The sequence below is a fragment of the Eulemur rufifrons genome, chromosome 6, assembly GCF_041146395.1.
Source record: "Eulemur rufifrons isolate Redbay chromosome 6, OSU_ERuf_1, whole genome shotgun sequence".
In the NCBI taxonomy this organism is placed as follows: domain Eukaryota; kingdom Metazoa; phylum Chordata; class Mammalia; order Primates; family Lemuridae; genus Eulemur; species Eulemur rufifrons.
This window is the reverse complement of record NC_090988.1, coordinates 90,676,818-90,748,906: the sequence shown is the minus strand read 5'-3', so window position 1 is coordinate 90,748,906 and position 72,089 is coordinate 90,676,818. Positions and strand designations below refer to the sequence as shown.

The window sequence follows — 72,089 nt, the reverse complement described above, 5'->3', positions numbered from 1 at the left end:
TGTTGTCACAAAAAATTTATCTCTGGCAATATTTATTGTCTTGTGGTCTAGTTTTGTCTGATATTAGTATGGAAACTGTTCTTTTGGTCAGGGTTTATACAGTTTATTCCACTATTTTTACTTTTTTTATCCTCCTATATATGATATTTCCTTCTAAGTCTCTTAATATAGAGTTCAGCTTGAGTTGAGGGAGGATCGATTCATTTATTTTTAACAATAAAAACATCATATACTTGGATTTAAATCTACTCTCTTTCTATTTGTTTGCATTAATCAATGTTACCCACAGTTCATATTCATTTTGATTTAGTCACATATTTCCTCTTTCCATAGTCTTCATTATTTCCTGCATTTCTTCTTTTTCCATTTCAGAGGAATGTGGATCTGTGGGACCAATATTTTGAAGGAAACCCAGAGAGGTAAACCTTGCATTTCGGGATCTTTTTTCTCTCAAGGTATACAATAATTCTAAAATCCACAAATGAAATCCTAAGAAGCTGGGTGGAACTTTCTATACATGCTTTACCCTGAGAGACAAGTTGTTTCTGGAAAATCCCAGGACAGTAGAGAAAAACTGGCCCCCAAACTGAGAGGGTGCAGACAGGCCAAAGAATGACCCAGACAAATCCAGCTTTATGGGTTAGTTTGTTAGAGGTTATTTACACAGGACTCTCACTCCTGGGCGACAGCAGGAGTTCCCCAGAGAGTAAAATCCTTCCTGCCTGCCTGTTTCTGGAGCCTTAAATGTCTCCTTGGCAAGTGACACAGAGCTCTCTCTGCGTCATTGCATGTTTATAGGTAAGACAACCATCTATGCACAAGGAGCTACTTAAGAATATTCTTTGTTCTCTTATCTCTTTCAGCTACCTTATGTTGATCTATATCAGTAAAGAAATCTGCAAAAGTTCTGTTAAACAGCAGAAGCCAGTGGTGGAGAGCTTGTAGTTTCCTTCACAAGTGGAATTCAAGGTCTACCAAGGAGAAGAGTCCTTTTTAAATAGCCAGGCTTTCATTTGAGACCATTTGAGGGCTTTACTCTTAGAGTAGGGAAGAGTAGACAATAGAGTAGTCCTCAAAGGAAGTCAAACCCAGCTTGAATCATCTAAGTCCTTGTTTGGATTAGGGTTTTCTGGGATCTTTACTTCTCCAATCCTAGCTGTCAGACAGAAACCAGAAAATTCTCTCTTAAAGAAGAAAACACTGTAAAAGTCCTGAATTGTCTCACAAAATTTCATATACAAAAGTTGGCATTAAAATAAAAATAAAATATAGGAGAAGACAAAGCCTAAATAAGAGGCACGAACAATAAACCATTTAAAATGCTTTTAAACACATGCATTTTACATTTTTTTTAGCATCTCTGGTTGTCTTATTTGGTGATTTGGCATAGAACAAGCTATTTTTGCTGTATCTGTATTTAAGTTTCTAGTTTGGCAATAGGTATGGGTTATAGAGAATTACCATAACGATGGCATATTTTGAGGCAACACCTAAATCAGTTACTATTTTCAATGTGTATTTTGTTGGAGTAAAAAACTTCAGATTCTGGGCTGCTATAGGCATCATTTAATCTAGAAAACACTTTCGCCTCATTCAGATAAGCAGAAAGCATTAGCAGTTCTTTAAATTCTGCTTAAGGTGACATAGAGAATGACGGCTTATGCATATATTAGTTCTTCCTCTTGGAGTCATAATTTAATTCACAGTAAATTTGATCCCATCAGATAGTTCTGCAGAATTAAAATACATTTGTGCATCTTTTACCACTTACCAAAAAGAGAGACACAGTGCTTAGGTGTGCTCTTTAAATCTTGGAAATGATACATAAGACATTTGGGTTTCCTGGATTCTGCACATTTATTAGGTAAATAGAATCCTGCTGACTTTGAGTATAGCCTATTACATGATAAAGATTTTGGCTGGTTCAAATAAGTATTTATGTGACTCTTTTTCTTAGGCCCTTATGGTACAAAAAAATCCAATATTTAACTAAACAGACGAAGAGATAAATGTTCTCAATGGATCTAATGACAAGCCAAGTACAGGAAATAACAGTGGAAGCCCTTAGGTGCTGTTCCTGTGTTGAAAAGAAGAATCTCTTTCTTGTAGAAATAGTCATTGAATTGATATTGGAGTAAAATTGATGTATCAAATTAATAGACTAAAGATCATTATTGTTAAATCTGATGCAGATGCAGGCCTGATCAATACCCTCTGCCTCAACCTAAAACTGCAGAACTATGGTTGTCTATCTTTCTAAGAATTAGAATGTCAATTTCAGCTCTAGGGCTCTCTGTCTTTTATCTTCAGGGATTCTTGTGTAGAGATTTTCCACAAGTCAGAGTAAATCCCTCCTTTGCTGGGAATATGGTTGGGTAAGGGAACTTGGGGCTGCTTCCCACTTTATTCTGGTTTAAATATTACTTACCATACCTAAATATTTCATAGTGTGAAACTCATAATTTATTATTGAATTTACCATAGAATTTTTTTCACATTATTTTAGGCTTTGGATAGTTCTGCATCTCTCTGAAGAACTGAGGTAATGGGAAGCCTGTGTGGAAATATGGAACCTGTTGCCACTGGATCTATTTCTAGATTCACTGATCATCCACATATTATCATGTGTTCTATGATCACATGTTGACACATGAGATATCTACAGTTACACTCAGTGAAAGAAGCATTGACTTTTCTGTAACAAGGACAACACCCAAGTTGTGAGTTCTTGAAACAGCTGACAAGTGATGCTCTTTGAAAATTCCTGTGATATGTTGAAATTAGCTCATGTCTTAAATATCATATGTTTTCATTGGAGAAATCTGAAATACAAAAATTAATCCAGCCAAACACAGAAATTAATCAGAATATATAAAGTACATTTCGATACAGAATACAGCTAGATAGGTGTTTATTTTCCATTTTGCCAAATAACAGGAGAAACATGTTGCATGTTACAGGTATAACAAATGAACCAATGGATTTATAATCTCAGTTTTGGGGATATTATATTTTATATGATATGTTAACAAAGGTACAAATTACTTTTAAATATATTTGAATTAGAGAATTTAAAATCACTTATCGTACCAAGTGTGTTAGAGTGTAAAGGAACAAATACGTATTTGTTCTGGAAACACAATACGGGCTTTTATGTATGAGTCTAAAAATTATCTCAGGAAACATATTAGGGACTGTATCCCAGCAAAAAATGACACTTCAACATTACCTTGTCTATTGTCATTTAGAATAATTTTTAAGACAGAAATTGTAAAATACTATGGGGGCATTTTTGTTATTTGAGAAGTTATCTTTTAAAAATGTCATGTTCTTGGCCGGGCGCGGTGGCTCACGCCTGTAATCCTAGCACTCTGGGAGGCCGAGGTGGGCGGATCGTTTGAGCTCAGGAGTTCGAGACCAGCCTGAGCCAGAGCGAGACCCCATCTCTACTAAAAATAGAAAGAAATTATATGGACAGCTAAAAATATATATAGAAAAAATTAGCCGGGCATGGTAGTGCATGCCTGTAGTCCCAGCTACTCGGGAGGCTGAGACAGGAGGATCGCTTGAGCTCAGGAGTTTGAGGTTGCTGTGAGCTAGGCTGACGCCACGGCACTCACTCTAGCCTGGGCAACAGAGAGAGACTCTGTCTCGGAAAAAAAAAAAAAAAAGTCATGTTCTTAAAAAACTATGCTAAATTATTTTCTTCTAGAAAAGTGTTAAGGTTGTGTTTTAAGTTGAAAGCCTAGTAATACTATTTTAAAGTGTTAAATCTTTGATGACTTAAACTATAGAGGATAGTTTATGTACCCTAACTTAGAAGGAAATAGTTAAATTGTCTAATAGAAGACTTATTCTGGTGAAATCTGTCATTGCTGATTAAAGAGAGACAAGGCGCTGGATGGAGCTTGCAGACAGTAAGGTGTGGATAAGAAGAGACAATTGGACATAGATTACTTAGTAGCATTATATTCTTCAACAGTGACACTTTTATTAGTCTATAGAGTCAACAATGACAGAATTTCTGAATTGCCTGAATGAGAAACATAGAATGTTCATCACAGCTGGCTTCTAGGGAGAGCTCAAATTCTTCCTGCGCGTGACTGCCAAATGTATGTAAATGGAAGCATCTGGTCTACATGTGAGGTTTACTAATTCAGTAATTTTCCCTAGCAGCGAATAACGAGAAATTTTGAGTTTGTTTCTTATGCTTGTTCCATTCTTCTCTGTTCTTTAAGTTTGTTTTTAACCATTAGACCTAGAAACTTTAAAAAATCCATGATTTTTCCCTTTCTGAATTTTTATAAGTTTTCTTTACTAGGATGTGGTCTGAGTTTATTTGTTGTGGACACCCCAAGAAGCCTTCTGAGTATTCTCAGGGACCCTCAGGAGGTTGGGCTCCCAGTACTTCTCCACCATAAGAAATCTTTCTGAAAAAGATTTTTAAAAGAATACTAGCCTCACTTAATTACCACATTAATGATCTTATTATTGGTCGATATTGATTTATTAGGCATTATTTCTGTTTCCTGACTGGATCCTTCTTTTCCTTCACTTTCTACTATGTAGCTCTCCCTCTGTTGCTGGGTCCAGCTTTCCCCCTGTTATTCTGCATGCTTCTCATCAAAGTCCATCCTGGCACAGGTATAATTACTACTCACATATAGTTAGGTAGGTAATTCATAAAATATACAATTTTATTGTATGCCCAGAAAGAAGTCAGTGAGTTATGGGTGTACTACTCATTTTATCTTTCAGATATTTCAGAAGAGGTTATGTTTTGTGTTACACAGATCACACTGTAAAGATACCACAACTGGTACAACTTCTAAGGACTGACTGTGTGCCAGTTTATTTATTTAGAGTTTATTGTCACCACCAAGGAGAAAGTTTCTTGAGAGCAGGAACACTGTCCCTGTTGTTCATAGCTGATGCCTGTGCCAAGAAGTAACATATTTTGAATAAATAGTTATTAAATGTATGAAATATTGTTGGTCCCTTAACTACTTTTGTCTATAGAGTAGCCACTAAGACTTAGAGATAGAAACTTTTAGCTGTAGGCCCCAAAGAAAATCACCTGAAGAAAATGGAATTGTTAAGGGAGGGTCTATTGTGAGCTTTAGGAAAGGAACTCACTAAATGATAACTAAATGCTTACTAAATATATAACGTTTAGTAACGTGTTGAAGGTATGAAGAAGAATATGTGCTCCATGACTTCGTGGGTGCATTCATAGTCCTGTTCACCATTTCATTACAGGTGCTGGTCTCCTGAGCTCTCAGCTGTGATACAAGCCTTACAGAAGAGTGAATGGGAGGGAGTAACAATGTGACAGAATTTGTCCTCCTGGGTCTCACTCAGGATCCTGATGGGCAAAAAGCATTATTTGTCATGTTTTTACTCACATACGTTGTGACGATGGTGGGCAACCTGCTCATCGTGGTGACTGTTACCAGCAGCCCCTCCCTGGGCTCCCCAATGTACTTCTTCCTGGCCTCCCTGTCACTCATGGATGCTGCTTATTCCACTATCATTTCACCCAAATTGCTTGTAGACCTACTCGGTGATAAAAAGATGATTTCCTTGCCAGCATGCATGGGCCAGCTCTTTATAGGACACTTGTTTGGTGGATCTGAAATTTTCCTTCTGGTGGCAATGGCTTATGATCGCTATGTGGCCATCTGTAAGCCTCTGCACTATTTGACCATCATGAAACTACGAGTTTGCGTCCTTCTATTGGTAGTGGCTGGGGTTGGAGGTTTTGTGCACTCTGTGGTCCAAATTGTCTTTGTGTACAGTCTCCCCTTCTGTGGCCCCAATGTCATCGACCATTTCTTCTGTGACATGTACCCATTGTTGGAACTTGCGTGCACTGACACCTACTTTATAGGTCTGACTGTGGTTGCCAATGGTGGAGCCATGTGCATGGTTGTCTTTACCATTCTACTCATCTCCTATGGAGTCATTCTAAGGTCCCTTAAAAGTTACAGTCAGGAAGGGAGGCGTAAAGCCCTGTCTACCTGTAGCTCCCACATCACAGTGGTTATCCTCTTTTTTGTTCCCTGTATTTTCATGTATGTTAGACCTGTCTCCAACTTTGCCATTGACAAATACATGGCTGTGTTTTATACAGTTGTCACTCCTATGTTCAATCCTTTAATATATACCTTGAGAAATTCAGAGATGAAAAATGCTATGGAAAAACTCTGGTGTAAAAAGTTAACTCTAGATAGAAAAGAATGTCTTCCACCCTGAATGTGTTTATTTCTAGTTCTAAGGCAACAGACAGACAGTAAATTCTAACGATGGATTATGTAGTCCATTCAATGGATTCTCTAGAAATGCTTCTCTTTATTCAAAGTCACCAATAAAGTGGAATAAATTATCTTTGGAGATTACAATCACTCTAATGGAGAAGTTCTGCAGGGTGAATAAAAGCAAAGGTATCCTATTACATGTAATAATAAAACTAAGCTCATCTTGTAATTTTATTTTTATTCATTTATATTGAAATGGGACTTAGAAGAAAGTGGTTTATTGTTTTCAAAGGAGAAAAATAAGCTGTTTTTGAAAATTGCTATTACTGACATTCATGCGAAAGCAATTTGGCTAATACTTAGAACAAACTTCTATGGTCAAAAGATTAGATTTTGTGTTTTAATGTGCATTAATTTATCAGCAAAGTACCTTCCTGTATCTGTACTCTGCGTTTTTTCTTAGGATTACTTCTGTTCCTTAGGTCATTGTCATGCATTTTCAGTTCAGGATGTTTGATTGACAGATTATATTATGTTTAGTTTAAGACACTATCAGTGGAGCATTTTTTTTTTTTTTTTGGAGTAAATGTAGATGGGGACAAAAACAGATTGTAGTTCTTGATTATTAGATAGATCCTTTCCTTTTTTTTTTATTTTCATGATTTTCCTCACTAGTTATCATGTGCATTTTTGCCTTTCTTTGAAGAACATGCAAAGCTTCTTATTGTGTCTTCATGATGCTGAAGATATTGGTAAAGAAATGTGTTGTTTGTATAGACAATGTGTTTCCTAAAAGTTATATTAAATTTAAATACTTTACTTATAGACTAAAAAATGATTTGTTGTGGCATAAATAAAATTTTGTTTTTCAGTTTTGTAAAATAATAAGTTTTCCTCAATTAGCAGCCATGTAGTAATATCCCAAACCAGGAAGAATATAGAATTGCTTTCATTGTAATATGGAACATTATCTACGCTTTTTTACAATTTACATTTTTAAAAATTGAGTTTTATGTTTATTTAGGGTATACAACATGATGTTTTGAGACATACATAAAGAGTAAAAAGGTTGCTATAGTGAAGCAAATGAACATATCCATCATCTCACATAGTTACTGAATTTTTGATTTCTACGAAAAGAGCAGCTGAAATATATTCACTTAGCATAAATTCCAAATATAATACAATGTTGTCACCTGTAGTCCTCATGTGCTATATTAGAGGATACAAAGGAGCAGAAGGAGATATGAGGATGAATGATTGTAGAGCTCTAATGTATAACAAGTTTACTTTTCTAAATGAAAAAAGTATTTTATAACTCCCATTATTTTAGAATTTTTATGCCTACCCAATCTTATATGAAATTTTTTAATAAATTTTTTAACCTCTTAGAATATTATCAATGTCATTGAAACTGCCTGTTTGCACCTCCCTGATGCTGTTAGTCTGTCTCTCCTCAGATGTAATCCCGATGGTAAACTTATCCTTAAAATGTATTATTGAGATTTTATTATTCCTTACCTTTATTAAAATTATATTATATGTACACAATTTTCTGAATTTTACTTTTATCCACAGTGTTAAATTTCTAAATATGATCACATTACTGCATGTTGCTTTAGTCTCATCCTTTCCCCTGCTGTGTGTTATTCCATGTGTGAATATACCACAGGTTATGTAACCGTTCAACCAGAGACTGTTTCCATTGTTAGCAGTTTTGTGTATTGCACATAGTACTGCTATGGACATCCTGAATGCAATTCTTTTGAGTTAAGTGGAATTTTATATGCTCACTTTTATAGATGGCTGCAGTTTTCCCTAATGCTGTGTTATAAGTGACATTCCTACCAGTAGGACATAACAGTTCCATTGCTCTGTGTCCTTACAAATACTTGATATTGTGAGATTCTAATGTAATGGCTTTAAGACTATGAGTTCCTTGTGGTTTTAATTTGTAATTTTTATTGCTATTGAAGTTGAGCATATTCTCATATGTTTATTGGATCTCCATATTTTTCCAGTCTTCTATGAAATGTGCATTTAAGTCTTTTGCCCATTTTCTGCTGGTTATTTTTCATTATTATTAATTTATTGGAGTTTTTTAGGAATTCTGTGTACTAAATATTTTTGTTTATATATATTACAGAGTGCTTTTTCAGTTTGTGATTTTCCATTTTTATAATTTTATCATTTCATTTGATGAATAAAAACTTAATTATCTTTTTATTCATTATTTAAATTGGAAAATAAAAATTATTTAGATATTTTATGTACCATATTTTGTTCAAAAAATACATATACATTGAAAGATGGCTAAATCGAGCTATTTAATATATGTGTTACCTGACATACTTATCATTTTTTCTTTGATGAGAACACTTAAAATCTCCTCTCTTTGCAATTTTCGAGAATAAAATTCATGGTTATTAACTATAGTCACCATGTTATACAATAGATCTCTTGAATTTATTCCTCCTATCTAGCCAAAATTTTGTATTCTTTGATCAAAATCTCTCCACTGTGCCCCCACCCCCACAGCTCCTGGTAACAACCATTCTATTCTCTGCTGATGCTATCAACATTTTTAGATTCTACATGTAAGTGAGATCATGTGGTATTTGTCCTTTCACTGTGGAGAAAAGGGAATCTTTGTACTCTATTGGTGGTAATGTAAATTGGTACAGCCATTATGGAAGCACTATGGAGGTTCCTAATATAATTACAATGAATAATAGAACTACCATATGACCCAGCAGTCCCACTTCTTGGTATACATCTGAGGGAAATGAATTCAGTGTCTTGAAGGGATATCTGCACTTCCATGCATACTGCTGCATTATTCACAATAATCAAGATATGGGCACATCTTAAATTCTATGAAGCTGCCAGCAGATGAATGGATAAAGACAATGTGAGATATATGTATGCACAGACACATACACACATATATGTGTCCAATGTGGCATATGTATATGTCTCCCCAATATGGTATATATATATATATATATATATATGTCTCTGCAATATGGTATTATTAGTTATAGTCACCATGCTGAATGTTAAATTTCCACAATTTATTCATCCTGCATAACTGAAACTTCATAGCCTGTGTGCATATATATACATATATAAAAATATAAAAATATCTAATGGAATATTATACAACCTTGGAAAGAGGAAATCTTGCCATTTATGACAAAATGCATAAACCTGAAGGACTTTGATGATATCTTTATTTTAGTTTTAATTGACAAATAATTTTATGTTCTTATGGAGATGTTTAGATATCATTTGCAACAACATAGATGGACCTGGAGGACATTATTTTAAGTGAAATGACTTCTTGATTGGACAGTTGATGTATTTGTTTTTCAGTCTTTCTTACATTCTAATAAATGCAAGTAAGGTTTCCACTGACTGTTCCAATCATTAATATATTATCTTTATCATTAAGCTCAAAATATTTTCTAACTTCTTTTGTTATTTTACCAATGGGCTGTTTAGAAATTATTTGCTTAATTTGGAAACACAGAAATCATCTGGCTAATTTTAGGTTTTTATTTTCTAGCTTATATTCTTGATGTTCAGAGACAACTTTATGATTATAATTCCTTGAAATTTGTTAAGAATTGCTTTATGGACCAGCATATGATTAACTTCAAAAAATATTCCATGAGCACTTGAAAACAATGGATATTTTGCAACTGTTGAATATGCATTCTTCTCCCACATCAATAGGTGAAATTTGTTAATGGTGTTGTTTAAATCTTAAATATCTTTATGAATTTTATGTGTACATATTCTTGCATTTACTGAGAGTTGTGTCAAATCTTCCTGTATATATGACATTGATAATATTCTAGCTAAGAGTTTATAAAACTTATAAATAAATTGCATATATGATAGGATAGACATAAACATTTTAAAATAATGATTTCTAAAATGCTTTCTTCATTTATTAAAGTAAACTTGTACATTAGATCTCTACACTTGTTCATCCTCATATCTGCTTCTGCTCATTTGTATCCTCTGACTAATATAGAACATGAGGATCATAGGTAACAAAATTGTGCTATATTTGGGATTTTATGCTAAGTGAGTATATTTTAGCTGCTCTTTTCACAGAAACCAAAAATTGAGTAACTATGTGAAATGATGGATATATTCACTTGCTTCACTGTAGTAACCTTTTATTCTTTATGTGTATCTTATAACATCATGTTGTATACCTTAAATATATATAAAATTCATTTTTAAAAAATGTAAATTGTAACAAAGTGTAGAAAAAGTTCCATATTACCATGAAAGCAATTCTATATTCTTCCTGGTTTGGGATATTCCAACATGGCTGGAATTGAGGAAAACTTATTTCCTTTATAAAATTGAAAAAAAAATTTTATTTATGCCACAACAAATCATTTTCAACCAACAAAATTGTCCACTGATAGTGGCTTTAACTAAACATAGTATATCATCTGTCAACCAAATACCCTGAACTGGAAATATATAGACAATGACCTGAAGAATAGAAGTAATCTTAAAAAAAAAAAAAAAAATGTATAGTAGAGCTAAAGAGAGCTGCTTTGCTGATAAATTCATGAACATTAAAATACAAAATCTAATTTTTTGACCTTAGAAATTTGTTGTGTTAGTCAAATTGCTTTCTCATGAACGTGAGATAGTAAATTTTCAAAAATAGCCTGTTTTTCTTCTTTTAAAAGAATAAACCACTTTCTTCTAAGTCCCATTTCAATATAAACTAAGAAAAATAAAGTTACAAGGGGAGCTTAGTTTTATTATTACTTGTAATAGGATACCTGTGCCTTTTATTCAACCTGCACACTTTCTCTATTAGATTGATTCTAATCTCAAAAGATCTTTAATACCACTTTTCAGATGACTTCTTATGAATAAAGATAAGCTTTTCTAGAGAATCCATTGAATGGACTACATGATCCATTGTTAGAATTTACTGTCTGTTCCTTAAACTAGAAATAAACACATTCAGTATAGAAGACATCCTTATTGTATAACATCTACAGTTAACTTTTTACACCAGAGTTTTTTCATAGCATTTTTCATCTCTGAATTTCTCAAGGTATATATTAAAGGATTCAACATGGGAATGACAACTGTATAAACCACAGTCATGGATTTATCAATGGGAAAGTTGGAGACAGGTCTAACATACATGAAAATACAGGGAACAAAAAAGAGGACAACCACGGTGATGTGGGAGCTGCAGGTAGACAGGGCTTTACGCCTCCCTTCCTGACTGTAACTTTTAAGGGAGCTTAGAATGACTCCATAGGAGATGAATAGAAGGGTAAAGATGACAATGCAAATTGTCCCACCATTGGCGACCATAATGAGACCTATGAAGTAGGTGTCAGTGCACGCAAGTTCCAATAACGGGTAGATGTCACAGAAGAAATGGTCGATGACATTGGGGCCACAGAAGGGGAGACTGTACACAAAAACAATTTGGAGCACAGAGTGCACAAAACCTCCAACCCAGGCCAACACCAACAGAAGGATGCAAACCCAGCGATTCATGATGGTCAAATAGTGCAGAGGCTTACAGATGGCCACATAGCGATCATAGGCCATCGCCACCAGAAGGAAGACCTCAGCTCCACCAAATAAATGTTCAAGAAACAGCTGCCCTATGCATGTTGGGAAGGTAATCCTCTTTTTATCACAGAGTAGGTCTACAAGCAATTTGGGTGAAATGTTACTGGAATAAGCAACATCGATGAGTGACAGGGAGGCCAGGAAGAAGTACATTGGGGAGCCCAAGGAGGGGCTGCTGATAACAGTCACCGTGATGAGCAGGTTGCCAACCATTGTCACAATGTATATGAGTAAAAACATGACAAATAATGCTTTTTGCCCATCAGGATTCTGAGTGAGGCCCAGGAGGACAAATTCTGTCACATTGTTACTCTCTCCCATTTACTCTACTGGAAGGCTTGTATCACAGCTGAGAGCTCAGGAGACCAGCATCTGTAATGAAATTGTGACAGGACTATGAACACACTCAAGATGTCATGGAGCACAACTTCATCATCACACCTTCCACAGTGGCTTACACACAATATACATTTGGTAAGTATCTATTGAGTTCCCCTTATAAAGATCAATAGACCTTGCCGTTAATAATTTCATTTTTCCTCAGGTGATTTTGTTTTGGTCTTACAGATGAAAGGTCCTATCTCTAAGTCTTAGTGGATATTCTATAAAGAAGAATAAGGGCCCCACACTCATCCAGACATTCAATAACTCCTTATATGAAATATGTTACTTCTTGGCACACACATCAGCTATGTACTGGGAAGGGGTTCCAGCTCTCAGGAAACTTACTCTCTGGTGGTAGCAATAAACTCTAAATGAATAAACTTGTATGGCGTCAGTCCCTTGAATTTATAGCAGTCATGGTATCTTTACAATGTGATCCGTGTAGCACCAAACTCATTAACAGAAATCTCTTCCAAAATAGCTCACATAATACTATGCCATAGCACTGTGTGAAGGAGGAGAAAATAGACACTGAGAAGAGAGATAAAGAACAGTGGGATGTGGGTTTATTTATAATTACATTTACATACCCAGAGTGCTCAAAAGCAGAATTTCAGTGTCCAGATTAAAAAAAAAAAAAAAAAACAAGCATACTCTAGGGATAATTCCAAGCTCCATGTACAAAGACATGGGGGTTGAGTAATTTTCTAAGTGTCATTATGTCTTAGTTTGCTCATTGGAAAACAATGGGAAGAAACTAGACAATCTCAGAACCTTTGTCAGTCAAACCAGCTGTGATGCTATTACTGCAGCCCTAATTTATTGTATTCTGCTGATTTTTTTCATTTTCCATATCTTTATAATGAAATAACAATATCCCATACTGTCACCATTACGTGAATAATGCAAACCAGTCACAAATGGGATTTGATCATTACAGTGAGCAAGTAATGACTGTACGTTTCTCATGCAGGGTGTACATATTTAAGATCCCAGACGTCCCTGGAGACAGAGCCCGGCGCAGCAGAGAGTAATGTGGACTCTGGAGCCACACTGCCTCTGCTGCAGCCCCAGCTTCACCACTTACTATGTGACTTTGAGCCACCTAATACAACTCTGTGCCTGCGTTGCATCATTTTTAGAATGGGGACACCCATAGTGCTTACCTCTTAGGCTTGTAGTTTATTACAACAGGCAAAGTGGCTAGAACAGTGCCTGGCACCTGGTAAAGCCTGAATAAATGAGAGCTGTTATTAATGATCCTGAATGCTTCACTGTGAACACTGGGTCGCAACAAATCATCTGGATCGTGGTCAACTTGAAAAGAATTATAAAAATAGTCCAAGATGAAATGAGCTGTACACCCATAACTCATTACTTCTTTCTAGGAACACAATAAAATTGTATATCTTAAAAATTACCTATCTAATTATTCATAAGCAGTAATTATACCCGTGCTGGGATGGACTTTGACATCAAGGATGAAGAATAATAGGGCAAAAGTTGGACCCATCAGCAGAGGGAAAGCTACATAGTAGAAAATGAAAGAAAGGAAGGATTAAATCGCGAAACAGAGAAATTATAGTTAATAAATGAATGTCCACAAGTAATGAGAATATTAATGTGATAATTAAGTGAGGCTAGTATTCTTCTAAAAATCTTCTTCAGAAAGGTTTCTTACAGAGGAGAAGTACTGGGGGCCCAAGCTCCTGAGGGTCCCTGGAGATACACAGGCTGCTTCCAGGGGCAGCCATAACGAATAACCTCAGACCAGATCCTAGTAAAGAAAATTTTAAAAATTCAAAAAAAAAAAAAACATTTATTTCTTAATGTTCCTAGATCTGATGGTTAAGGACAAACTTAAAGAAAAGAGAAGAATGGAACAAGTATAAGCACAAACCTAGACTTTCTGATTATTCACTGCTGAGGAAAATTAATAAACCTCCAATCGTAGACAAGATGATTCCATTTACATAAATTTGTCAATGGGGGAGGTCATGTGCAGGAAGAATTTGAGCTCTTTCTAGAAGGCAGCTGTGATGAACTACATGTCTCATTCACATAATTCAGGAGTTCTGTCATTTTGGAAGCTATAGACCAATAAAGACATAACTGTTGAAGAATGTAAAGAAGTAGTCTGTACTCAATTCCTTTTTATCATCCACACCTAACTTTCTGTGAGGTGAAGGCTTTTTCTCTCTTTAATCATCAATGATAGATCTCACCTGGATAAATTTTCTATTGGACAATTTAAATCTTTATTTTTCAATTAGGTACATAACTATCCTCTATAGTTTAAGTCATCAAAGATTTAATATTTTAAGGTAGCATTACTAGGCTTTCAACTTAAAACACTATTTTAGCACTTTTCTAGTGGAAAAAGTTTCATGTAGTTTCTTAAGAACATCACGTTTAAAAGATAAATTCCCACAATAAAACAAATAACCTCTGTAGTATTTTACGATTGCACTCTTCTAATCATTCTAAATGACAGTAGACAAGGTAATTCCCAAGTGTCATTTTAGCTGGGATACCATCCCTAATATGTTTTCTGAGATAATTTTTAGACTCATACATAAAAGCCCATATTGTGTTCCCAGAACAAATACGTATTTGTTCCTTTACATGCTAGCTAACACACTTGGTACAACAAGTGATTTTAAATTCTCTAATTCAAATATATTTAAAAGTAATTTATACCTTTATTAACATATCATGTAAAATATAATATCCCCAAAACTGAGATTATAAATCCATTGGTTTGTTTGTTACACATGTAACATGCAACATGTTTCTCCTGTTATTTGGCAAAATGGAAAATAAACACCTATCTAGCTGTATTCTATATCTAAATGTACTTTGTATATTCTGATTAATTTCTGTGTTTGGCTGGATTAATTTTTGTAATTCAGATTTCTCCAATGAAAACTTATGATATTTAAAACATGAGCTAAATTAAACATAACACAGGAATTTTCAATGAGTATCCCTTTGTCAGCCGTTTCAAGAACTCACAACATGGGTCTTGTCCTTGTTCCAGAAAAGTCAATGCTTCTTTCACTGAGTGTAACTGTAGATAACTCATGCGTCAACATGTGATCATAGAACACATGATAATATGTGGATGATCAGTGAATCTAGAAATAGATCCAAGTGGCAACAGGTTCCATATTTCCACACAGGCTTCCCATTACCTCAGTCCTTCAGAGAGATGCAGAACTATCCAAAGCCTAAAACAATGCGAAAAAAAAATTCTATGGTAAATTCAATAATAAATTATGAGTTTCACATTATGAAATATTTAGGTAAGGCAAGTAGTATTTAAACCAGAATGAAGGGGGAAGGAGCCCCAAGTTCCTTTACCCAACCATATCCCCAGCAAAGGAGGTTTTACTGACTGTTGGAAAATCTCTACACAAGAATCCCTGAAGATCAAAGACAGAGAGCCCAAGAGCTGAAATTGACATTCTAATACTTAGAAAGATAGACAACCATCGTTCTGCTGTTTGGGGTAGCGGGTATTGATCAGGCCTGCATCTGCGTCAGATGTAACCATAATGATCTTTATTAATATGATCCCTTAATATTAGTCCAATATCAATTCAATGATTGTTTTTATAAGAAAGAGATTGTTCTTTTCAACGCAGGAAAAGCACCTAAGGACTTCCACTGTTGTTTCCTTTACTTGGCTTGTCATTAGCTCCATTGAGAACCTTTATCTCATCATGTGTTTAGTTAAATACTGGATTTTCTGTACCATAAGGGCCTTAGATAAAGAGTCACATAAATACTTATTTGAACCAGCCAAAATCTTTATCATATAATAGGCTCTACTCAAAGTTGGCCGTTTTCAATTTACCTAACAAATGTGCTGAATCAAGGAAACCCAAATGTCTTATGTATCATTTCCAAGATTTAAAGAGCACACCTAAGCACTGTGTCTCTCTTTTTGGTAAGTGGTAAAAGATGCACAAATGTATTTTAATTCTGCAGAACTATCTGATAGGATCAAAGTTACTGTGAATTAAATTATGACTCCAAGAGGAAGAACTCATATATGCATAAGCCATTATTCTCTATATCACTTTCAACAGAATTTAAACAACTGCTAATGCTTTCTGCTTATCTGAATGAGGCAAAAGTGTTTTCTAGATCAAATGATGCCTATAGCAGCCCAGAATCTGAAGTTATTTACTCCAACAAAATACACATTGAAAATAGTAACTGATTTAGGTGTTGCCTCAAAATATGCCATCGTTATGGTAATTCTCTATAACCCATACCTATTGCCAAAGTTAAATACAGATACAGCAAAAAAAGCTTTTTCTATACCAAATCACCAAATAGCACAACCAGAGGTGCTAAAAAAAAAAATGTAAAATGCATGTGTTTAAAAGCATTTTAAATGCTTTATTGTTCGTGCCTTTTAATTGGACTTTGTCTTCACCTATATTTTGTTATTTTTATTTGAATGCCAGCTTTTGTATACAAAATTTAGTGAGACAATTCAAGACATTTACAATGTTCTCTTCTTTAAGAGAGAATTTCCTGGCTTTCTGCCTGGCAGCTAGGATTGGAGAAGTAAAGATCCCAGAGAACCCTAATCCAAACAAGGACTTAGATGATTCAAGCTGGGTTTGACTTCCTTTGAGGACTACTCTATTGTCTACTCTTCCCTACTCTAAGAGTAAAGCCCTCAAATGGTCTCAAATGAAAGCCTGGCTATTTAAAAAAGACTCTTCTCCTCGGTAGACCTTGAATTTCACTTGTGAAGGAAGAATACAAGTTCTCCATCACTGCCTTTTGCTGTTTAACAGAACTTTTGCAGATTTCTTTAGTTATATAGATCAACACAAGGTAGCTGAAAGAGGTAAGAGAACAAAGAATATTAAGTTGCTCCTTGTGCATAGATGGTTGTCTTACCTGTAAACATGCAATGACACAGAGAGAGCTCTGTGTCACTTGCCAAGGAGACATTTAAGGCTCCACAAACTGGCAGGCAGGAAGGATTTTACTCTCTGGGGAACTGCTGCCGCCCAGGAGTGAGAGCCCTGTGTAAGTAACCTCTAACAAACTATCTAACCCATAAAGCTGGAGTTGTCTGGGTCGTTCTTTGGCCTCTCTGCACCCTCTCAGTTTGGGGGCCAGTTTTTCTCTACTGTCCTGGGATTTTCCAGAAACAACTTCTCCCTCAGGGTAAAGCATGTATAGAAAGTTCCACCCAGCTTCTTAGAATTTCATTTGTGGATTTTAGAATTATTCTATACCTTTAGACAAAAAAGACCCCGAAATGCAAGGTTTAGCTCTCTGGGTTTCCTTTAAAATATTGGTCCCACAGATCCTTCATTCCTGAAATGGAAAAAGAAGAAATGCAGGAAATAGTGAAGACAATGGAAAGAGGAAATATGTGACTAAATCAAAATGAATATTTACTGTGGGTAACATTGATTAATGCAAACAAGTAGAAAGATAGTAGATTTAAATCCAAATATATGATTTTTTTATTGTTAAAAATAAATGAGTTGATTTCCCCTCAACTCAAGCTGAACTCAACATTAAGAGACTTACAAGAGAAACATCATAAATAAGAGGATAAAAAAAAAAAGTAAAAATGGTGGAATAAACTGCATAAATTCTGACCAAAAGAACAGTTTCTATACTAATATCAGACAGAAATAGACTACAAGACAATAAATATTGCCAGAGATAAAATTGTTTGTGACAGCATAAGGTCAACAGCACGAAGATATAACAACTACAAATTACTATGCACCTAAAAACATACCTTCATAAGATTTTTTAAAAATAGATTGACTCAAAAGGAGAAATAGATAAATCAGCAATAATACAGGAAGATTTTAGCACAACTCTCAGTAAATGCAAGAATCTGCACACAAAAAATTCATAACAATAGTAATATTTAAACAACATTAGCAAATTTCACTTATGGATATAAGGGAAGAATGCATATTCAACAGCTGTGAAATACATACACATCTTTTTCAAGTGCACATGGAATATTTTTCAAAGTGAATCATATGCTGGTCCATAAAGCAATTCTTAACAAATTTCAAGGAATTAGAATCACAAAGTATGCCTCTGAACATCAAGGATATAAGCTAAAAAATAAAAACCTAATATTAGCAAGATAATTTCTATATGTTTGAAAATTAAGCAAATAAATTCTAAAGAACCCATTGGTAAAAATAACAACAGAAGTAAGAAAACATTTTGAGATTAATGATAATATATTAATGCTTGAAATAATCAGCAAAAATCTTACTTGCATTTATTAAAATTTAAGACTAAAAATAAATACACCAAATGTCCATTCAAGAAGTCATTTCCAGAACAGTGGCCAACAAACATATGAAAAAATGCTCAACATCTCTAATCATCAGGGAAAGGCAAATCAAAACCACAATGAGATATCACTTATCTCCAGTGAGAATGGCCTTTATCAAAAAGTCCCTAAACAATAAATGTTGGCTTGGATGCAGAGAGATAGGAAAACAGTCACACACTGCTGGTTGGGACTGCAAACTAGTGGAATCTCTGAGAAAAGCAATATGGAGATACCTTAACCAGATACAAGTAGATCTACCATTTGGTCCAGCAATCCCATTACTGGGCATCTACCCAAAAGAACAAAAGACATTCTATAAAAAAGACATCTGCACTCGAATGTTTATAGCAGCACAATTCACAATTGCAAAATGTGGAGATAACCCAAGTGCCCATCAATATATGACTGGATTAATAAAATGGGGTATATGAATACAATGGAGTACTACTCAGCTATGAAGAAACACTGGTGAAATAGCACCTCTTGTATTTTTCTGGATACAGCTGGAAACCATTCTACTAAGTGAAGTATCCCAAGAATGGAAAAATAAGCACCACATGTACTCACCATCAAATTGGTTTCACTGATCGACACCTAAGAGCTCATATAGGAATAACATTAATCGGGTGTTAGGTAGATGGGAGGGGAGGGGATGGGTGAATGTATACATAATGAGTGCCATGCACACCATCGGGGGGTGCACACGGTTGAAGCTCTGATTCGGGGCAGGAGGGACAACGGCAATATACATAACCTAAGCTTTTGTACCCCCATAATATGCTGAAATAAAAAAAAGAAGTCATTTCACTTAACATAATGTCCTCCAGGTCCATCTATGTGGCTGGCAAATGATATCAAAACATCTTCATAAGAACGTAAAATTGTTTGTCAATTAAAACTAAAATAAAGGCATCATCAAAGTCCTCCAGGTTTATGCATGTTGTCATAAATGGCAAGATTTCCTCTTTTTCAGGAATAATGAATTAATAATATTCCATTAGATATATTTTACATATGCGTATATACACAAGCTACAAAGTTTCAGTTATGCAGGATGAATAAATTCTGGAAATCAAAAGTACAGCATGGTAACTATAGTAAATAATACCATATTAGGGACACATATACACATACACACACACACACACACACATTGGGGAGAGAGATATATATATAATATACCATATTGGGCATATATGTGTGTGTACGTGTACATATATATATATCATATTGTCTTTATCCATTCATCTGTTGACAGGTTCATAGACATTTAACATGTGCCCATGTCTTGATTACTGTGAATAATGCTGCAGCATACATGGAAGTACAGATATCTCTTCAAGATACTGATTTCATTGCCTTTGGATGTAAACCAATAAGTGGGATTGCTGGATCATATGATGGTTCTATTTTTCATTTTAATTCTTTTAGGAACCTCCATAGTGTTTCCATAATGGCTGTACCAATTTACATTCCCACCAATACAGTACAAAGGTTCCCTGTTCTCCACAGTGAAAGACAAATACCACATGATCTCACTTATATGTGGAATCTAAAAATGTTGAACTCGCAGCAGTACAGAATAGAATGGTCATTACCAGGAGCCAGGGGGTGGTGGTGGGGCACAGTTGGGTGATTTTGATCAAAGAATACAAAATTTCAGCTAAATACGAGGAATAAATTCAAGAAATCTATTGTACAACCTGGTGACTATAGTTAATAACCATGTCTTTGATTCTTGAAAATTGCTAAGAGAGTAGATTTTAAGTGTTCTCATCACAAAAAAATAAGTATGTGAGGTACTACATATATTAAATAGTCAGACTCAGCCATCCCTCAACATGTATATATTTTTAAAACAAAATGTTGTGCATATATATCTAAAAAATTGTTATTTGTCTATTTAAAGAATTAATGAATTAAAAAGATGAAAATTAAGTTTTTTTAATTTATTTTCTTTAATTTAAGAATTTTACAGAAACAAACAAAAAACCCAGAAGCAAAAAATATAATAACTAAATACAAAATTTGTTATGCTTCATGGGTGATCATTTTTACTTGCAAGAATAAACCTTGCTAAATGCAGCCAATACATGTGTATTGCATGAGACCAGTTTTTTAAGTTACATATCAAAATGCCTGGAACAATCCGTTCTGGATACTTGGTACTGTATTTCCACGAAGGCAGAAGGAAGCAGTACAGCATCACTAGAACAGTATATATCCTTCACACACTGACGGGCACTCCAAAACACAGTTGCAATATAAAAAAGGATATTTTTGAAAAGAGAATGAAATAAAAACAAACCAAGAGTTTACATCCATTTTTGTTTCAAATTGTCTTTGGATTCCACTAGATCTTGCTGTCTCAAGATGCACCATGTCAGATTAGTAAAGGAGGAAGACATTATGTTAAATGAAATAAGCCAGACACAGGAAGATAAATACTGCCTGATGTCACTTGGATGTGGAAACAAAAAATGTCAAACATGTAGAAACAGTAGACTTGTGGCTACTGGGAGCTGGAGAAAAAAGGAAATGAGAAGAAATTTGTGAAAAGATACAAGGTTTCAGTGTTGTATTGTATACTTATGAGTTGCTAGAAGAAAGATCTTAAATGTTATAAAAACAAAAAAAAATGGTATCAATGTAAATGATGGATGTGTTAATCACCTAAGTTTTGGGTGAATAGTTCTCAATGTATATGTAGGTCAAATTACCAAGTTGTATACCTTAAATACATATGATTTTACTGGCAAATTATGCCTCAGTAAAGTTGAGGAAAACATGCTGTTTATTCCCCAATACTTAAAGATTCTTTAGCTATCTTGAAGTTGTTGATTTCTAGTTTGATTTAATTATAGTGAAAACATATGTTATGTATATCTACTTTTGTAAATGTTATGGTATGCTTTATAGGACAAAATAAGAAGTGTCAAGATTATTTCTTCTCATGTTTTTAAAATGTGTCCTTAGAGGATTTTTTTTTTCCTATTTTGAAACATCTCAGAATTCTGGAAGTAATTGGACAATGTGTAAGATATTTAATTGATGACTGGTGTACCTTCATTCTGGATCTGGATTATCCTCTAACTTCTTCCATACTTTCTTCATACAATTTATTGATAAACTGGGCAAAAAATTTACATGGTTATGAATTAATCTTATTAATTAATGCATTTATCTAGTTTTAGAGACTATGAACTAAAAAGAATGCTTACCGAAATTGTGAGAGGATTTCAATTTCTAGAACTTTAATAAAGGAAAAATATTTCAAAAGTAAAAATAAATAAATAAATAAATAAAGCAGGAAGATCTATGCCTGCATATAAAAGTATCCTTTGCTCAGAGGAGGTAGAACCTGGCAAAAGTTTTATTGCAGAGATACCTTGTACCTGTTCAGAACTCCCAAGGCTTATGGTACAAACAAGTTGTTATAGAAAAATAATATCAGTAGTTTGCAAATTCAGCATAAATGGTAAACAGGATGGTTTCTTTTTTTCTGGTAGTGGTGAGACTGCATGTCCTATGTAGAAAAAAAAAAAGCTCTCTCTGCCCCTTCATCAAATGAAATGATAAAATTACAAAAATGCAAAATTGCAAACTCAGAAAATACGACTCTGTAATATATATAAACAAAAAAGATTTAGTACACAGGATTGCTAAAGAGCCCGAGTAAATTAATAATAATGGAAAACAACCAGCAGAAAACTGGAAAAAGACATAAATGCACACTTCATAGAAGACTGGAAAAAATAGAGATCCAATAAACATATGAGAATATGCTCAACTTCAATAGCAATAAAAATTGCAAATAAAACCACAAGGAACTCACGGTCTTAAAGCCATTACATTAGCAAAAATATCAAACATCTCACAATGTCAAGTTCTGGTAAGGACACAGAGCAATGGAACTGTTATGCCTTACTGGTAGGAACGTCACGTAACACAGCATTAGGGAAAACTGCAGCCATCTGTAAAACTGAACATATAAGCATTCCACTTACCACAAAAGAACTGCTATCCAGATGTCCATAGCAGTCCTGTGAGCAATACACAAAACTGGAAACAACCAAATGGTCCCTGATTGAATGGTGATATAACCTGAGGTATATTCACACATGCAATAACACACGGCAGTAGAAAGGGTGAGACTAAAGCAACACGCAGCAATGTGATATTTCAGAAAGTTAACAGTGTGGATAACAGTAAAATTCAGAAAATTGTGTACATATAATTTTAATGAAGGTAAGGAATAATAAAATCTCAATAATATATTTAAAGGATAAATTTAGCATCAGGATTATGTCTGGGAGAGGCAGACTAACAGCATCAGGGAGGTACAAACAGGTAGTGTCAATGACATTGCTAATATTCTAGCTAACAGGTTGCAAAATTTATAAATAAGTTATATATACGATTGGGTAGGCATGAAAATTTTAAAATAAATAAGAGTTCTAAAATACTTTTTTTCATTTAGAAAAATAAACTTGTTACACATTAGATCTCTACACTCCTTCATTCTCAGACCTGCCTCTGCCACTTTGTAGCCTCTGATACAGCAGATGAGGACTACAGGCAACAAAATTGTACTATATTTGAGATTTATGCTAAGTCAGTATGGTTCAGCCACTCTTTTCACAGAAATCAAAAATTGAGTAACTATGTGAGATGATGGATATGTTTATTTGCTTCACTATAGTAACTTTTTTATTTTTTATGTGTATCTTGAAACAAAGATACAAAAAACACATTGTATGCCTTAAATATAAAACTCATTTTTTAAAATGTAAATTGTAATAAATAGTAGATAATGTTCCATATTACAATGAAAGCAATTCTATATTCTTCCTGGTTTGCAATATTCCAACATGGCTGCTAATTGAAGAAAACTTATTATTTTACAAAATTGAAAAACAAAATTTTATGTATGCCACAACAAATCATTTTTAAGTCTATAAGTAAAGTATTTAAATTTAATATAACTTTTAGGAAACACTTTGTTTATACAAAACAACACATTTCTTTACCAATATCTTCAGCATCATGAAGACACAATGAGAGGCTTTGCGTGTTCTTTGAAGAATCCAAAAATGTACATGATAACTAGTGAGGAAAATCATGAAAATAAAAAGGAAAGGATCTATCTCATAATCCAGAACTAGAATCTGTTTTTGTCATCATCCACATTTACTTCAAAAAAATGCTCCACTGATAGTGTCTTAAACTAAACATAACATCATCTGTCAACCAAACATCTTGAACTGAAAATGCATGATAGTGAACTGAGGAACAGAAGTAATCCTAAGAAAAAATGCATAGTAGAGATACAGGAAGGTACTTTGCTGATAAATTAATGCACATTAAAACATAAAATCTAATCTTTTGACCCAAGAAATTTGTTCTAAGTAATAGTCAAATTGCTTTCACACGAATGTCAGTGATAGTAAATTTTCAAAAACAGCCAATTTTCCTTCTTTGAAAACAATAAACCACTTTCTTATAAGTCCCATTTCAATATAAACTAATAAAAATAAAATTACAAGATGAGCTTAGTTTTATCATTACATGTAATAGGATACCAGTGCTTGTATTCACCCTGCAGAGCTTCTCAATTAGAGTGATTGTAATCTTCAAAGACAATTTATTGCACTATTCTGGTGACTTTGAATAAAGAGAAGCATCTCTAGAGAATCCATTGAATGGACTACATAATCCATCGTTAGAATTTACTGTCTATCTGTTGCCTTACAACTGGAAATAAACACGTTCAGTGTGGAAGACATTCTAATTCTATCTACACTTAACTTTTTACACCAGAGTTTTTCCATAGCATTTTTCATCTCTGAATTTCTCAAGGTATATATTAAAGGATTCAACATGGCAGTGACAACTGTATAAAAAACAGTCAAGTATTTGTCAATGGGAAAGTTGGAGACAGGTCTAACATACATGAAAATACAGGGAACAAAAAAGAGGACAACCACGGTGATGTGGGAGCTGCAGGTAGACAGGGCTTTACGCCTCCCTTCCTGACTGTAACTTTTAAGGGACCTTAGAATGACTCCATAGGAGATGAGTAGAACGGTAAAGACAACCATGCACATGGCTCCACCATTGGCAACCACAGTCAGACCTATAAAGTAGGTGTCAGTGCACGCAAGTCCCAATAACGGGTACATGTCACAGAAGAAGTGGTCGATGACATTGGGGCCACAGAAGGGGAGACTGTACACAAAGACAATTTGGACCACAGAGTGCACAAAACCTCCAACCCCAGCCACTACCAATAGAAGGACGCAAACTCGTAGTTTCATGATGGTCAAATAGTGCAGAGGCTTACAGATGGCCACGTAACGATCATAGGCCATTGCCACCAGAAGGAAGATCTCAGCTCCACCAAACAAGTGTTCTATAAAGAGCTGGCCCATGCATGCTGAAAAGGAAATGGTCTTTTTATCACACAGTAGGTCTACAAGCAATTTAGGTGAAGTGGCAGTGGAAAGAGCAACGTCCATGAGTGACAGGGTGGCCAGGAAGAAGTACATTGGGGAGCCCAAGGAGGAGCTGCTGATAACAGTCACCACGATGAGCAGGTTGCCCACCATCGTCACAATGTATGTAAGTAAAAACATTACAAATAATGTTTTTTGCACATCAGGATCCTGAGTGAGGCCCAGGAGGACAAATTCTGTCACATTGTTATTCCCTCCCATTCACTCTTCTGTAAGGCTTGTATCACAGCTGAGAGCTCAGGAGACCAGCACCTGTAATGAAATGGTGAACAGGACTATGAACGCACCCACGAAGTCATGGAGCACATCTTCATCATCATACCTTCAACACGTTACTAAACATTATACATTTAGTAAGCATTTAGTTAGCATTTATTGAGTTCCTCTCCTAAAGCTCACAATATACCTTCCCTTAACAATTCCATTTTCCTCAGATGATTTTCTTTGGGGCCTAAAGATAAAAGTTTCTATCTCTAAGTCTTAGTGGCTACTCTATAGACAAAAGTAATTAAGGGCCCTACAATATTTCATACATTTGATAACTCTTTATTAAACATATGTTACTTCTTGGCACAGGCATCAGCTATGAACAACAGGGACAGTGTTCCTGCTCTTAAGAAACTTTCTCTCTGGTGGTAACAATAAACTCTAAATAAATAAACTGGTATACAGTCAGTCCTTAGAATTTGTACCAGCTGTGGTACCTTTACAATGTGATCTGTGTAGCACAAAACATAACCTCTTCTGAAATATCTCACTCCATACTGTGGCAATTACTGTCATACCTTCGCTACCTCATGCATTAAGGATACTTTGTCTTCATGAATCTCTTGTTAAATACCAATGGACTGGACTTTGAACTATATTAAATAACTATAAAATTGTTTCACGTTGTTTTTAGGTTTGACTCTGATTTTTAAGAAGCTGTAATTCTCTGCATTTCATCTTTACCTATATGACAACTATTAACACACTTACACACTATTCTGATTTTCAGCAATTGATTTGGAACTGACCTACTTGGTACCACCAACTGCCACATTAGCAGCTACTATTCTTTTTCTTCTTTTTTTTTTTTATTCTTTTTAATTCAGGATATTATGGGAGTACAACCGTTTTGGTTACATGTAATGCATTTGCCTCACCCAAGCCAGGGCTACAAGCCCGTCCTTCCCCCATACGGTGGGCTCCACACACATTATTCCTGGATTTACCCCCCACCTCGCCACCCACCCCACCTGGCCGGCACCCAGTGAGTATTATTGCCATGTGAACACCTTAGTGTTGATCAGTTAGTACCAATTAGAAACTCCTGGGGTGAGCTAGTTAGTGAGGAAGGAGAACATACACACTGAAAAGAGAGGTAAGGAATAGTGGGACATGGGTTTATTTATAATACTGTTCACCTACTAAGAGCGCTCAAAAGTAGAATTTCAGTGTCCAGATTCCAAAAAGAGACATATGTGATGGGAAATTCAAAGCTGCAGGTAAGAAGACATAAGGTTGAGTCCTTTTCTAAGTGTAATTACAAGTCTGTCTCAGTTTGCTCATTGGAAAATAATGGGATTGAACTGGACAATCTGAGTCCTTTCCAGTCGAACTATCTATGATACTATTATGGCAGCCCTACTTTATTCTACCCTGCTAGCTTTTCTTTATTTTTCATATTTTTGTGCTTAAATAATAAAATCCCAGACAATCACAGTTATTTGAAAAATGCAAGTCGATGGCAAATGGGTTTTGATCATTACAGTGAGGAAATTATGACTCTAAGTTTCTCATCAGGGTTACCTATTTAAGATCCAAGGCCTCCTTGGAGAGAGAGCACAGCACAGCAGGGAATAATGTGGACCCTGGCTGGAGCCACACTGCCTCCGCCACAATCCCAGCGTCACCACTTAATGTGTGACTTTGAGCCTCTTAAGAAAACTCTTTGTGCCTCAGTTTCATCATTTTTAGAATGGGACACCCATATTGCTTACCTCTTAGGCTTGTGGTTATATTACACAAAGTAAAGTGCCTAGAATCATGCCTGGCACTTGGTAAAGCCTCCATAAATGAGAGCTATTCTTAGTTTTCCTGAATACTTCACTGTGAAAACTGGATCAGAAAAAATCTTCTGTATCTTGGACAACTTGAAAAGAATTATAGACATAGTCCAAGATAAAACAAGTAGTACACCCATAACTCACTAGCTTCTTTCTGGGCATACAATAAAATTGTATATTTTATGAATTACCTACCTAACTACACGTGGGTAGTAATTATACCTGTGCCAGGACGGACTTTGATGAGAAGCATGCAGAATAACAGGGGGAAAGCTGGACCCAGTAGCAGAGGGAGAGCTACATAGTAGAAAGTGAAAGAAAGGAAGGATCCAGTCAGGAAACAGAAATAATGCCTAATAAGTCAATATCAACCTGTAATAAGATCATTAATGTGGTAATTAAGTGAGGCTAGTATTCTTTTAAAAATCTTTTTCAGAAAGGTTTCTTATAGTGGAGAAGTACTGGGAGCCCAACCTCCTGAGGGTTCCTGGGCATATTCAGAAGGCTTCTTGGGGTGTCCACAACAAATAAACCCAGACCACATCTTAGTAAAGAAAACTTATAAAAATTCAAAAAGGGAAAAATCATGGATTTTTTAAAGTTTCTAGGTATAATGGTTAAGGACAGACATAAAGAACAGAGAAGAACGGAACAAGTATAAGAAACAAACCCAAAATTTCTCGTTATTTGCTGCTGGGGAAAATTACTGAATTAGTAAACCTCACATGTAGACCAGGTGCTTCCATTTACATACATTGGGCAGTGGGGCAGGTCACGCGCAGGAAGAATTTGAGCTCTCCCTAGAAGGCAGCTGTGATGAACATTCTATGTTTCTCATTCAGGTAATTCAGAAATTCTGTCATTGTTGACTCTATAGACTAACAAAGGTGTCACTGTTGAAGAACATAATGGTATTAAGTAGTCTATGTCCAGTTGTCTCTTTTTATCCACACCTTACTGTCTGCAAGCTCCATCCAGCGCCTTCTCTCTCTGTAATCAGCAATGACAGATTTCACCAGAATAAATCTTCTATTAGACAATTTAACCATTTCCTTCTAAGTTAGGGTACATAAACTATCCTCTATAGTTTAAGTCATCAAAGATTTAATACTTTAAAATGGTATTACTAGGCTTTCAACTTAAAACACGACCTTAACACTTTTCTAGAAGAAAATAATTTAGCATAGTTTTTTAAGAACATGACATTTTTAAAAGATAAATTCTCAAATAACAAAAATGCCCCCATAATATTTTACAATTTCTGTCTTAAAAATCATTCTAAATGACAATAGACAAGGTAATGTTTTTTTGTTTTTTTGTTTTTTTTTTTCAGACAAAGTCTCACTCTGTTGCCCAGGCTAGAGTGAGTGCCGTGGCATCAGCCTAGCTCACAGCAACCTCAAACTCCTGAGCTTGAGCGATCCTCCTGTCTCAGCCTCCCGAATAGCTGGGACTACAGGCATGCACCACCATGCCCGGCTAATTTTTTCTATATATATTTTTAGCTGTCCATATAATTTCTTTCTATTTTTAGTAGAGATGGGGTCTCGCTCTTGCTCAGGCTGGTCTCGAACTCCTGAGCTCAAACGATCCGCCCACCTCGGCCTCCCAGAGTGCTAGGATTATAGGCGTGAGCCACCTCGCCCGGCCTAGACAAGGTAATGTTGAAGTGTCATTTTTTGCTGGGATACAGTCCCTAATATGTTTCCTGAGATAATTTTTAGATTCATACATAAAAGCCCATATTGTGTTCCCAGAACAAATACGTATTTGTTCCTTTACACTCTAACACACTTGGTACGATAAGTGATTTTAAATTCTCTAATTCAAATATATTTAAAAGTAATTTATACCTTTATTAACATATCATGTAAAATATAATATCCCCAAAACTGAGATTATAAATCCATTGGTTCATTTGTTATACATGTAACATGCAACATGTTTCTCCTGTTATTTGGCAAAATGGAAAATAAACACCTATCTAGCTGTATTCTATATCTAAATGTACTTTATATATTCTGATTAATTTCTGTGTTTGGCTGGATTAATTTTTGTATTTCAGATTTCTCCAGTGAAAACATATGACATTTAAGACATTAGCTAATTTCAACATATCACAGGAATTTTCAAAGAGCATCACTTTTCAGCTGTTTCAAGAACTCACAACTTGGGTCTTATCCTTGCTCCAGAAAAGTCAATGTTTCTTTCAGTGAGTGTAACTGTAGATACCTCATGCATCAACATGTGATCATAGAACACATGATAATATGTGGATGATCAGTGAATCTAGAAATAGATCCAAGTGGCAACAGGTTCCATATTTCCACACAGGCTTCCCATTACCTCAGTCCTTCACAGGGGTGCAGAACTATCCAAAGCCTAAAATAATATGAAAAAAACATTCTATGGTAAATTCAATAATAAATTATGAGTTTCACACTATGAAATATTTAGGTAAGGGCAAGTAATATTTAAACCAGAATGAAGAGGGAAGCAGCCCCAAGTAACTTTATTGGTAAGTGGTAAATGATGCACAAATGTATTTTAATTCTGCAGAACTATCTGATGGGATCAAAGTTACTGTGAATTAAATTGTGACTCCAAAAGGAAGAACTCATATATGCATAAGCCATTATTCTCTATGTCACTTTCAGCAGAATTTAAAGAACTACTAATGCTTTCTGCTTATCTGAATGAGGCAAAAGTGTTTTCTAGATCAAATGATGCCTACAGCAGCCCAGAATCTGAAGTTATTTACTCCAACAAAATACACATTGAAAATAGCAACTGATTTAGGTGTTGCCTCAAAATATGCCATCGTTATGGTAATTCTCCATAACCCATACCTATTGCCAAAGTTAAATACAGATATAGGAAAAATAGTTTGTTCTATACCAAATCACCAAATAGGACAACCAGAGGTACTAAAAAAAACAATGGAAAATGCAGGTGCTTAAAAGCATTTTAAATGCTTTATTGTTCCTGCCTTTCAATTGGACTTTGTCTTCTCCTATATTTTGTTATTTTTATTTGAATGCCAGCTTTTGTATACAAAATTTTGTGAGACAATTCAAGACATTTACAATGTTCTCTTCTTTAAGAGAGAATTTCCTGGTTTCTGTCTGGCAGCTAGGATTGGAGAAGTAAAGAACCCTAATCCAAACAAGGAATTAGATGATTCAAACTGGGTTTGACTTCCTTTGAAGACAACTCTATTGTCCACTCTCCCCTACTCTAAGAGTAAAGCCCTCAAATGGTCTCAAATGAAAGCCTGGCTATTTAAAAAGAACTCTTCTTGGTAGATCTTGAATTTCACTTGTGAAGGAAGACTACAAGCTCTCCACCACTGGCATTTACTGTTTAACAGAACTTTTGCAGATTTCTTTACTGATATAGATCAACACAAGGTAGCTGAAAGAGATACAGAGAACAAAGAATATTCTTAAATTGCTCTTTGTGCATAGATGGTTGTCTTACCTGTAAACATGCAATGACACAGAGAGAGCTCTGTGTCACTTGCCAAGGAGACATTTAAGGCTCCACAAACTGGCAGGCAGGCAGGATTTTACTCTCTGGGGAACTGCTGCCGCCCAGGAGTGAGAGCCCTGTGTAAGTAACCTCTAACAAACTACCTAACCCATAAAGCTGGAGTTGTCTGGGTCGTTCTTTGGCCTGTCTGAACCCTCTCAGTTTGGGAGCCAGTTTTTCTCTACTGTCCTGGGATTTTCCAGAAACAATTTGTCTCTCAGGGTAAAGCATGTATAGAAAGTTCCACCCAGCTTCTTAGGATTTCATTTGTGGATTTTAGAATTATTCTATACCTTTAGACAAAAAAGACCCCCAAATACAAGGTTTAGCTCTCTGGGTTTCCTTCAAAATATTGGTCCCACAGATGCTTGATTCTTCTGAAATGGAAAAAGAAGAAATGCAGGAAATAGTGAAGACAATGGAAAGAGGAAATATGGGACTAAATCAAAATGAATATGAACTGTGGGTAACATTGATTAATGCAAACAAATAGAAAGAGAGTAGATTTAAATCCAAGTATATGATTTTTTTATTTTTAAAAATAAATGAGTCAATTTCCCCTCAATTCAAGCTGAACTCTATATTAAGAGACTTACAAGAGAAACATCATAAAAAAGAGGATAAAAAAAGTAAAAATGGTGGAATAAACGGCATAAATTCTGACCAAAAGAACAGTTTTTATACTAATATCAGACAGAAATAGACTACAAGAAAATAAATATTGCCAGAGATAAATTTTTTGTAACAGCAAAAGGTCAACAGCAGGAAGATATAACAATTATAAATTGGTATGCTCCTAAAACCATACCTTCATAAGATTTTTTAAAAACAGATTGACTCAAAAGGAGAAATAGATAAATCAGCAATAATACAGGAAGATTTTAGCACAACTCTCACTAAATGCAAGAATATGCACACAAAAAATTCATAAAGATAGTAATATTTAAACAACATTAAAAATTTCACCTATGGATATAAGGGAAGAATGCATATTCAACAGCTGTGAAATACATACACATCCTTTTCAAGTGCACATGGAATATTTTTCAAAGTGAATCATATGCTGGTCCATAAAGCAATTCTTAACAAATTTCAAGGAATTAGAATCACAAAGTCTGTCTCTGAACATCAAGGATATAAGCTAGAAAATAAAAACCTAAAATTAGCCAGATAATTTCTATATGTTTGAAAATTAAGCAAATAAATTCTAAGGAACCCATTGGTAAAAATAACAACAGAAGTTAGAAAACATTTTGAGCTTAATGATAATGATCATATATCAATGCTTGAAATAATCAGCAAAATCTTACTTACATTTATTAAACAATAAGAAAGACTAAAAAGAAATACATCAAATGTCCATTCAAGAAGTCATTTCACTTAGCATAATGTCCTCCAGGTCCATCTATGTTGCCGGCAAATGATATCAAAACATCTTCATAAGAACAAAAAATTATTTGTCAATTAAAACTAAAATAAAGGCATTACTAAAGTCCTCCATATTTATGCATGTTGTCATAAATGGCAAGAATTCCTCTTCTTGATGTGGTATATGTACACAATGGAATATTATTTAGCCCTGAAACAGAAGGAAATTTTGTTATTTTCAGAAACATGAATGGAACTGGGGGACATTATTTTAAGTGAAATAAACCAGGCATAGAAACACACACACACACACACAGAAGAATTCCTCTTCTTAAGGAATAATGAGTCAATAATATTCCTTTGGATATATTTTTTATATAGATATATATATATGTACACAAGCTACAAAGTTTCAGTTATGCAGAGTGAATAAATTCTGAAAATCTAAAGCACAGCATGCTGACTATACTTAATAAGATCATATTGGGGACACATACGCACACACCCCATATTGGGGAGATACATACACACACACACACACACAACATTGGGGAGAGAGAGATATATAATATACCTATTGGGCATATATGTGTATGTATATGTGTACATATATATATCATATATCATATTGTCTTTATCCATTCATCTGTTGACAGGTTCATAGACATTTAACATGTGCCCGTATCTTGGTTATTGTGAATAATGCTGCAGTATACATGGAAGTACAGATATCTCTTCAACATATTGATTTCATTGCCTTTGGATGTATACCAAGAAGCGGCATTGCTGGATCCAATGATGGTTCTATTTTTCATTTTAATTTTTTTAGGAACCTCCATAGTGTTTCCATAATGCCTGTACCAATTTATATTCCCATCAGTACAGTACAGAGGTTCCCTGTTCTCCACAGTAAAAGACAAATACCACATGATCTCACTTATATGTGGAATCTAAAAAAGTTGAACTTGCAGCACTATAGAATAGAATGGTCATTTCCCGGAGACAAGGGGTGTCGGTGGGGCATAGTTGGGAAATTTTAATCAAAGAATGCAAAATTTCAGCTAAATACAAGGAATAAATTCAAGAAATCTATTGTCCAACCTGGTGACTATAGTTAATAACCATATCTTTTATTCTTGAAAATTGCTAAGAGAGTAGATTTTAAGTGTTCTCATCACAAAAAAAAAAAAATGATAAGTATGTGAGGTATTACATATATTAAATGACTCGATTCAGCCATCTCTCAATATGTATATATTTTTAAAACAAAATGTGCATATATATCTATAAATTTTTATTTGTTAATTTAAAGAGTTAATGACTTAAAAAGATGAAAATTAAGTTTTTAATTTATTTTCTTTAATTTAAGAACTTTACGGAAACAAAAATCCCAGAAAAAAAAAACACAATAATTAAATACAAAATTTGTTACACTTCGTGGCTGATCATTTTCACTTGCAAGAGTAAACCTTGCTAAATGCAGCCAATTACATGTGTATTGCATGAGACCAGTTTTTTAAGTTACATGTCAAAATGGCTGGAACAATCAATTCTGGACACTTGGTACTATATTTCCACGAAGGCAGAAGGAAGCAGTGCACCATCACTAGAACAGTATGTATCCTTCACACACTGACAGACACTCCAAAACACAGTAGCAATATAGAAAAGGATATTTTTGAAAAGAGAATGAAATAAAAACAAACCAAGAGTTTACATCCACTTTTGTTTCAAATTGTCTATGGATTCCACTAGATCTTGTTGTCTCAAGATGCACCATGTCAGATTAGTAAAGGAGGAAGATCTATGCCTGCATATAAAAGTATCCTTTGCTCAGAGGAGGTAGAACCTGGCAAAAGTTTTATTACAGAGATACCTTATACCTGATCACAAATCCCAAGGCTCATGGTACAAACAAGTGGTTATAGAAAAATAGTACCAGTAGTTTGCAAATTCAGCATAAACCTTAAGCAGGATGATTTTTTTTTTTCTGGTAGTGGTGAGACTGCATCCTATGTAGAAAAAAAAGCTCTCTCTGCCACTTCATCAAATGATGATAAAATTATAAAAATGGAAAACTACAAACTGAGAAACTACTATTATGCAATACATTAAAACAGAAAACATTTAGTACACAAGATTGCTAAAGAATTCCAATAAATTAATAAAAATGGAAAACAACCAGAAGAAAATTGACAAAAGACATAAATACACACTTCATACAAGATTGGAAAAAAATAGAGATCCAATAAACATATGAGAATATGCTCAACTTCAATAGCAATAAAAATTGCAAATAAAACCACAAGGAACTCACTGTCTTAAAGTCATTCCATTAGCAAAAATATCAAACATCTCACAATGTCAAGTATTGGTAAGGACACAGAGCAATGGAACTGCTATGCCTTACTGATAGGAATGTCACTTATAACACAGCATTAGGGAAAACTGCAGCCTTCTATAAAAGTGAACATATAAACATTCCACTTCATACAAAAGAATTGCTATCAGGATGTCTATATCAGTCCTGTGAGCAATACGCAAAACTGCTAACAATGTAAATGGTCCCTGGTTGAATGGTTACATAACCTGTGGTATATTCATACATGCAATAACACACAGCAGGGGAAAGAGTGAGACTAAACCAACAGGCAACAATGTGATCATATTTAGAAAGTTAACGTTGTAGATAACAGTAAAATTCAAACGATTGTGAACCATATAATATGATATACAATATAATTTAAATAAAGGTAAGGAATAATAAAATCTCAATGACATATTTTAAGGATAAATTTAGCATCAGGATTACGTCTGGGGAGAGACAGACTAACAGCATCAGGGAGGTACAAACAGGTAGCTTCAATGACATTGATAATATTCTAGCCAAGAGGTTATAAAATTTATAAGTAAATTGCATATAAGACTGGGTAGGCATGAAAATTTGAAAATAATAGGAGTTCTAAAATACTTTTTTTCACTTAGAAAAGTAAACTTCCTATACATTAGATCTCTACACTCGTTCATTCTCAGATCTGGTTCTGCTCCTTTGTATCCTCTAGCACATGAGGACTATAGGTAACAAAATTGTACACTATTTGGGATTTATGCTAAGTGAGTAACTATGTGAGAAGACAGACATGTTCATTTGCTTCACTATAATAACCTTTTTATTTTTTATGTGTATTTTCAAACATGTTGTATAACTTAAATAAATATAAAACTCATTTTTTAAAAATGTAAATTGAAATAAAACGTAGATAATGTTCCATATTACAATGAAAGCAATTCTATATTCTTCTTGGTTTGGGATATTCCAACATGGCTGCTAATTGAAGAAAACTTATTATTTTACAAAATTGAAAAACAAAATGTTATTTATTCCAAAACAAATCATTTTTAAGTCTACAAGTAAAGTATTTAAATTTAATATAACTTTTAGGAAACACATTGTTTATACAAAACAACACATTTCTTTACCAATATCTTCAGCATCATGCAGACACAATAAGAAGATTTGCATGTTCTTCAAAGAATGGCAAAAATGTACATGATAACTAGTGAGGAAAATCATGGAAATAAAAAGGAAAGGATCTATCTCATAATCCATAACTAGAATCTGTTTTTGTCACCATCCACATTTACTCCAAAAAAAATGCTCCACTGATAGTGTCTTAAACTAAACATAACATCATCTGTCAACCAAACATCTTGAACTGAAAATGCTTGACAGTGAACGGAGGAACAGAAGTAATCCTAAGAGAAAATGCATAGTAGAGATACAGGAAGGTACTCTGCTGATAAATTAATGCACATTAAAACATAAAATCTAATCTTTTGACCATAGAAGTTTGTTCTAAGTATTAGGCAAATTGCTTTCGCACGAATGTCAGTGATAGTAAATTTTCAAAAACAGCCTATTTATCTCCTTTGAAAACAACAAACCACTTTCTTCTACGTCCCATTTTAATATAAACTAATAAAAATAAAATTGCAAAATGAGCTTAGTTTTATTATTAGTTCTATTTGGATACCTGTGCTTTTATTCACCCTGCAGAATTTCTCGATTAGAGTGATTGTAATCTCCACAGATAATTTATTCCACTTTTCTGGTGACTTTGAATAAAGAGAAGCATCTCTAGAGAATCCATTGAATGGACTACATAATCCATCGTTAGAATTTACTGTCTGTCTGTTGCCTTAGACCTGGAAACAAACACATTCATTGTAGAAGACATTCTTATTCTATCTACAGTTAAATTTTTACACAGGAGTTTTTCCATAGAATTTTTCATCTCTGAATTTCTCAAGGTGTATATTAAAGGATTCAACATAGGAGTGACAACTGTATAAAAAACAGTCAAGTATTTGTCAATGGGAAAGTTGGAGACAGGTCTAACATACATGAAAATACAGGGAACAAAAAAGAGGACAACCACGGTGATGTGCGAGCTACAGGTAGACAGGGCTTTACGCCTCCCTTCCTGACTGTAACTTTTAAGGGACCTTAGAATGACTCCATAGGAGATGAGTAGAAGGGTAAAGGTGACCATGCAGATGGCTCCACCATTGGCAACCACAGTCAGACCTATAAAGTAGGTGTCAGTGCATGCAAGTCCCAATAACGGGTACATGTCACAGAAGAAGTGGTCGATGACATTGGGGCCACAGAAAGGAAGACTGTACACAAAGACAATTTGGACCACAGAGTGCACAAAACCTCCAACCCAGGCCACTACCAATAGAAGGACGCAAACCCGTCGATTCATGATGGTCAAATAGTGCAGAGGCTTACAGATGGCCACATAGCGATCATAGGCCATTGCCACGAGAAGGAAAATCTCAGCTCCACCAAACAAGTGTTCTATAAACAGCTGGCCCATGCATGCTGCAAAGGAAATTTTCTTTTTATCACAGAGTAGGTCTACAAGCAATTTGGGGGAAATGATAGTGGAATAAGCAACGTCCATAAATGATAGGAAGGCCAGGAAGAAGTACATTGGGGAGCCTAAGGAGGGGCTGCTGATAACAGTCACCATGATGAGCAGGTTGCCCACCATCGTCACAACATATATGAGTAAAAACATGACAAATAATGCTTTTTGCCCATCAGGATCCTGAGTGAGACCCAGGAGGACAAATTCTGTCGCATTTTTACTCCCTCCCATTCACTCTTCTGTAAGGCTTATATCAGAGCTGGGAGATCAGGAGACCAGCACCTGTAATGAAATGGTGAACAGGACTATGAACACACACAGGATGTCATGGAGCACACCTTCATCGTCATACCTTCAACACGTTACTAAACATTATACATTTAGTAAGTATTTAGTGAGTTCCTCTCGTACAATAGACCGTCTTTAACAATTCTGTTTTCCACAGATGATTTTCTTGGGGGCCTACAGCTAAAAGTTTCTATCTCTAAGTCTTAGTGGCTACTCTATAGACAAAAGTAGTTAAGGGCCCAACAATATTTCATACATTTGATACCTCTTTATTTAACATACGTTACTTCTTGGCACAGGCATCAGCTATGAACAACAAGGACAGTGTCCCTGCTCTAAAGAAATTTTCTCTCTGGTAATGACAATAAACTCTAAATAAATAAACTGGCACACAGTCAGTCCTTAGAATTTGTACCAGTTGTGGTTCTTTACAATGTGATCTGTGTAGCACAAAACATAACCTCTTCCCAAATATTTCACTCAATACTGTGGCAATTATTGACATACATTTGATAGCTCATGCCTTAAGGATATTCTGTCTTCATGAATCTCTCGTTAAATACCAATGGACTGGACTTTGAACTATATTAAATAACTACAAAATTATTTCACGTTGTTTTTTGGTTTGACTCTGATTTTTAAGAAGCTGTAATTCTCTGCATTTCATCTTTACCTATACGACAACTATTAACACACTTACACATTATCCCGATTTTCAGCAATCGATTTGGAACTGAACTACCACCAACTACCACATTAGCAGCTAGTATTATTATTCTCTTTTTAGTTTTTTTTATTCTTTTTAATTCAGGATATTATGGGGGTACAAACATTTTGGTTACATGTAATGCATTTGCCTCACCCAAGCCAGGGCTACAAGTGCGTCCTTCCCCCATACAGTGGGCTCTGCACACATTAGTTATGGATTTACCCCCCACCTCGCCACCCACCCCACCTGGCCGGCACCCAGTGAATATTATTACCATGTGAACACCTTAGTGTTGATCAGTTAGTACCAATTTGAAACTCCTGGGGTGAGCTAGTCAGTGAGGAAGGAGAACATACGCACTGAAAAGAGAGGTAAGGAATAGTGGAACACGGGCTTATTTAAAATACTGTTCACCTACTAAGAGCGCTCAAAAGTAGAATTTCAGTGTCCAGATTCCAAAAAGAGACATATATGTCGGGAAATTCGAAGCTCAGTGTAGGAAGGTATAAGGTTGAGTCTTTTTCTAAGTTCAATTACAAGTCTGTCTCAGTTTGCTCTTTGGAAAATAATGGGATTGAACTGGACAATCTCAGAGTCCTTTCCAGTCGAACTATCTATGATACTATTATGGCAGACCTACTTTATTCTACCCTGCTGACTTTTCTTTATTTTTAATACGTTTCTGGTTAAATAACAATATCCCAGACTATCACAGTTATTTGAAAAATGTGAGTTGATGGAAAATGGGTTTTGGTCATTACAGTGAGGAAATTATGACTCTAAGTTTCTCATCAGGGTTACCTATTTAAGATCCAAGGCCTCCTTGGAGAGGGAGCACAGCACAGCAGGGAATAATGTGGACTCTGGCTGGAGCCACACTGCCTCCGCCACAATCCCAGCGTCACCACTTACTGTGTGACTTTGAGCCTCTTAGGAAACCTCTTTGTGTCTCAGTTTCATCACTTTTAGAATGGGACACCCATATTGCTTACCTCTTAGGCTTGTCGTTGTATTACACAAAGTAAAGTGCCTAGAATCGTGCCTGGCACTTGGTAAAGCCTCCATAAATGAGAGCTATTCTTAGTTTTCTTGAATGCTTCACTGTGAAAACTGGATCAGAAAAAATCCTCTGCATCTTGGACAACTTGAAAAGAATTATAGACATAGTCCAAGATAAAACGAATAGTACACCCATAACTCACTGACTTCTTTCTGGGCATACAATAAAATTGTATATTTTATGAATTACCTACCTAACTACACGTGGGTAGTAATTATACCTGTGCCAGGACGGACTTTGATGAGAAGCATGCAGAATAACAGGGGGAAAGCTGGACCCAGTAGCAGAGGGAGAGCTACATAGTAGAAAATGAAAGAAAGGAAGGATCCAGTCAGGAAACAGAAATAATGCCTAATAAATCAATATCAACCTGTAATAAGATCATTAGTGTGGTCATTAAGTGAGGCTAGTATTCTTTTAAAAATCTTTTTCAGAAAGGTTTCTTATAGTGGAGAAGTACTGGGAGCCCAACCTCCTGAGGGTTCCTGGGCATATTCAGAAGGCTTCTTGGGGTGTCCACAACAAATAAACCCAGACCACATCCTAGTAAAGAAAACTTATAAAAATTCAAAAAGGGAAAAATCATGGATTTTTTTAAGTTTCTAGGTCTAATGGTTAAGGAAAAACATAAGGAACAGAGAAGAATAGAACAAGAATAAGAAACAAACTGAAAGTTTCTCGTTATTCGCTGCTGGGGAAAATTACTGAATTAGTAAACCTCACATGTAGACCAGATGCTTCCATTTACATACATTGGGCAGTGGGGCAGGTCACGCACAGGAAGAATTTGAGCTCTCCCTAGAAGGCAGCTGTGATGAACATTCTATGTTTCTCATTCACATAATTGAGAAATTCTGTCATTGTTGACTCAATAGACTAATAATGGTGTCACTGTTGAAGAACATAATGGTACTAAGTAGTCATTTCCAATTGTCTCTTTTTATCCACACCTTACTGTCTGCAAGCTCCAGTGCCTTTTCCCCCTTTAATCAGCAATGACAGATTTCACCAGAATAAATCTTCTGTTAGACAATTTAACTATTCACTTGTAAGTTAGGGTACATAAACTATCCTCTATAGTTTAAGTCATCAAAGATTTAATACTTTAAAGTAGTATTACTAGGCTTTCAACTTAAAACACGACTTCAACACTTTTCTAGAAGAAAAATAATTTAGCGTAGATTTCAAGAACATGACATTTTTAAAAGATAAATTCTCAAATAACAAAAATGCCCCCTATAATATTTTACAATTTCTGTCTTAAAAATCATTCTAAATGACAATAGCAAGGTAATGTTGAAGTGTCATTTTTGCTAGGATACTGTCCCTAAGATGTTTCCTGAGATAATTTTTAGATTCATACATAAAAGCCCATATTGTGTTCCCAGAACAAATATGCATTTGTTCCTTTACACTCTAACACACTTGGTACGATAAGTGATTTTAAATTCTCTAATTCAAATATATTTAAATGTAATTTACATCTTTATTAACATATCATGTAAAACATAATATCCCAAAACTGAGATTATAAATCCATTGGTTTATCTGTTTACCTGTAACATGCAACATGTTTCTCCTGTTATTTGGCAAAATGGAAAATAAACACCTATCTAGCTGTATTCTATATCCAAATGAACTTTATATATTCTGATTAATTTCTGTGTTTGGCTGGATTAATTTTTGTAATACAGATTTCTCCAATGAAAACATATGATATTTAAGACATTAGCTAATTTCAACATATCACAGGAATTTTCAAAGAGTATCCCTTGTCAGCTGTTTCAAGAATTCACAACTTGGCTCTTGTCCTTGTTCCAAAAAAGTCAATGCTTCTTTCACTGAGTGTAACTGTAGATATCTCATGTGTCAACATGTGATCATAGAACACATGATAAATGTGGATGATCAGTGAATCTAGAAATAGATCCAAGTGGCAACAGGTTCCATATTTCCACACAGGCTTCCCATTACCTCAGTCCTTCAGAGAGATGCAGAACTATCCAAAGCCTAAAATAATGTGAAAAAAAATTCTATGGTAAATTCAAAAATAAATTATGAGTTTCACACTATGAAATATTTAGGTAAGGCAAGTAATATTTAAACCAGAATGAAGGGGGAGGCAGCCCCAATTTCACTTACCCAACCATATCGCCAGCAAAGGATGGCTTTACTCTGACTCTTGGAAAATCTCTACACAGCAAGCCCTGAAGATCAAACACAGAGAGCCCTAGAGTGGAAATTCCCGTTCTAATTCTTAGAAAGATAGACAATCTTAGTTCTGCAGTTACAGGTTGAGGTAGAGGGTATTAATCAGGTCTGCATCTGCATCAGATTTAACAATAATGATCTTTAGTCTATTAATTTGATTCCTTAATTTTAGTCCAATATCAATTCAATGACTGTTTCTGCAAGAAATAGATTCTTCTTTTCAACACAGGAACAGCACCTAAGGGCTTCCACTGTTATTTCCTGTACTGGGCTTGTCATTAGCTCCATTGAGAACATTTATTTCATCATCTGTTTAGTTAAATATTGGATTTTCTGTACCATAAGGCCCTTAGATAAAAAGTCACATAAATACTTTTTTGAACCAGCCAAAATCTTTATCATGTAATAGGCTATACTCAAAGTTGCCAGTTTTCTATTTACCTAATAAATGTGTTGAATCCAGGAAACCCAAATGTCCTATGTATTATTTCGAAGATTTAAAGAGCACATCTAAGCACTGTGTCTCTCTTTTTGGTAAGTGGTAAAAGATGTACAAATGTATTTTAATTCTGCAGAACTATCTGATAGGATCAAAGTTACTGTGAATTAAATTGTGACTCCAAGAGGAAGAACTAATATATGCATAAGCCAACATTCTCTATGTCACTTTCAGCAGAATTTAAAGAACTACTAATGCTTTCTGCTTACCTGAATGAGGCAAAAGTGTTTTCTAGGTCAAATGATGCCTAGAGCAGCCCAGAATCTGAAGTTATTTACTCCAGTAAAAAGTACATTGAAAATAGTAATTGATTTAGATTTTGTCTCAAAATATGCCATCCTTATGGTAATTCTCCATAACCCATACCTATTGCCAAACTGGAAATTTAAAAACAGAAATAGCAAAAATAGCTTGTTCTATACCAAATCACCAAATAGGACAACCAGAGGTGCTAAAAGAAAATGTAAAATGCAGGTGCTTAAAAGGATTTTAAATGCTTTACAGTTCATGCCTTTTAACTGGGCTTTGTCTTCTCCTATATTTTATTTTTATTTGAATGCCAGCTTTTGTATACAAAATTTTGTAAGACAATTCAAGACTTTTACAATGTTCTCTTCTTTAAGAGAGAATTTCCTGGCTTTTCTGCCTGGCAGCTAGGACTGGAGAAGTAAAGATCCCAGAGAACCCTAATCCAAACAAGGACTTAGATGATTCAAGCTGGGTTTGACTTCCTTTGAGGACTACTCTATTGTCTACTCTCCCCTACTCTAAGAGTAAAGCCCTCAAATGGTCTCAAATGAAAGCCTGGCTATTTAAAAAGGACTCTTCTCTTTGCTAGACCTTGAATTTCACTTGTGAAGGAAGAATGCAAGTTTTCCACCACTGGCTTTTACTGTTTAACAGAACTTTTGCAGATTTCTTTAGCAATAGAGATCAACACAAGGTAGCTGAAAGAGATACAGAGAACAAAGAATATTCTTAAGTAGCTCCTTGTGCATAGATGGTTGTCTTACCTGTAAACATGCAATGACACAGAGAGAGCTCTGTGTCACTTGCCAAGGAGACATTTAAGGCTCCACAAACTGGCAGGCAGGCAGGATTTTACTCTCTGGGGAACTGCTGCCGCCCAGGAGTGAGAGCCCTGTGTAAGTAACCTCTAACAAACTATCTAACCCATAAAGCTGGATTTGTCTGGGTCATTCTTTGGCCTCTCTGCACCCTCTCAGTTTGGGGGCCAGTTTTTCTCTACTGTCCTGGGATTTTTCCAGAAACAACTTGTCTCTCAGGGTAAAGCATGTATAGAAAGTTACACCCAGCTTCTTAGGATTTCATTTGTGGATTTTAGAATTATTCTATACCTTTAGACAAAAAAGACCCCCAAATGCAAGGTTTACCTCTCTGGGTTTCCTTCAAAATATTGGTCCCACAGATGCTTCATTCCTCTGAAATGGAAAAAGAAGAAATGCAGGAAATAGTGAAGACAATGGAAAGAGGAAATATGGGACTAAATCAAAATGAATATGAACTGTGGGTAACATTGATTAATGCAAACAAATAGAAAGAGAGTAGATTTAAATCCAAGTACATGATGTTTTTAATTTTAAAAATAAATGAGTCGAATTCCCCTCAACTCAAGCTGAAGTCAACATTAAGAGACTTACAAGAGAAACATCATAAATAAGCGGATAAAGAAAAGTAAAAATGGTGGAATAAACTTCATAAACCCGACCAAAATAACAGTTTCTATACTAATATGAGACAAAATAGACTGTAAGACAATAAATATTGGCAGAGATAATATTTTTTGTGGCAGCACAAGGTCAACAGCACGAAGATATAACAATTATAAATTGGTATGCTCCTAAAAACCTACCTTCATAAGATTTTTTAAAAATAGAGTGACTCAAAAGAAGAAATAGGTAAATCAGCAATAATACAGGAGGATTTTAGCACAACTCTCAGTAAATGCAAGAATAGGCACACAAAAAATTCATAAAGATAGTAATATTTAAACAACATTAGCAAATTTCACCTATGGATATAAGGGAAGAATGCATATTCAACAGCTGTGAAATACATACACATCCTTTTCAAGTGCACATGGAATATTTTTCAAAGTGAATCATATTCTGGTCCATAAAGCAATTCTTAACAAATTTCGAGGAATGAGAATCACAAAGTATGTCTCTGAACATCAGGAATATAAGCTAGAAAATAAAAACCTAAAATTAGCAAGATAATTTCTATATGTTTGAAAATTAAGCAAATAAATTCTAAAGAACCCATTGGTAAAAATAACAACAGAAGTAAGAAAACATTTTGAGATTAATGATAATATATTAATGCTTGAAATAATCAGCAAAAATCTTACTTGCATTTATTAAAATTTAAGAAAGACTAAAAATAAATACACCAAATGTCCATTCAAGGAGTCATTTCCAAAACAATGGCCAACAAACATATGAAAAAATGCTCAACATCTCTAATCATCAGGGAAATGCAAATCAAAACCACAATGAGATATCACTTATCTCCAGTGACAATGGCCTTTACAAAAAGGCCCAACACAATAAATGTTGGCATGGATGCAAAGAGATAGGAACACTCATACACTGCTGGTGGGACTGCAAACTAGTGCAACCTCTGAGGAAAGCAATATGGAGATACCTTAAACAGATAGAAGTAGACCTGCCATTTGATCCAGCAATCCCGTTATTGAGCATCTACCCAAAAGAACAAAAGACATTCTATAAAAAGGACATCTGCACTCGAATGTTTATACCAGCACAATTCACAATTGCAAAGATGTGGAAACAACCCAAGTGCCCATCAATATATGAGTGGATTAATAAAATGTGGAATATGTATACCATGGAGTACTACTCAGCTATAAGAAACACTGGTGATATAGCACCTCTTGTATTTTCCTCGATAGAGCTGGAACGCATTCTACTAATTGAAGTATCCCAAGAATGGAAAAATAAGCACCACGTGTACTCAACATCAAATTGGTTTCACTGATCAACACCTAAGACCATATATAGGAATAACATTAATCAGGTTTTGGGCAGATGTGGTGGGGGAGGGGATGGGTGTATACATACATAATGAGTGTGATGCTCACTGTCTGAGGGATGGACAGGCTTGAAGCTCTGACTTGGCGTCGGGGGGACAAGGGCAATAATCATAACCTAAACATTTCTAACCCCATAATATGCTAAAATAAAAAAAAACAGAAGTCATTTCACTTAACATACTGTCCTCCAGGTCCATCTGTGCCGGCAAATGATATCAAAACATCTTCATAAAAACATAAAATTATTTGTCAATGAAAACTAAAGTAAAGGCATTATTAAAGTCCTCCAGGTTTATGCATGTTGTCATAAATGGCAAGATTTCCTCTTTTTAAGGAATAATGAATGCATAATATTTCATTAGATATATTTTATATATGCATATATATACAAGGTACAAAGTTTCAGCTATGCAGGATGAATAAATTCCGGAAATCTAAAGTACAGCATGGTGACTATAGTTAATAATATCACATTAGGGACACATATACAGATACACACACACACACACACACTCACCCCATATTGGGGAGATATATACAGATACACACACACACATTGGGGAGAGAGATATATATAATATACCATATTGGGCATATATGTGTGTGTACATGTACATATATATATCATATTGTCTTTATCCATTCATCTGTTGACAGGTTCATAGACATTTAAGATGTGCCCATATCTTGATTACTGTGAATAATGCTGCAGCATACATGGAAGTACAGGTATCTCTTCAAGATACTGAATGAATTCCCTTTGGATGTATACCAAGAAGGCTGGATCCTATGATGGTTCTATTTTCATTTTAATTTATTTAAGAACCTCCACAGTGTTTCCATAATGGCTGTACCAATTTATATTCCCACCAATACAGTACAAAGGTTCCCTGTTCTCCACAGTGAAAGACAAATACCACATGATCTCACTTATAAGTGGAATCTAAAAAAGTTGAACTCGCAGCACACCAGAATAGAATGGTGAAGACCCAGAGCCAGGGGGTTGTGGGGGGGCACAGCTGGGAGATTTTGATCAAAGAATACAAAATTTCAGCTAAATACGAGGAATAAATTCAAGAAACCTATTGTACAACCTGGTGACTATAGTTAATAACCATGTCTTTGATTCTTGAAAATTGCTAAGAGAGTAGATTTTAAGTGTTCTCATCACAAAAAAAATGATAAGTATGTGAGGTACTACATATATTAGATAGCTCGATTCAGCCATCTCTCAATATGTATATATTGTTAAAACAAAATGTTGTGCATATATATCTATAAAATTTTTATTTGTCAATTTAAAGAGTTAATGAATTAAAAAGACGAAAATTAAGTTTATTAAATTTTTCTTTAATTTAAGAATCTTACAGAAACAAACAACTCAAAAACAAAAAACATAATAACTAAACACAGAATTTCTTATGCTTCATGGGTGATCATTTTTACTTGCAAGAGTAAACCTTGCTAAATGCAGCCAATACATGTGTATTGCATGAGACCAGTTTTTTAAGTTACATGTCAAAATGGCTGGAACAATCCATTCTGGACACTTGGTACTGTATTGCCACAAAGGCAGAAGGAAGCAGTAGAGCATCACTAGAACGGTACGTGTTCTTCACACACTACCGGGCACTCCAAAACAGTAGCAATATAAAACAGGATATTTTTGAAAAGAAAATGAAATAAAAACAAACCAAGAGTTTACATCCACTCTTGTTTCAAGTTGTCTTTGGATTCCACTGGATCTTGTTGTCTTAAGATGCACCATGTCAGATTAGTAAAGGAGGAAGATTTATGCCTGCATATAAAAGTATCGTTTGCTCAGAGGAGGTAGAACCTGGCAAAAGTTTTATTGCAGAGATACCTTATACCTGTTCACAACTCTCCAGGTTCATGGTACAAACAAGTAGCTATAGAAAAATAATACCAGTAGTTTGCGAATTCAGCATAAACCGTAAACAGGATGATTTTTTTTTTTTTCTGGTAGTGGTGACACTGCAATGTCCTATGTAGGGAAAAAAAGCTCTCTCTGCCCCTTCATCAAATAAAATGATAAAATTACAAAAATGGAAAATCACAAACTGAGAAAATACTACTCTGTAATATATATAAACAAAAAAAAGTTTAGTACACAGGATTGTTAAAGAGCCCCAGTAAATTAATAATAATGGAAAATAATGAGCAGAAACCTGGTAAAAGACATAAAGACACACTTCATACAAGACCGGAAAAAAATACAGATCCAATAAACATATGAGAATATGCTCAGCTTCAATAGCAATAAAAACTGCAAATAAAACCACAAGGAACTCACTGTCTTAAAGCCATTACATTAGCAAAAATATCAAACATCTCACAATGTCAAGTACTGGTAAGGACACAGAGCAAAGGAACTGCTATGCCTTACTGGTAGGAATGTCACTTATAACACAGCATTAGGGAAAACTGCAGCCATCTGCAAAAGTGAACATATAAACATTCCACTTACCACAAAAGAATTGCATTCAGGATGTCCATAGCAGTCCTGTGTGCAATACACAAAACTGCTAACAATGTAACGGTCTCTTGTTGAATGGTTACATAACCTGCGATATAGTCACACATGCAATAACACACAGCAGGGGACAGGATGAGACTAAGGCAACAGGCAGCAATGTGATCATATTTTAGAAAGTTAATATTGTGGATAAAAGTAAAATTCAGAAAATTGTGCACATATAATATAATTTTAATAAAGGTAATGAATAGCAAAATCTCATTAGTATATTTTAAGGATAAATTTAGCATCAGGATTATGTCTGGGGAGAGACAGACTAACAGCATCAGGGAGGTACAAACAGGTAGTTGCAAGGACATTGATAATATTCTAGCTAAGAGGTTACAAAATTTATAAGTAAATTGCATATAAGACTGGGTAGGCATGAAAATTTTAAAATAATAAGAGTTCTAAAATAGTTTTTTCATTTAGAAGAGTAAACTTGTTACACATTAGATCTCTAAACTCGTTCATCCTCAGATCTGCTTCTGATCCTTTGTATACTTTAACACAACACATGAGGACTACAGGTAACAAAATTGTACTATATTTGGGATTTGTACTGAGTATATTGCAGCTGTTCTTTTCACAGAAACCAAAAGTTGAGTAACTGTGAGAAGATGGATATGTTCATTTGCTTCACTATAGTAAACTTTTTTTTCATGTGTATCTTCAAACATGTTGTATACTTTAAATAAACATAAAACTCATTTTTTAAAAATGTAAATTATAGCACAGTTAATGTTCCATATTACAATGAAAGCAATTCTATATTTTTCCTGGTTTGGGATATTCCTACATGGCTACTAATTGAGGAAAGCTTATTATTTTACAAAATTGAAAAACAAAAATGTATTTATGCCACAATAAATCATTTTAAGTCTATAGGTATTTCAATTTAATATAACTTTTCGGAAACACATTGTTTATACAAAACAACACATTTCTTTACCAATATCTTCAGCATCATGAAGACACAATAAGAAGCTTTGCATGTTCTTCAAGAATGGCAAAAAAGCACATGATAACTAGTGAGGAAAATCATGAAAACAAAAAAAAAAAGGGAAAGGACCTATCTCATAATCAAGAACTAGAATCTGGTTTTGTTACCATCCACATTTACTCCAAAAAAATGCTCCACTGATAGTGTCTTAAACTAAACATAATATCATCTGCAACCAAACAACCTAAACTGAAAATTCATGACAATGACCTGAGGAACAGAAGTAATCCTAAGAAAAAATTCAGTACAGATACAGAAAGCTACTTTGGTGATAACTTAATGCACGTTAAAACATAAAATCTAATCTTTTGACCCTAGAAGTTTGTTCTAAGTTTAGTCAACTGCTTTCACCTGAATGTGAGACATGGTAAATTTCCAAAACAGCCTGCTTTTCTCCTTTGAAAACAATAAACCACTTTCTTCTAAGTCCCATTTCAACATAAACTAATAAAAATAAAATTACAAGATGAGCTTAGTTTTATTATTACTTCTATTTGGATACCTGTGCTTTTATTCACCCTGCAGAATTTCTCGATTAGAGTGATTGTAATCTCCACAGAAAATTTATTCCACTTTTCTGGTGACTTTGAATAAAGAGAAGCATCTCTAGAGAATCCATTGAATGGACTATATGATCCATAGTTATAATTTACTGTCTGTCTGTTGCCTTAGAACTGGAAATAAACACGTTCAGTGTGGAAGACATTCGTATTCTATCTGCTTTTCTATCTAACTTTTTACACCAGAGTTTTTTCATAGCATTTTTCATCTCTGCATTTCTCAAGGTATATATTAAAGGATTCAACATGGGAATGACAACTGTGTAAACCACAGTCACGGATTTATCAATGGGAAAGTTGGAGACAGGTCTAACATACATGAAAATACAGGGAACAAAAAAGAGGACAACCACGGTGATGTGGGAGCTGCAGGTAGACAGGGCTTTACGCCTCCCTTCCTGACTGTAACTTTTAAGAGACCATAGAATGACTCCATAGGAGATGAATAGAAGGGTAAAGGTGACCATGCAGATTGTCCCACCATTGGCGACCATAACGAGACCTATAAAGTAGGTGTCAGTGCATGCAAGTTCCAATAATGGGTAAATGTCACAGAAGAAATGATCGATGACATTGGAGCCACAGAAGGGGAGACTGTACACAAAGACAATTTGGAGCACAGAGTGCACAAAACCTCCAACCCAGGCCACCACCAACAGAAGGATGCAAACCCGTCGATTCATGATGGTCAAATAGTGCAGAGGCTTACAGATGGCCACATAACGATCATAGGCCATCGCCACCAGAAGGAAAATCTCAGTTCCACCAAACAAATGTTCTAGAAACAGCTGCCCTATGCATGTTGGGAAGGTAATCCTTTTTTGATCACAGAGTAGGTCTACAAGCAATTTGGGTGAAATGTTACTGGAATAAGCAACATCGATGAGTGACAGGGAGGCCAGGAAGAAGTACATTGGGGAGCCCAAGGAGGGGCTGCTGATAACAGTCACCGTGATGAGCAGGTTGCCCACCATCGTCACAACGTATATGAGTAAAAACATGACAAATAATGCTTTTTGCCCATCAGGATCCTGAGTGAGGCCCAGAAGGACAAATTCTGTCACATTCTTACTCTCTCCCATTTACTCTACTGGAAGGCTTGTATCACAGCTGAGAGCTCAGGAGAACAGCTCCTGTAATGAAATTGTGACAGGACTATGAACACACCCATGATGTCATGGAGCACAACTTCATCATCACACCTTCCACAGTGGCTTACGCACAATATACATTTAGTAAGTATCTATTGAGTTCCTCTTCTAAAGATCAATAGACCTTGCCGTTAATAATTTTATTTTTCCTCAGGTGATTTTGTTTTGGTCTTACAGATGAAAGGTCCTATCTCTAAGTCTTAGTGGATATTCTATAAAGAAGAATAAGGGCCCCACACTCATCCAGACATTCAATAACTCCTTATGTGAAATATGTTACTTCTTGGCACACACATCAGCTATGTACTGGGAAGGGGTTCCAGCTCTCAGGAAACTTACTCTCTGGTGGTAGCAATAAACTCTAAATGAATAAACTTGCATGGCGTCAGTCCCTTGAATTTATAGCAGTCATGGTATCTTTACAATGTGATCCATGTAGCACCAAACTAAGTAACAGAAATCTCTTCCAAAATAGCTCACACAATACTATATCAAAGCACTGTGTGAAGAAGGAGAAAATAGACACTGAGAAGAGAGGTAAAGAACAGTGGGACGTGGGTTTATTTATAATTACATTTACATACTGAGAGTGCTCAAAAACAGAACTCCAGTGTCCAGATTCCAAAAAAAAAAAAAAAAAGAGCATAATCAAGAGCAAATTCCAAGTTCAATGTACAAAGACATGGGATTAATTTTCTAAATGTAATTATGTCTCTGTTTGTGCACTGGAAAATAATGGGAGTAAACTAGACAATCTCAAAACCTTTTTCAGTCAAACTATCTATGATACTATTAGTGCAGCCCTCATTTATTATATTCTGCTGACTTTTTTCATTTTTCATATCTTTATAATGAAATACCAATATCCCATATTATCACCATTACATGAATAATGCAAACCAGTCACAAATGGGATTTGATCATTACAGTGAGCAAGTAATGACTGTACGTTTCTCATGCAGGGTGTACCTATTTAAGATCCCAGACGTCCCTGGAGACAGAGCCCCACGCAGCAGAGAGTAATGTGGACTCTGGAGCCACACTGCCTCTGCTGCAGCCCCAGCTTCACCACTTACTATGTGACTTTGAGCCACCTAATACAACTCTGGGCCTCAGTTTCATCATTTTTAGAATGGGGACACCCATAGTGCTTACCTCTTAGGCTTGTAGTTTATTACAACAGGTAAAGTGGCTAGAACAGTGCCTGGCACCTGGTAAAGCCTAAATAAATGAGAGCTGTTATTAATGATCCTGAATGCTTCACTGTGAACATTAGATCGCAACAAATCATCTGGATCGTGGTCAACTTGAAAAGAATTATAAAAATAGTCCAAGATGAAATGAGCTGTACACCCATAACTCATTACTTCTTTCTAGGAACACAATAAAATTGTATATCTTAAAAATTACCTATCTAATTATACATAAGCAGTAATTATACCCGTGCTGGGATGGACTTTGACATCAAGGATGAAGAATAATAGGGCAAAAGTTGGACCCATCAGCAGAGGGAAAGCTACATAGTAGAAAATGAAAGAAAGGAAGGATTAAATCGCGAAACAGAGAAATTATAGTTAATAAATGAATGTCCACAAGTAATGAGAATATTAATGTGATAATTAAGTGAGGCTAGTATTCTTCTAAAAATCTTCTTCAGAAAGGTTTCTTACAGAGGAGAAGTACTGGGGGCCCAAGCTCCTGAGGGTCCCTGGAGATACACAGGCTGCTTCCAGGGGCAGCCATAACGAATAACCTCAGACCAGATCCTAGTAAAGAAAATTTTAAAAATTCAAAAAAACATTTATTTATTAAAGTTCCTAGATCTGGTGGTTAAAGACAACCTTAAAGAAAAGAGAAGAATGGAAAAAGTATAAACACAAACCTAGAGGCCGGGCGCGGTGGCTCACGCCTGTAATCCTAGCACTCTGGGAGGCCGAGGCGGGTGGATTGCTCAAGGTCAGGAGTTCGAGACCAGCCTGAGCGAGACCCCCGTCTCTACTAAAAATAGAAAGACATTATATGGACACCTAAAAATCTATATAGAAAAAATTAGCCGGGCATAGTGGCGCATGAGCTACTCGGGAGGCTGAGGCAGTAGGATCGCTTAAGCCCAGGAGTTTGAGGTTGCTGTGAGCTAAGCTGACGCCACGGCACTCACTCTAGCCTGGGCAACAAAGTGAGACTCTGTCTCAACAAAAAAAAAAAAAAAAAACACAAACCTAGACTTTGCGGTTATTCACTACTGAGGAAAATTAAAAACCTCGAATCATAGACAAGATGATTCCATTTACGTAGATTTGGCAGTGGGGGGAGGTCATGTGCAGGGAGAATTTGAGCTCTTTCCAGAATGCAACTGTGATGAACTACACATCTCATTCACATAATCCAGTTCTGTCATTGTTGCAGGTATACACCAATAAAGGCGTAACTGCTGAAGAATGTAAAGAAGTAGTCTGTACCCTTTTATTATCCACACCTCACTTTCTGCAAGGTGAGGGCCTTTTCTCTCTTTAATCATCAATGATAGATCTCACTTGGATAAATCTTCTATTGGGCAATTTAAATATCTACTTGTAAATTATAATACATTAACTATTCTCTATACTTTAAGTCAACAAAGATTTAATATTTTAAGGTAGCATTACTAGGCTTTCAATGTAAAACACTAATTTAACACTTTTCTAGTAGAAAAAAATTTCATGTAGTTTCTTAAGAACATCACATTTTTAAAAGATAAATTCCCATAATAACACAAATAACCTCTGTAGTATTTTACAATTGCACTCTTATAAATCATTCTAAATGACAGTAGACAAGGTAATTTCCAAATGTCATTTTTGCTAAGATATTGTGCCTAACATGTTTCCTGAGATAATTTTAAGATTCATACATAAAAGCCCATATTGTGTTTCCAGAGCTAAATACACATTTGTTCCTTTACACTCTAACACACTTGGTACGATAAGTGATTTTAAATTCTATAATTAAAATATATTTAGAGTAATTTACACCTTTATTAGCATATCACGTAAAATATAATATCCCCAAAACTGAGATTATAAATCCATTGGTTTGTTATTCATGTAACATGCAACATGTTTCTCCTGTTGCTTGGCAAAATGGAAAATAAACTGCTATCTAGCTATATTCTGTATCCAAATGTACTTTGTATATTCTGATTAATTTCTGTGTTTGGCTGGATTAATTTTTGTAATACAGATTTCTCCAATGAAAACATGTGATATTTAAGACTTTAGCTATATTGCAAAATATCACAGGAATTGTCAATTGTTTCAAGAACTCACATCTTGGGTCTTGTCCTTGTTCCAGAAAAGTCAATGTTTGTTTCAGTGAGTGTAACTGTAGATACCTCATGCATCAACATGTGATCAAAGAACACATGATAATATGTGGATGATCAGTGAATCTAGAAATAGATCCAAGTGGCAACAGGTTCCATATTTCCACACAGGTTTCCCATTACCTCAGTCCTTCAGAGAGATGCAGAACTATCCAAAGCCTAAAATAATGTGAAAAAAAATTCTATGGTAAATTCAATAATAAATTATGAGTTTCACATTATGAAATATTTAGGTAAGGCAAGTAGTATTTAAACCAGAATGAAGGGGGAGGCAGCCCCAAGTTCCCTTACCCAACCATATCCCCAGCAAAGGACGGCTTTACTCTGACTGTTGGAAAATCTCTACACAAGAAGCCCTGAAGATCAAAGACGGAGAGCCCTAGAGCGGAAATTCACATTCTAATTCTTAGAAAGATAGACAATCTTAGTTCTGCAGTTATAGGTTGAGGTAGAGGGTATTGATCAGGCCTGCATCTGCATCAGATGTAACCGTAATGATCTTTAGTCTATTAATTTGATACATCAATTTTACTCCAATATCAATTCAATGATTGTTTTTATAAGAAAGAGATTGTTCTTTTCAACACAGGAACAGCACCTAAGGGCTTCCACTGTTATTTCCTTTACTTGGCTTGTCATTACCTCCATTGAGAATCTTCATTTCATTGTGTGTTTAGTTAAACAGTGGATCTTCTGTACCATAAGGGCCTTAGAAAAGAGTCATATAAATACTTATTTGAACCAGCAAAAATCTTTATCATGTAATAGGCTCTACTTAAAGTTGGCAGCTTTCAATTTACCTAATAAATGTGCAGAATCCAGGAAACCCAAATGTCTTATGTATCATTTCCAAGATTTAAAGAGCATATCTAAGCACTGTGTCTTTCTTTTTGGTAAGTGGTAAAAGATGCACAAATATATTTTAATTCTGCAAAACTATCTGATGGGATCAAATTTACTGTGAATTAAGTTATGACTCCAAGAGGAAGAACTAATATATGCATAAGCCGTCATTCTCTATGTCACCTTCAGCAGAATTTAAAGAACTACTAATGCTTTCTGCTTATCTGAATGAGGCAAAAGTGTTTTCTAGGTCAAATGATGCCTACAGCAGCCCAGAATCTGAAGTTATTTACTCCAATAAAAAATACATTGAAAATAGTAACTGATTTAGATGTTGCAACAAAATATTCTCTTCTTTAAGAGAGAATTTCCTGGCTTTTCTGCCTGGCAGCTAGGACTGGAGAAGTAAAGATCCCAGAAAACCCTAATTCAAACAAGGAATTAGATGATTCAAGCTGGGTTTGACTTCCTTTGAGGACTACTCTATTGTCTACTCTCCCCTACTCTAAGAGTAAAGCCCTCAAATGGTCTCAAATGAAAGCCTGGCTATTTAAAAAGGACTCTTCTCCTTGGTAGACCTTGAATTTCACTTGTGAACAAAGAATACAAGCTCTCCACCACTGGCTTTTACTGTTTAACAGAACTTTTGCAGATTTCTTTAGCAATAGAGATCAACACAAGGTAGCTGAAAGAGATACAGAGAACAAAGAATATTCTTAAGTAGCTCCTTGTGCATAGATGGTTGTCTTACCTGTAAACATGCAATGACACAGAGAGAGCTCTGTGTCACTTGCCAAGGAGACATTTAAGTCTCCACAAACTGGCAGGAAGGAAGGATTTTACTCTCTGGGGAACTCCTGCTGCCGCCCAGGAGTGAGAGCCCTGTGTAAGTAATCTCTAACAAACTAACCCATAAAGCTGGAGTTGTCTGGGTCGTTCTTTGGCCTGTGTGCACCCTCTCAGTTTGGGGGCCAGTTTTTCTCTACTGTCCTGGGATTTTCCAGAAACAACTTGTCCCTCAGGGTAAAGCATATACAGAAAGTTCCACCCAGCTTCTTAGGATTTCATTTGTGGATTTTAGAATTATTCTATACCTTTAGACAAAAAAGACCCCCAAATGCAAGGTTTACCTCTCTGGGTTTCCTTCAAAATATTGGTCCCACAGGTGCTTCATTCCTCTGAAATGGAAAAAGAAGAAATGCAGGAAATAATGAAGACTATGGAAAGAGGAAATATGGGACTAAATCAAAATGAATATGAACCGTGGGTAACATTGATTAATGCAAACAAATAGAAAGAGAGTAGATTTAAATCCAAATACATGATTTTTTTATTTTTAAAAATAAATGAATCGATTTCCCCTCAATTCAAGCTGAACTCTATATTAAGAGACTTACAAAAGAAACATCATAAATAAGAGGATTAAAAAAAGTAAAAATAGTGGAATAAACTGCACAAACTCTGACCAAAGAACAGTTTCTATACTAATATCAGACAGAAATAGACTACAAGACAATAAATATTGCCAGAGATAAATTTTTTGTAACAGCAAAAGGTCAACAGCAGGAAGATAAAACAATTATAAATTGGTATGCACCTAAAAATATACCTTCATAAGATTTTTTAAAAATAGATTGACTCAAAAGGAGAAATAGATAAATCAGCAATAATACAGGAAGATTTTAGCACAACTCTCAATAAATGCAAGAATATACACACAAAAAATTCATAAAGATAGTAATATTTAAACACTGTTAACAAATTTCACCTATGGATATAAGGGAAGAATGCATATTCAACAGCTATGAAATACATACACATCCTTTTCAAGTGCACATGGAATATTTTTCAAAGTGAATAATATGCTGGTCCATAAAGCAATTCTTAACAAATTTCAAGGAATGAGAATCACAAAGTCTGTCTCTGAACATCAGGAATATAAGCTAGAAAATAAAAACCTAAAATTAGCCAGATAATTTCTATATGTTTGAAAATTAAGCAAATAAATTCTAAGGAACCCATTGGTATAAATAACGACAGAAGTTAGAAAACATTTTGAGCTTAATGATAATGACAATATATCAATGCTTGAAATAATCAGCAAAATCTTACTTTCATTTATTAAACTATAAGAAAGACTAAAAACATTCAAACATTCAAACAACAAACATTCTTGAATGTCCATTCAAGAAGTCATTTCACTTAGCATAATGTCTTCCAGGTCCATCTATGTTGCCGGCAAATGATATCAAAACATCTTCATAAGAACAAAAAATTATTTGTCAATTAAAACTAAAATAAAGGCATTACTAAAGTCCTCCATGTTTATGCATGTTCTCATAAATGGCAAGACGTTCTCTTCTTGATGTGGTATATGTACACAATGGAATATTATTTAGCCATGAAAAAGAAGGAAATTTTGTCATTTGCAGAAACATGGAGGGATCTGGAGGACATTATTTTAAGTGAAATAAACCAGGCATAGAAACACACACACACACACACACACACACAAGAATTCCTCTTCTTAAGGAATTAGTGAATAATATTCCATTAGATTTATTTTTTATGTATATAGGTACACAAGCTACAAAGTTTCAGGTATGCAGGGTGAATAAATTCTGGAAATCTAAAGCACAGCATGCTGACTATAGTTAATAGTATCATACTGGGGACACATACACACACGCCCCATATTGGGGAGATATATACACACACACACATATACACAACATATTGGAGAGAGAGAGATATATAATATACCATATTGGGCATATATGTGTGTGTATACGTGTACATATATATATCATATTGTTTTTATCCATTCATCTGTTGACAGGTTCATAAACATTTAAGATGTGCCCATATCTTGATTACTGTGAATAATGCTGCAGTATACATGGAAGTACAGATATCTCTTCAAGATACTGATTTCATTGCCTTTGGATGTATACCAGGAAGCGGCATTGCTGGATCCAATGATGGTTCTATTTTTCATTTTAATTCTTTTAGGAACTTCCATAGTGTTTCCATAAAGGCTGTACCAATTTACATTCCCACCAGTACAGTACAAAGGTTCCCTGTTCTCCACAGTGAAAGACAAATACCACATGATCTCACTTATATGTGGAATCTAAAAAAGTTGAACTCACAGCAGTACAGAATAGATTGGTCATTACCAGGAGCCAGGGGCTAGAGGGGGGACACAGTAGGGAGATTTTGATCAAAGAATACAAAATTTCAGCTAAATACGAGGAATAAATTCAAGAAATCTATTGTCCAACTTGGTGACTATGGTTAATAACCATGTCTTTTACTCTTGAAAATTGCTAAGAGAATAGATTTTAAGTGTTCTCAACATAAAAAAAATGATAAGTATGTGAGGTGCTATGTATATTAAATGGCTCGATTCACCATCTCTCAATATATACATATTTTTAAAACAAAATGTTGTGCATATATATGTATAAAATTTTTACTTGTTAATTTAAAGAGTTAATGAATTAAAAAGATGAAAATTAAGTTTTTTTAATTTATTTTCTTTAAGAATCTTACAGAAACAAACAAAAAACATAACTAAGTACAAAATTTGTTACGCTTCATGGATGATCATTTTCACTTGCAAGAGTAAACCTTGCTAAAAGCAGCCAATACATTTGTATTGCATGAGACCAGTGTTTTAAGTTACATATCAAAATGGCTGGAACAATCCGTCTGGACACTTAGTACTATATTTCCGCGAAGGCAGAAGGAAACAGTGCACCATCACTAGAACAGCACGTGTCCTTCACACACTGGCGGGCACTCCAAAACACAGTAGCAATATAAAAAAGGATATTTTTGAAAAGAAAATGAAATAAAAACAAACCAAGAGTTTACATCCATTTTTGCTTCAAATTGTCTTTGGATTCCACTAGATCTTGTTGTCTCAAAATGTACCATGTCAGATTAGTAAAGGAGGAAGATCTATGCCTGCATATAAAAGTATCCTTTGTTCGGAGGAGGTAGAACCTGCAAAAGTTTATTGCAGAGATACCTTATACCTGTTCACAACTCCCAAGGCTCATAGTACAAACAAGTGGTTATAGAAAAATAATATCAGTAGTTTGCAAATTCAGCATAAACCTTAAACAGGATGATTTTTTTTCTGATAGTGGTGAGACTGCATGTCTTATGTAGAAAAAAAAGATCTCTCTGCCCCTTCATCAAATGAAATGATAAAATTATAAAAATGGGAAATCACAAACTGAGAAAATACTACTCTACAATACACATAAATATAAAAGATTTAGCACACAGGATTGCTAAAGAACCCCAATAAATTATTAATAATGGAAAACAACCAGAAGAAAATTGACAAAAGACATAAATACACACTTCATACAAGACTGGAAAAAAATAGAGATCCAATAAACATATGAGAATATGCTCAACTTCAATAGCAATAAAAATTGCAAATAAAACCACAAGGAACTCACTGTCTTAAAGCCATTACATTAGCAAAAATATCAAACATCTCACAATGTCAAGTACTGGTAAGGACACAGAGCAAAGGAACTGTTATGCCCTACCGGTAGGAATGTCACTTATAACACAGCATTAGGAAAAACTGCAGCCACCTGCAAAAGTGAACATATAAAATTCCACTTAACACAAAAGAATTGCTATCAGGATGTCCATACCAGTCCTGTGAGCAATACACAAAACTGGAAACAACCAAATGGTCCCTGATTGAATGGTTACAAAACCTGCGGTATATTCACACATGCAATAACACACAGCGGGGGAAAGTTTGAACTAAACCAACAGGCAGCAATGTGACCTTATTTTAGAAAGTTAACAGTGTGAATAACAGTAAAATTCAGAAAATTGTGTACATATAATTTTAATGAAGGTAAGGAATAATAAAATCTCAATATATTTTAAGGATAAATTTAGCATCGGGATTACTTCTAGAGAGAGACAGACTAAAGCATCAGGGAGGTACAAACAGCTAATTTCAATGACATTCATAATATTCTAGCTAAGAGGTTACAAAATTTATAAATAAATTACATATAAGACTGGGTAGGCATGAAAATTTTAAAATAAGTAAACATCTTACACATTAGATCTCTACACTCATTCATCCTCAGATCTGCTTCTGCCACTTTGTAGCCTCTGATATAGCACATGAGGACTACAGGTGACAAAATTGTACTATATTTGAGATTTATGCTAAGTCAGTATATTTCTGCTGCTCTTTTCACAAAAATCAAAAATTGAGTAACCACGTGAGATGATGGATATGTTCACTTGCTTCACTATAGTAAACATTTTATTTTTTATGTGTATGTTGAAACATGTTGTATACCTTTAATAAATATAAAACTCATTTTTTAAAAATGTAAATTGTAATAAACGGTAGATAATGTTCCATATTACAATGAAAGCAATTCTATATTCTTCCTGGTTTGCAATATTCCAACATGGTTGCTAATTGAAGAAAACTTATTATTTTACAAAATTGAAAAACAAAATTTTATTTATGCCACAACAAATCATTTTTAAGTCTATAAGTAAAGTATTTAAATTTAATATAACTTTTAGGAAACACTTTGTTTATACAAAACAACACATTTCTTTACCAATATCTTCAGCATTATGAAGACACAATAAGAAGCTTTGCATGTTCTTCAAAGAATGGCAAAAATGCACATGATAACTAGTGAGGAAAGTGATAAAAATAAAAAAAATCAAAGGATCTATCTAATAATCAAGAACTAGAATCTGCTTTTGCCACCATCCACATTTACTCCAAAAAAAAAAAAAAAATGCTCCACTGATAGTGTCTTAAACCAAACATAATATCCTCTGTCAACCAAACATCTTGAACTGAAAATGCATGACAATGACCTAAGGAACAGAAGTAATCCTAAGAAAAAATACAGGAAGCTACTTTGCTGATAAATTAATGCACATTAAAACATAAAATCTAATCTTTTGACCCGAGAAATTTGTTGTAAATATTAGTCAAATTGCTTTCACATGAATGTCAGTGATAGTAAATTTTCAAAAACAGCCTACTTTTCTTCTTTGAAAACAATAAACCACTTTCTTATAAGTACCATTTCAATATAAACTAATAAAAATAAAATTACAAGATGAGCTTAGTTTTATTATTACTTGTAATAGGATACCAGTGCTTGTATTCACCCTGCAGAACTTCTCGATTAGAGTGATTGTAATCTTCAAAGACAATTTATTGCACTTTTCTGGTGACTTTGAATAAAGAGAAGCATTTCTAGAGAATCCATTGAATGGACTACATAATCCATCCTTAGAATTTACTGTCTGTCTGTTGCCTTAGAACTGGAAATAAACACGTTCAGTGTGGAAGACATTCGTATTCTATCTACACTTAACTTTTTACACCAGAGTTTTTCCATAGCATTTTTCATCTCTGAATTTCTCAAGGTATATATTAAAGGATTCAACATAGGAGTGACAACTGTATAAAACACAGTCATGGATTTATCAATGGGAAAGTTGGAGACAGGTCTAACATACATGAAAATACAGGGAACAAAAAAGAGGACAACCACGGTGATGTGGGAGCTGCAGGTAGACAGGGCTTTACGCCTCCCTTCCTGACTGTAACTTTTAAGCGACCTTAGAATGACACCATAGGAGATGAGTAGAAGAGTAAAGACCACCATGCAGATGGATCCACCATTGGCAACCACAGTCAGACCTATAAAGTAGGTGTCAGTGCACGCCAGTTCCAATAATGGGTACATGTCACAGAAGAAATGGTCGATGACATTGGGGCCACAGAACGGGAGACTGTACACAAAGACAATTTGGACCACAGAGTGCACAAAACCTCCAACCCAGGCCACTACCAATAGAAGGACACAAACTCGTAGTTTCATGATAGTCAAATAGTGCAGAGGCTTACAGATGGCCACATAGCGATCATAGGCCATTGCCACAAGAAGGAAAATCTCAGCTCCACCAAACAAGTGTTCTATAAAGAGCTGGCCCATGCATGCTGAAAAGGAAATCGTCTTTTTATCATAAAGTAGGTCTACAAGCAATTTGGGTGAAGTGGCAGTGGAATAAGCAACGTCCATAAGTGACAGGGTGGCCAGGAAGAAGTACATTGGGGAGCCCAAGGAGGGGCTGCTGATAACAGTCACCGTGATGAGCAGGTTGCCCACCATCGTCACAATGTATGTAAGTAAAAACATTACAAATAATGTTTTTTGCACATCAGGATCCTGAGTGAGGCCCAGGAGGACAAATTCTGTCACATTGTTACTCTCTCCCATTTACTCTTCTGTAAGGCTTGTATCAAGCAGGAGAACAGCACCTGTAATAAAATTGTGAACAGGACTATGAACATACCCACAAGATCATGGAGCACATCTTCCTCATCATATCTTCAACCTGTTACTAAACGTTATACATTTAGTAAGCATTTAGTCAATTCCTCTCCTAAAGCTCACAATACATCTTCCCTTAACAATTTCATTTTCCTCAGATGATTTTCTTTGGGGCCTACAGCTAAAAGTTTCTATCTCTAAGTCTTAGTGGCTACTCTATAGACAAAAATAGTTAAGGGCCCAACAATATTTCATACATCTGATAACTCTTTGTTCAAAATATGTTACTTCTTGGCACAGGCATCAGCTATGAACAACAGGGACAGTGTTCCTGCTCTCAAGAAACTTTCTCCTTGGTGATAACAATAAACTCTAAATAAATAAACTGGCACACAGTCAGTCCTTAGAATTTGTACCAGTTGTGGTATCTTTACAATGTGATCTGTGTAGCACAAAACATAACCTCTTCCCAAATATTTCACTCAATACTGTGGCTATTACTGTCATACCTTCGCTACCTCATGCCTTAAGGATATTCCGTCTTCATGAATCTCTTGTTAAATACCAATGGACTGGACTTTGAACTATATTAAATAACTACAAAATTATTTCATGTTGTTTTTTGGTTTGACTCTGATTTTTAAGAAGCTGTAATTCTCTGCATTTCATCTTTACCTTTACTACAGCTCTTAACACACTTACACACTATCCCGATTTTCAGCAATTGATTTGGAACTGAACTATCACCAACTACCACACTAGCAGCTAGCATTCTTTTTCTTTTTCTATTTTTTTTTATTCTTTTTAATTCAGGATATTATGGGGGTACAACCATTTTGGTTATATGTAATGCATTTGCCTCACCCAAGCCAGGGCTACAAGTGCGTCCTTCCCCCATACAGTGGGCTCCACACACATTGGTTATGGATTTACCCCCCACCTCGCCACCCACCCCACCTGGCTGGCACCCAGTGAATATTATTACCATGTGAACACCTTAGTGTTGATCAGTTAGTACCAATTTGAAACTCCCGGGGTGAGCTAGTTAGTGAGGAAGGAGAACATACACACTGAAAAGAGAGGTAAGGAATAGTGGAACCAGAGTTTATTCATAATACTGTTTACCTACTAAGAGCACTCAAAAGTAGAATTTCAGTGTCCAGATTCCAAAAAGAGACCTATGTGATGGGAAATTCCAAGCTCAATGTAAGAAGGTATAAGGTTGAGTCCTTTTCTAAGTGTAATTACAAGTCTGTCTCAGTTTGCTCATTGGAAAATAATGGGATTGAACTGGACAATCTCAGAGTCCTTTCCAGTCAAACTATCTATGATACTATTACAGCAGCCCTACTTTATTCTACCCTGCTGACTTTTCTTTATTTTTCATATGTTTATACTTAAATAAAAATATCCCAGACTATCACTGATCTTTGAAAAATGCAAGTCGATGGCAAATGGGTTTTGATCATTACAGTGAGGAAATTATGACTCTAAGTTTCTCATCAGGGTTACCTATTTAAGATCCAAGGCCTCCTTGGAGAGAGAGCACAGCACAGCAGGGAATAATGTGGACTCTGGCTGGAGCCACACTGCCTCCGCCACAATCCCAGCGTCACCACTTACTGTGTGACTTTGAGCCTCTTAGGAAACCTCTTTGTGCCTCAGTTTCATCATTTTTAGAATGGGACACCCATATTGCTTACCTCTTAGGCTTGTTGTTGTATTACACAAAGTAAAGTGCCTAGAACAGTGCCTGGCACTTGGTAAAGTCTCAATAAATGAGAACTATTAGTAGTTTTCTTGAATGCTTCATTGTGAAAACTGGATCAGAAAAAATATTCTGCATCTTGGACAACTTGAAAAGAATTATAGACATAGTCCAAGATAAAACAAGTAGTACACCCATAACTCACTAACTTCCTTCTGGGCATACAATAAAATTATATATTTTATGAATTACCTACCTAACTATATGTGGGTAGTAATTTTACCTGTGCCAGGACGGACTTTGATGAGAAGCATGCAGAATAACAGGGGGAAAGCTGGACCCAGTAGCAGAGGGAGAGCTACATAGTAGAAAGTTCAGGAAAAGATGATCCTTTCAGGAACAGAAATAATGCCTAATAAAGCAATATCAACCTGTAATAAGATCATTAATGTGGTAATTAAGTGAGGCTAGTATTCTTTTAAAAATCTTTTTCAGAAAGATTTCTTATAATGGAGGAGTACTGGAAGCCCAACCTCCTGAGGGTTCCTGGGCATATTCAGAAGTTTCTTGGGGTGTCCACAACAAATAAACCCAGACCACATCCTAGTAAAGAAAACTTATAAAAATTCAAACAGGGAAAAATCATGGATTTTTTTAAGGTTCTAGGTCTAATGGTTAAGGACAAACTTAAGGAACACAGAAGAATGGAACAAGCATAACAAACAAACCCAAAATTTCTCGTTATTTGCTGCTGGGGAAAATTACCGAATTGGTAAATCTCACATGTAGACCAGATGCTTCCATTTACATGCATTGGGCTGTGGGGCAGGTCACGCGCAGGAAGAATTTGAGCTCTCCCTAGAAGCCAGCTGTGATGAACATTCTATGTTTCTCATTTACATAATTCAGAAATTCTGTCATTGTTGACTCTATAGACTAATAAAGGTGTCAGTGTCGAAGAACATAATGGTACTAAGTAGTCTATTTCCAATTGTCTCTTTTTATCCACACCTTACTGTCTGCAAGGTCCATCCAGTGCCTTGTCTCTCTGTAATCAGCAATGACAGATTTCACCAGAATAAATCTTCTATTAGACAATTTAACCATTTCCTTCTAAGTTAGGGTACATAAACTATCCTCTATAGTTTAAGTCATCAAAGACTTAATACTTTAAAGTAGTATTACTAGGCTTTCAACTTAAAACATGATTTTAACACTTTTTTAGAAGAAAAATAATTTAGCATAGTTTTTTTAAGAACATGACATTTTTAAAAGATAAATTCTCAAATAACAAAAATGCTCCTGATAGTATTTTACAAATTTAGTCTTAAAAATCATTCTAAATGACAGTAGACAAGGTAGTGTCCAAGTGTCAGTTTTGCTGGGATACAGTCCCTATCATGTTTCCTGGAATAATTTTTAGATTCATACATAAAAGGCCGAATCATTTTTCCAGAACAAAATATGCATTTTTTCCTTTAAACTCTAACAAGCTTGGTATGGTACACAGTTTGGAATTCTTTAATTCAAGTATATCTAAAAGTAATTCTACAGGTTTATTAACATACCATCTAAAATATAATATCCCAAAAACTAAGATTATAAATCCATTGGTTTGTTATACATGTAACATATGACATGTTTCTCTCGTTATTTGGCAAAATGGAAAATAAACACCTATCAAGCTGTATAATATAATAACCAAATATACTTTGCATATTCTGATTAATTTCTGTGTTTTGCAAGATTAAATTTTCCAATTAATATTTCTCCAATGAAGACATATAATATTTAAGACATTAGCTATATTTCAACATATAATAGGATCACAGGAATTTTCAATGAGTATCCCTGGTCAGTTGTTTCAAGAACTCACATCTCGGGTCTTGTCCTTGATCTGGAATAGTAAATGCTTCTTTCACTTAAGATAACTGCAGATACTTCATGCATGTATGTGTGATCATAAAGCACATGATACTATGTGGATGATCAGTGAATCTAGAAATAGACCCAAGTGGCAACAGTTTCCATATTTCTACACAGGATTCCCATTATCTCAGTCCTTCAGAGAGGTGTAAAAGCTACCAAGGCACATGCCTAAAATATAAATGCAAGACGCTTAAACATAATGTGAATATTTACTATACAAAAGTAGTTGAATATTCTCACCTGCTGGAAAAATTTCTTCATAGAAAAACAAAAATGCTGTGTTTGCATGACTATGTAAAAATTGACCTAACTAGTGTAAATTAACAAGGCTAAGCCCATTATTTGGTGGCACAAATAAACAAAACATTTAACAACATTAAATTTAGTTACCTGAATTTTTCTCTTCTCAGTCACTTATGATGGAGCAACCAAAAAGTACTTTACTATGATTGAGGACTTATAAGTTTCGTATCTTTAAGCTCTGTACCTAACAAAGCAAATGCTGAAATTTAACTTCATGGAAAAGCCAAAGAAAGAGCTTTCTCACAGGTAGAAGAAGAACAGTTTTTCACTCATTCAAATAGCATACCCCTATGACCACTACTTTACTAATTAAAAGCATCTCCCTATATATCCCAATCTCATCCCAGGAAATAAAGATCTTCCACAAAGTTCTACAAGCAATGATGGATATAACAAGAAAACATCACATCTAGAGGACTAGATACCAACTGAACACATACTCCAGCTTGGGCAGAAAATTGAGTTTTCTGAAATATCTTTGGTTATTTTACCAGGAAAATAATTCTTCTATTTATATGTGCAGACATAGTTTGTGACTTTTTAAATCATCACTATTTCAAATGAAAGAGAGTGTAAGGTCATTATAGGTGAGTTAATTAGAATATTTGGCACAAATTCAGATGAAGTAATCTCTCTGAACAGTTTTCTTCCCTAGAACACGATCCCTAGAGGAAAAAGACTTGGGCCTTGCCAAGAAAAAGTAGCTGAATGCCAAGGAATGTGAAAAGCCTGTAATGTGAAAAGAAAAATCCTCCAGTAAATTCAATAATAAATTATGAGTTTCACATTATGAAATGTTTAGGTAAGGCAAGTCATATTTAAACCAGAATGAAGGAGGATGCAGCCCCAGGTTCCCTTACCCAACCATATCCCCAGCAAAGGAGGGTTTTACTCTGGCTGTTAGAAACTCTCTGCCCCTGAAGTCATGAAGCTCAAAGACAGAGAGCCCTAGGGCTGAAGTTGGCATTCTTATGCTCTGAAGGATAGGCAATCATAGCTTTGCAGCTTTAGATTAGAGTAGAGGGTATTGACGAAAGCCTGCGTCTGTGTCAGATGTAACCATAATGATCTCTAGTCTAATCATTTAATCTCTTTATTTTAGTCCAATATCAATTCAGTGACTGTTTCTACAAGAAAGAAATTGTTCTTTTCAACACAGCAACAGCACCTAAGGGCTTCCACTGTTATTTCCTTAACTTAGCTTGTCATTGGCTCCACTGAGCATCTTTATCTCATCACATATTTAGTCAAATGTTGGATCTTCTGTGCCATAATGGCCTTAGATGAAAGACTCACAAAAATACCTATCTGAACAAGCCAAAATCTTTATCATGTAATAGACTCCACTAAAAGTTGGCAGTCTTCAATTTACCCAATAAATTGGTTTAATCCAGAAACCCCAAATGTCCTATGTATTATTTCTAAGAGTTAAAGAGCATATCTAAGCACTGTGCCTTTCTTACTGGTAAGTGCCAAAAGATGCACAAACATACTTTAACTCTGAACAATTATCTGATGTGTTCCAAGTTACTGTGGATTAAATTATGACTCTAAGATGAAAAACTAATATATGCATAAGCCATGATTCTCTATGTCCCTTCCAGCTGAATCCAAAGAACTACTAATGTATTCTGCTCATCTGAATAAGGCAAAAGTGTTTGCTAGATCAGCTGTTGCCTACAACAACCCAGAATCTGAATTTATTTACTCCAATAGAAAATACATTGAAAATATTAACCAATATAAATGTTGCTTCAAAATATGCCACAGTAATTCTCTATAACCAATATCTATTGCCAAACTAGAAAGTTAAAGATAGATCTAGCAAAAATGGCTTATTTTACCCCAAATCTCCATATGTGAACAACCATAAGAGCTAGAAAAAAATAATATGCATGGCCTGAAAGCATTTAAAAAACTACCTGGAACAAAGGATCTTTGGGACCAATATTTTGAAGGAAAGCCAGAGACCTAAACTCTGCAATTAGGGTCTCCTTTCTCTAAAGGTGTGGAATAATCCTAAAAGCCATAGATGAAAGCCTGAAAAGCTGAAAGCATCTTTCTTCAGATGCTTTACCCCGAGGGACATGTGAAATTCAAGGTCTATCAAGGAGAAGAGTCCTTTTTAAACAGAGAGGCTTTCATTTGAGACCATTTGAGGGCTTTACTCTTGGAGTAAGGGAGAATAGACAATAGAGTACTCCTCAAAGGAAATCAAGCCCAGCTGAGTCATCTAATTTCTTCAACAGATTAGTGTTATATGGGATCTTTACCTCTCCAATTCTAGCTGCCACCCAAAAACATAGGAGATGTTCTCTTAAAGTAGAAAACATCGTACAGTCTTGAATTATCTTACAACTTTTTATATACAAAATCTAGCACTTAAAAATAACAATGTATAGGAGAAGACAAAGCCTGATTGAAAGGCAAGAGAAATAAAAGTACACAGAGATGATTCAGATAACGAAAAACAAGCATTCAAAAATACTCTTAGAATACTCTTAGCACGTACAAATAATTAAAACACGAGATGGATAATAAATTTGAAAACTCAAATAGATAACAACTGAAATTAAGAACTCAATGATTGGATTTGACAGCAGGTTAGAAATACATAAACAGAGAATTAGTAAATTGAAAGAAATAGTAGAAAAAATGTGCAGACCAAGGCTGAGAGCAATGAAGTAAATGCAGAAAATATTAATAGTATAAAAGAGGAATAAAGGACGCAGTGCAAAACTCTAACATACATTTAATTTAATTACAATTCCACAAAGAAAAAAGAAAGAAAATGCTGTAGCCAAAATATGTAAAAAGATACAGCTTAAAATTTTCTAAAACTGTTGAAAAACATTAAGATGTAAATTGATATGGTATTAAAAGTGTGATGAAGAATACATTTTGTTTCTTTTTTACTTTTTTATTTATTTCAAAGTATTACAGGGTACAAATGTTTTTGGTTACATGGATTAATTTTGTAATGCTTGAATCAAGGCTAAAAGTGTGCCCATTACCCAAATAGTGTTCATTGTACCTGTTAGGTAGCTTTTTGCCTATATCCTACTCACCCCCATCTTTATTTCTGTTAAGTTTTACTTCCCTCTGTGCACATGTGTGCTCATAAGTTAGTTCCAATTTAATAGTGTGCACATGTTGTATTTGTCTTTCCATTGTTTAGATACTTCACTTAGGATAATGGTCTCCAGTTCCATCCAAATTGTTGCAAAAGGCATTAAATCATCATTCTTCATGGCTGAGTAGTACTCCACGGTATACATATACCACATTTTGTTAATCCATTCATGAATTGATGGGCATTTGGGTTGATTCCACATCTTTGCAATTGTGAATTGTGCTGCAATAAACATCTGAGAGCAGGTGTCTTTTTAATAAAATGACTGTTTTTCCTTTGGGTAAAAGGAAGAGTAGTGGGATTGCTGGATCAAACAGTAGGTCAACTTTTAGCTCTTTCAGGAATTTCCATACTGTTTTCCATAGGGGCTGTACTAATTTGCAGTCCCACCAACAGTGTATAAGCATTCCTTTTGCTCTGCATCCATGCCGGCATCTATTGGTGTGGGGCTTTTTAATAAAGGCCATTCTGATTGGGGTAAGGTGATATCTCATTGTGGTTTTATGAAAACTTAGCAATAAATAATTAAATAACCTAAGAATCGAGGAAGAAATCATAATACAAATAAGCAAATATTTAGAACTAAACAATAACAAAACATAACAAAATGTGTGAGATGCCACGAAAACAGTATTAAAAGGAAAATTTATAGCTTTAAAAGCTTATAGTAAAAATAAAGATTTAAAAGCAGCTATCTGAGCTTTCATCTGAAGAAGCTAGAATAAGAAGAATAAATTAAAGCCAAGATCAGTAAATGAAAGGACATAATAAATTATAAGACCAAAAATCAATAAAATAGAAAACATACAATAGAGAAAATCAAAACACTCAAAGTTGGTTCTTTTATAATAAAATTGAAAAACTTAAGAGTGATCAAGAGAAAAGAAAGAGAAATTTAAATTATCAATATCAGAAATTTTAAAAAATAATTATACAGATCCTCCAAGACTGTAAAAAGATAGAAAGGGATTGTTATGAAAACATTATTCCAATAAAATTGATAACTTAGAAAAATTGGGTAAATTGTACGAAAAACATAAGCTTCTGAAAATGGCCCAAAAAGAAATTGGAAAGCTATTTATTGTTTACTTTTTTTATTTCAGGATATTACGGGGGTACAAACATTTTGGTTACATAAATTGTTCTTGTACAGTTTGAGTCAGTTATAGTTTGCCCATTGCCTAGATACTGTACCTTATATACATTAGGCGTGAACTTACCCATCCCCTTCTCCCCTGCCACCTGCTTGATTTCCGATGAATGTTATTTCCATATGTGCTCATGTTTATCGATTAGTTCCAATTTAATAGTGAGTATATGTGGTGTTTGTTTTTCCATTCTTGTGTTTTCCATACTTCACTTAGAAGAATGGTCTCCAGCTCCATCCACGATAACACAAGAGGTAATAGTTCACCATTTTTTATGGCTGAGTAGTACTAACACGTATATACCACATTTTAGCATCAATAACAATTGGGCGAATCATTCACTCATTTTGGAGTGAATCATTTGTCAATTCAACTCAGTCTGAATAAAACTCCCAACATGCTCTTTTTGAGATGTAGACAATTGAGCTGCATGTTTCTCTGTAATGTGACTTCAAGGTAATCATCTATTTCTCCACCACCTCAAATCTAGCAGTTTTTGATAAAATGACTTCTTTTCCTTTGGGTGGATACCCAGTAGTGGAATTGCTGGATTGAATGGTAGGTCTACTTTAAATTCTTTGAAGAATCGCCATAGTGTTTTCCATAGAGGTTCTACTAATTTGCACTCCCACTGACAATGTAAAGCGTTCCTTTCTCTCCTCATCTATGCCAGCTTCTGTTGTTTTTGGACTTTATAATAAAAGCTATTCTAACAGCGGTAAAGTGATCTCTCATTGTGGTTTCAATTTTCATTTCCCTGATGATCAGTGATGTTGAGCATTTTTTCATATGCTTATGGGCCATTTGTCTATCTTCTACCTAATGGGTACCATGAACACTATTTGGGTGATGGCACACTTATAGATGTGACTCAAGCACTACAAATGTGATCCATGTAACCAAACACATTTGTACCCTCTTAATACTTTGAAACTTAAAAAAATATATACCTGAGATGGCCATGTGACCACTTTGACCAATAGAAGATGGTAGAAGCAACATTGTGCCTGTTCTGAACACAGCCCTCAACTGGCCTGACTTCTACTTTCTACCGCTGGGATCTCTGAGCATCATATAAAAAGACTGACTATCCTGTGGGAGAGACCTGTGGTCCTTCACCTAAATGGATAGATAGGACGAGGGACCCAGTGGATCTCTTCCAGTCATCACTTCCAAGATACTATAAATGTGAATTAAGCTGTCCTGGAAACTTCAGACCACCCAGTCATCACCTGAATAAGAGAGTGACTTCAGTCCATGCCACATGAAGCAGAAGAAATACCCATCCAACCACTGCCTGAATTCCTGGCCTATAAAATTAAAAGGTGGTTGTTTTAAGTCACAAAAAATATGGAGCCTTGCATCATGTAGCAATAGCTAACCAGAATAAAAAGTGGAACCACTAAGCGTGGTGCTTCCATAACAAAAATTTAAAGCATGTGGCATTGGCTTTAGTACCAGAAGATTAATGGCAGCTGAAAGGGTCTCAAGGACACTGTAACTAAAGGCCAAAAAGACAGGAGTAATTGTCCTTGGAGGGAAAAAAAAATGACCCATGTTATCCAGTGCTGGAAAAGTTTGGCAACACTGACACCTACAGTAATGTAGAAAACAGAAAATGTGCTTAGATGAACAGGTGGATTTACCTAAAATTTCCAACTAGACTAGTGAAAGCTCCAGCTGTTTCTTATACAAGTTTCTGGTATGATAATATATCAGTGAAGAAAAATGAGTTTAAAAAGTAACTTTTACGTTTCCAGGCAGAATTTAGAAGAAACATAAAAGAGTCATAACTTGCCTTTTTTCAAAAATAAACTGGTTCTCATTCCCACCCTCTCCAAAGAACAAAAGACTCTCAAAGTAAGAAATGTCATCAGAAGAAATATCATCTCAAAGTTGTGGATGTGAGACCCTTTGTCAAGACTTCAGAAAGATTTAAGAGTGTGTCTCACAAATACTCTCAACTAGACAAAAATATTTCTAAGACTCTTAGCCCTACCCTGAGAAGGGCCAGATGAAAGATATTTGTGGTATGATGTTTGCATACTGAAGTAAATGCCAATAAAAACATAGAAATTCTATGAAGTGTTTAAGGGAATTGCACTAAAGACAGTACCATAGCCTTCCCTTGCAAACAGCGGTGTCTATTTTGGTTATCTGTTCTTCCCTTCCTCCATTAGATAC

The 72,089-nt window shown here is 35.0% G+C and overlaps 6 protein-coding genes across 6 annotated transcripts; 1 reads left to right on the top strand and 5 right to left on the bottom strand.

Annotated features, from left to right (window-relative positions):
- Positions 1-5,310: 5,310 nt before the first annotated feature.
- On the top strand, positions 5,311-6,255 carry LOC138384405 (olfactory receptor 4A16-like). The gene has a single exon (XM_069469911.1). It carries the CDS (start codon positions 5,311-5,313, stop codon positions 6,253-6,255), a length of 945 nt encoding a protein of 314 aa, XP_069326012.1.
- A 5,024-nt stretch (positions 6,256-11,279) lies between these two features.
- LOC138384404 (olfactory receptor 4A5-like) lies at positions 11,280-12,212 on the bottom strand. The gene has a single exon (XM_069469910.1). It carries the CDS (start codon positions 12,210-12,212, stop codon positions 11,280-11,282), a length of 933 nt encoding a protein of 310 aa, XP_069326011.1.
- Positions 12,213-24,350: 12,138 nt separating this feature from the next.
- Positions 24,351-25,337, bottom strand: LOC138384403 (olfactory receptor 4A16-like). Its single transcript, XM_069469909.1, has one exon. The coding sequence runs from the start codon at positions 25,335-25,337 to the stop codon at positions 24,351-24,353; it is 987 nt and encodes a 328-aa protein (XP_069326010.1).
- A 10,927-nt stretch (positions 25,338-36,264) lies between these two features.
- LOC138384402 (olfactory receptor 4A16-like) lies at positions 36,265-37,251 on the bottom strand. Its single transcript, XM_069469908.1, has one exon. The coding sequence runs from the start codon at positions 37,249-37,251 to the stop codon at positions 36,265-36,267; it is 987 nt and encodes a 328-aa protein (XP_069326009.1).
- Positions 37,252-49,051: 11,800 nt separating this feature from the next.
- LOC138384401 (olfactory receptor 4A16-like) lies at positions 49,052-50,044 on the bottom strand. The gene has a single exon (XM_069469907.1). It carries the CDS (start codon positions 50,042-50,044, stop codon positions 49,052-49,054), a length of 993 nt encoding a protein of 330 aa, XP_069326008.1.
- A 10,599-nt stretch (positions 50,045-60,643) lies between these two features.
- LOC138384400 (olfactory receptor 4A16-like) lies at positions 60,644-61,630 on the bottom strand. The gene has a single exon (XM_069469906.1). The coding sequence runs from the start codon at positions 61,628-61,630 to the stop codon at positions 60,644-60,646; it is 987 nt and encodes a 328-aa protein (XP_069326007.1).
- Positions 61,631-72,089: the final 10,459 nt, after the last annotated feature.

Excerpts from the sequence above, each read along its gene's own strand:
- LOC138384403 (XM_069469909.1), bottom strand. The coding sequence starts at position 25,337 with ATGGGAGGGAATAACAATGTGACAGAATTTGTCCTCCTGGGCCTCACT.
- LOC138384402 (XM_069469908.1), bottom strand. The coding sequence starts at position 37,251 with ATGGGAGGGAGTAAAAATGCGACAGAATTTGTCCTCCTGGGTCTCACT.
- LOC138384405 (XM_069469911.1), top strand. The coding sequence starts at position 5,311 with ATGGGAGGGAGTAACAATGTGACAGAATTTGTCCTCCTGGGTCTCACT.
- LOC138384401 (XM_069469907.1), bottom strand. The coding sequence starts at position 50,044 with ATGGGAGAGAGTAAGAATGTGACAGAATTTGTCCTTCTGGGCCTCACT.
- LOC138384400 (XM_069469906.1), bottom strand. The coding sequence starts at position 61,630 with ATGGGAGAGAGTAACAATGTGACAGAATTTGTCCTCCTGGGCCTCACT.
- LOC138384404 (XM_069469910.1), bottom strand. The coding sequence starts at position 12,212 with ATGGGAGAGAGTAACAATGTGACAGAATTTGTCCTCCTGGGCCTCACT.